The sequence below is a fragment of the Mya arenaria genome, chromosome 6 (genome assembly GCF_026914265.1).
Source record: "Mya arenaria isolate MELC-2E11 chromosome 6, ASM2691426v1".
In the NCBI taxonomy this organism is placed as follows: Eukaryota; Metazoa; Mollusca; class Bivalvia; order Myida; family Myidae; genus Mya; species Mya arenaria.
In genome coordinates, this window is record NC_069127.1 from 16,349,406 (window position 1) to 16,421,494 (window position 72,089).

A 72,089-nucleotide genomic window follows, 5' to 3' on the forward strand; every position below is an offset into this window, starting at 1 on the left:
TGTGAGGTTGCAGCTCCATTATTTGTTAAGCATGCCATAAAAATACCCATGTTTTGAAAATACATTGTAATACCCCCAAATTTTCAACAAGTCTTCGTTATTCTTAAATGGTGCAGGAGACACACCACTAATTGAGCTTGGAAAGGCATCTTTCAACTTGATCTTAGGTGAACTGAGTCTACAAAAGAAAGCAGCTGAAACTAAAGATGATTGCTTACTAGGAGTTGTCAAAATGATGAATGTGGTCCAGCTGATTTACTACTAACAAAAGGAGAAATATGTGTAACAGGGTGTGAAATCCCTTGCATACAGATCGGGCTAAAGAATGAGTTCAGAAAGGTCAATATAGCCGACCATTGTGTCATACCCACCTATAGTGAGACAGCGATTGATGTCTTATCGACCAATACGAAACTGATGTTGACAATGACTTTATTGTTGAGCCCACAGAGCATTTCAATGAAATTTACCAACTACAGATAGCGACTGTATTGGTGGATATTAAGAAAGCCCCAACCAGTAAAATCAGGGTTTTAAACCCATTCCCCACCTCTGTTTTAATTCAGCAAGATGCTGTTCTTGCTAAAGCAGAGCAAATATCAAAAGTACAAGGGTGAATGAGCAAAAGAATATCCAGGGGAGAAACAAAACAATGCTGCAGTTAGAAGGGTCAGTTTTGGGTCTAGCACGGAGGAGACAATACCCCCAAACGGGATTTTGACCCAACAAAGAGCATTAATGAGGTGCCAGAGCAATTAAGGGACATGTATGCAAAGTCCATACAGGGCTGTGACCCGGTTCAAAAACAAGAAGTAAAACACGTACTAAACAGATTCAAAAATGTATTCTCAAAGGATGACCTTGACCTTGGGTTGACTCATTTAACAGACCATTCAATTAATACTGGTAATGCCCCTCCTGTCAAACAAGCTCCAAGGCGAGTACCCATGGCTTATGCCAAGGACGAAAAGAAGGCAATTCAAGATTTGCTAGATAAAGGGGTGATCCAGAAAAGTACACCCCCTTGGGCATGCCGAATTGTGGTTGTAAATAAAAAGAATGGTCAAATTTGCCCTTGTATTGATTACAGGAAGGTAAATGCTCTAGTAAAACCTGATGGCTTGCCCCTTCCTAGAATACAGAATTGCCTAGATGCAGTTGCTGATTCCGCGTTATTCAGCACTTTTGATCTCACGAGTGTATATTTCCAGATACCTCTTAAAGGGGAAAAAATACCAAAAAGTGCCATTGTGTGCAAACCACAATTTATGTAGATCATGAAAATGCCGACGAGATCGGTGAGCACGAAATGGCATTGTGCGGAATAGAGGGATGTGAGCCCGATATACTGGCGCAGGCCTCTGCAACAGTGGAAGATGATGGTCAAAGCACCTTTGATGTTAGATCTTTGAGTGCATCAACAGAGGCTACAGTACTCAAAAGGATGAGGCCAATTCGACATGTCAGCTTGTCCCACTAGTGGCTCAACCAGTGGAGTCTTGGCAAAGTGAGCAGCCAAATATAGCGCAAACGTCTGACCCAATTGCACCGTCGTCCACCCTTATTCTTCCAAATTTAGGAAACCATAGGGATATGCTCAGTGCAATGAGTCAAATCTTTGGACTTTGGACAGGAAATATCCCTCGCAACTCTCTGTCAGGAAGCCAAGCTCAAGCTAACGCCCAATGCGAGCCCAGTTCAGCACTCACCAACTGACATGGCTGATTAGCTGCCAGTACAGTGTTTCTGCTCCATAGCTGGTTCCCGTGGAGAATGTTCTGGAGGAGCTGACCCACGAGGGAAGAATGCAGAGCCCTAGAGAGTCGGAACAGTTCTTCATCCAGGGACTCTTCCTCCAGTGGGGATGACTCTATACTTAAGATGGCCGAAGCCATGGAAACAATGTCGAAAGCAGTGGAAGACAATACTAAGGCCATCACTGAGCAGGCAAGCCTGTTAAAAACCATCACTGGATGAATCTCATACTTTGACCATCAATATCTGAAGCCAAGGCTTGCTCAGAATACACCTTCAGCAGATGCAGACAATCCTACTTCACAACTAGCCTATCAAAGTTTTAGCTCACAAACAAGAAAAATGAATTTGGCACACAGATCCCCTTTTGATCTTTTGGAGAAGTCAGCCCAGCAGCCACACCAGGATTACCCCCAGCAAACGACGAGGGAGGGGTCCCCTTTCTTTCCTCATGGCCGATAATCCTGGCAGGGAAGAGACACCAGATGTCCAGTCTGGCGTATTCCCAAGAGGAAATACCATCCAAGCCCCTCCAACAAGGAAAACTGGGGTAGACCCCACTGTAAAAACAAGGTGTTAAATAAACAATTGATACTCATTTTTATGTTTAAAAAAATGACAAATATTTCAAAAATATTACTTTTGTAAACTTGTTTAAAGGCGCCCATACACTTTTTCTATGAGTATGTTTCTATTAGTTGTTTACTATTTAAATGTTCGATTGTTATAGGAGGACCTTTAACTTAAGAAGGGGGAGTTGTAATATCCCCAAATTTTCAACAAATCTTCGTTATTCATAAATGATGTATATGTTTGTATTTTTATGTTTAACATGTAAACAAAGCCGTTTCATTTGTAATATGTTATGACAACATCCATATTATCCTTAAAAGTTATAACAACAGTTTATAACATAAATATAACTCATTTGTATTCAGCCATGAGTTATATGTACCCCTTTTTTCGAATAATTTTAAAAGAGCAAGTTCTTCTGTATGGGGGCAGCCATCTTGAATGATTTATGTGCCTTTGTGGCAGTCATGTAATTTAGAAATTCCCTTATTCATACACAAAATTTTAGAAAACATTTCGTTTATTTTCATAATGTTTGCACTGTTTGAATTGAAGCAGTGGTAAACGTTCTATTTTTACGTAAACTCACACTTTTTCACCGAAGGAACAATTTCTTATGTTCCTTCGGCTCTAGTATATAAGCTCGAGCTTGCAGACGACCAAGGACTCTGGCAGCCATTTTTTCACAGCAACAAGCTGAATTCCCATTTCAAAGTAAATTTTTGGTATATTTATCAAAATTCACAATAGAATTACATTGATTAAATTCTTTATAATCAATTTCAATGGAATTAAAGTATTATTTAAGAATATTTTTACTTAAGGTCTCAGTGAGAAAGAGAGAGAGAACTTTCTATTTAAATTATGGGGATACAACATTTGCGCTCTAATATAATGATATATTTAATTGTTTACAATTTAGGGGGGAGGTTTTCAATAGTAAAGATAGAACTTTCACAAGACTGTGAAGTTATTAAATGACTGAATGTAGCTGTTGAAAGCTAAATCGAAGCTTTTCAGCATCATATTCATGTGCAAGGATGAGAGAACCCAAATATATATATATATATATTACCAGTACTCGGTAGTTTATTAAGGAGAACTTCTCAAAATGATCATCATTCAGCTGTAAATAGGCAAGAGAATCTATACAGCGAGCTTACATAATTCGACATAGTGCCCACTAAGGCAGGTTATCAGTCAGTGTAAGGCATAGACGGGGTTCTTCCGAAAGGTCAAATATATGTATAAAAAGTACTCAGTAGTTGGTACTCCAGTGCAAACATATGTGGATAATACCAATTCGGTGGTATTCCTAGATTGCAAGTGGAAGGGTGTACATGATATCGGAACGCTACAACATTATAACTGATTCTGCGAAATGGTTCGACCAGAATGTAGAAGCGCTAAGACCTTATACAAAATGTCTCGTTTGTATATCAGAATTCACAAAGTGATCGAGACAGAGTTGAATTAATTCGATTGAAAAACAACTGTGTCAAAGAAAGGCAGAGCTTTAAAATCAAACGTTTCATAAAAAAATAAAACGTTATGGGTCTAACGATTTTTGTGGACACTTTCTTTCGCAAAATGCAAATAATGTTAATGTACCACTGGAGAAAAAGGAACAAGTAGAAATTGTTAACTATTTAGGCTTTACACTGAATTACACCGGTAATGTTAATTTTGATATATAACCTCTGTATGGTGAAGGTTTAAAAGCACTGAATTCTTTTTTGTCACATTTAAGGTATTGCTGTAAAATAACGTAGCATTGCGGTTATATGATGCCTTTGTATCAATTATTATTAATCAACTATTACGTATTTGACGAGATACAGAGACAATTGCGGTATCAATACCAGACAATTTAAGACAATATATGCCTGAACTCGCTCTATATCAACCAAACTCGGCAAATATCAACTAAACTCGGCTAATATGAGTTTCCTCCGTCTTGATTGGCTATAAAACTCGCCTAATATAGGATTTGAGAAATGAGCCATTTTCATTGGCTGTCGAAACTCGCCTTATATGAGAAATTCGCTGGAAATTATTTTTAAAGGTAGCCATTTTGTTTTCCGTTTCCGTCTGTTTTGAAATTTTTGTGCTTCGTATAAACCTCTTTGGAATACTTGAACCTATTAAATGATTGAACCACTTTGTACGGTTTGATATAACAGTTGTATTTATCCCGTTGGTGGATTTTACGACTATTATGATTTTGTACACCGACAAAATGGACAACGAAGGTGAAACATTTAAACATTTGACGTTTTGGCAAACGATTTATAAAATTAAGACGAAAAAACATGATTCCTTACAATGTACAGTGATTTATTCCTAAGTATGTGCAATGCAACTATAAGGATGCATGTCAAAATCAGCAAAGTCAAGTCTAGAAAAGCAGACACCATGAATGAATAAGGGATAAATACATCTTCAGTGTACTAAAGGTAAGTTATAAGAATGTTTTAACCAAAATAGTAATAGTTAATTAATGAAATACTTATTAATTAGGTGATTTCATATTGGCCCAGTTATTTGTCCTCGGTCAGCTGTATTTGCCTTCGCCCTTACGGGACAAATAACTAGGCCAATATGAAATCACCTAATTAATAACATTATATAATTACATACAGATGTGCAAGACGGGCATATACAAGACCTACACAGTTAGAGAGAGTGCATTTGAGACTTTGCAAAGCTATACCTGGTGTAAGACAATCAAATTCAATCGCTGCTGTTTAGGATGAATCCCGTAACGTATTAATAGACACGTACGTATTTTAAAATACTGGTTTAAACTTAAGAAAAATGATAATATAGTTTTACAATCGGTCATAGAATATGTTATGTTAGATAATGATAAAAACTGGTTATGATCACAACCTTCTCACACAATATGGTTTTTATTATGTATGGTGTTTTTCCTATTTTTGTATTTTTTATGGACGAATATTCACAACAACGGCAAGGAAATATCAATGGAAATGGTGTTTCAACTGTGTATAGCTAAATTAAATCTTCTTTGAAATTTGAATCTTATTCAGACAATATCGCGCCAAGACATCTTAAAATTGCTAAAACAAAATAAGATATATGATCACATTATTTATGAATTCATGGCAGTGGTGGTATGATAGACAAGAAAGAAACTTGCGTCATTGCCAAATAGGTGCTGATTAGAAGGCGAGTATCACTTTAATTTGTAGTGTACACCATATTTTCTGTTAAGATGGAATTATATAAAGCGTTCTGACAGAGTTAGACCTAGTATATTTAATATTGTCCAGCTGTTATATAAAAAAGTAAATTGGAAGCATTGAACATTCGCTATACCTGCTGAATATATAACACAGAATATTTATCTCTGCATCGTTATAATTAATGTGTTATGTTAACATTCAAAATATTAATGTCATGTTAAACTTAATATTTAGATATGTCATACTTTATATAAGTAAGTCATATATATAATGACTGTTATAGCATGTGTATGTAAACGACAATCATACAATATTATTGCACCATATATTAATAATTTACAATAGCAATATTTTCAGTTCATTATAATATTTTTAATGTCACTCGCTGCATTGTATAGTTGTTATGATGATATATAAATGTAACACAAATATTTAAAGTGTACGTGTTTGAAATATGGTATGTTATGCTCTGTTATAAATAACAAAATAACTAAAATAATGAAAGTTAACTAAGTGGGGTACCCCCTCGACACGGCCAATGTATTCTTACTAAAAACTTACTGTACTGTTTGACTATCAATTATAAAACAACAAACTGTGACCAGCACACTTTATTTTCAAAATCGTTTACAGTAAAAACACATACAAATATCTCAAATAAAACGTGAAGAGATAACAATTCATTAATTTATATAGAATCTTGGTTGACATTAAAATCAAACTCAAACGCAATTCCTGACTGGTTTCTCTACGTGATGTCACACGTAATGATGCTCCTACTGTGATGAATTACATAAAATATAGGTTTCGTTATTTAGGTGTTCCATGTGAAATAAATGGACAAACAGATATCACATTTTGCTTCATAAAAACTTAGCACTTAGATATATTTGGGTAAAGCAAAAGAAATCCCCTCGCAAGTAAATCTGCACGCGGGCATTAAAATTCAGCGTTGTTTATGTTGTTCGAAAAGCACTTGTTCTAAAGAATCTCAACTCTGCCAATACAACCAGCGTATACAGTGAAGCATTAGTTACAATGAGTGTATGATACACAAAGCTTGTCAAACATGATGAAAGATAATATATATTTTTGTTGGGCAACGTAAAAGGTCGTGAAATATTATTATCAGAACCTTCAAAAATATCATTTTACATTTAAATATAAAATAATGAAACAAAATGGTCGCCTTTGATGTCCAACACTAAACATGGCAGTGTTACCAGAGCTGTCCAAGGTTGTAGTTCTGCTGTGAAAGGTCAGGAGGGGGACGGGTGTGGAACAGCGGTGCAATGTCCTGAACCAGCCCTGTCAACGGATCAACGGTGTTGCCGGCCGGCGCCAGTATATTACCTAATAACGAAGACCAGCCGCCTAAGTCTATGTTTAGGTCCAGATTTCTAAAAGTGCCTTTTGAGATACTTTGAGCGCTTAACCGTTCAACAGCAGAGAGTAGTGTAGAAGAAATATCCGGAAGAGGAAGGTCAACTGTGTGTAAATCATCAGTCCGTCGTGAGTTAAGTGACAGCGGCCTATCGGCAGCTTGACTTTTTTCTTGTAGTTCACCCATGCGACTCAGTCTATGTGAAAATGCGTTTGTATTTGTTTTTTTGAACAAATTTCTTAAACCTGATTTATTATTATTGTTACTAAAATAGCTATCCTTTTTACTTATGTCGGGTAACTGTTTATGTTTGCTCTCTTGACCGCCATTACGCTTTGTGTCATTACTAAAGGAAATATTTTCAAAATCTATTGTCAAATCTTTTAGTTTCTGCATCGCTTCAGTTATTAATTCATCATCTTCATCGATTTCACTTTTTCCCTCGCTCTTATCCTTTCCTACGGTATCTACAAAAAAACCAATTATACAGTAGAAGCCTTACCAAATCATTTATGATAAGAAACAGGAAAATATGCAGACATGCAGTGTAGAACAGTACGTCGAAAGCAAGCTATTATGCAAAGAATTATACTGAAATAAAAGAAACGAAAATAGATGATCGCTCAATTGCGAAGATAAAATTAATGCATAAATTCTGCAGTATGCTTAAGCGGCCAGTGCCAGTGCTAGGGCTATAATTATTGGCGTGGCGTGCATACCAATGCTAGTTCGTGTTGCTAGCGTCTATGCATAAGAAATGGTATATCAGCGTGCCCCTATGTTTTCATGCAGGTTTGTATTTAGTATATCGTGTATATAATCACAGATTGTTTAAAAACAAAAAAATATATATTAGAAGTCATCAATCATTCCGTTATCCGAGTTCATAATTTCGCTCGAATGACAGCCCATGTGTGACACCATATCCTCAAATTCTTCTGACGAGTCCGGAAATCAATCTGCTTCACCATCGTCGTCCCCTAACAAAGATTCCCCGAACGAACCTAAATGGTCTGTAAACGAAGAAACCCCCTCGCTTGCCATATTACCAATGTCACCCATGCTGTCAGCAACATTTCCAATTGTATCTTGAAATGGATTAAACAAATCTCTAGCAGTGTCTGCAAAATTTGATATGCTATCGTGTACATTGAAATCAGACGTATCAATATCACCCATGCTGTTTGCCATGATACCAAATATATTGCTAACAGGATTATGTATATCACGAGCGGTGTCTGCAAAATTTGACATGCTGTTTGGTACATTGAAATTGGTGTTAAAACTCATTCCAATCATGCTGTCCGATATGTCATCATCCCGATCACTTAAGGGGCTTACCACGTGTTCTGCAATGTTTTCCAATGAGCTAGAGGCGGAATCAACTATAGAACCAAGTATTTCTGCTGGGTTGGTAAATGAATCAACCATGTCTTCTGCCGCATCTGCATGATCTGACATTATTTCACCTACAGTGTCAGCGCGCATATCCGTTAATTTCTCTACTGTATCATCTATATTATCTATTGCATCGCCAACGCCATCGCTTATTGCCTGAACACTGTTACTGACTTTGTCTTGTGCGTTGTCAAAAAATTTACCGAAATTTAACAAATTGTTACCATCTGTATCGCTATCTAAATCGCCAAAAAAGTTTTCGAAAGTTGAATCACGATCATCATTTACAATGTCGGCACCTTTACTCCCGAAGTCATCAAGGATGTCAGAGAATGTATCATCGGCATCGTCGTAATTTCCGTCGTCTACGCCATCATGTGATTCGTCGTCGTTATTATCATTATCAACCATATCTTCAAGTCTTTCTTGCATGTTTTCTATAAAATCGGGAACGTCTGTATCGTCGAGAGCATCATTATTGTCATCGACATCAATAAAGTCCTCCAAGCTATCGTTATCATCATCCTGTTCAGTGTCTTGATCAAGTACATCTTCTATGACATCCTCAACTTCATCTGACATATCAGTATTAGTTAATTCACTCAATGTTTCCTGAAGATTTTCAACAGATTCTTCCATTCCCTCTGACATATCTTCAATTCTGTCGTTCGCAGTTTCCAGGGCGTCTTCCATAGTTTCCTGTACATTTTCTAAAGGATTTTCAAAAAACGCCTCCGACGCATCTTCGACAGCGTCAGAGAGCCCGTCACTCAGATCATCAAGGAAATCTGATGGACCTTCCCCCAGTGTTTCTGTAAGGTCACTTATCATATCTTGCATATTATTAGACGCATCCTCTGCAATGTCATTTCTTCTATCATGTACGTTCTCCATCGCGTCTTGTATATTTTCTGCCATATCCGAGATTGCTTCTGCCGGCGCCTCCACAATGTCACTTATTGTATCTTGCACGTTATCCACAAGATCTGTGTCGGATGCCAACATCAAAAGGCCTGGGTCTATCGGTGGCGCTTTTGTCGGTGCCAGCACGCCCTGAATAACAAGCGAAAATAGTGTTCCAGTTATATTTTGGTTTATAACAACTGTCTTTCCTACGTCTAGCCACAGATTGTTAGTTAAAACATTATTCAAGTCCATCAAATACATTGAAACAACACAATTTTTACATTTATAATCGTCAAAATATTTTTGCTTCTCTCCTACAGTGTTTCACGGTAATTTTATCTTAAGTAATATATTTTTATTTTTTAGTTTACACATTCAGAAAACCATACCAATATTCCGAGACTGCCGTCCAGACTTTTCTTGCCGCCATTCCCTCCCATGGCTCCACCGGTCAAGGCGTCCCGTCCGCCTAAAGAAGCTCCAGCCTCTCCGGCCTCCAGCTGGAATGATTAGTTCAGAAATGCACTGTAGTAGTGATGAGGGTGGTGGTGGTGGTTAAGGTATTAGTTAAATGTTCTGATTGAAATAGCATGTAGAAAAAATAAAATATGAATGATCATTCGATAATAGCTAAGGCTAAATGAATAAGAATACATTTGTATTGTTGTATTGATAGTACATGACAGGAATTGCCAATTTGCGATTAAATGCGACACACATAAAAGATATGATTTCAATATCGTGACAATGACAACAACAAAAGCAACTTCATTAACAACAAAGGTTGGATACAAGATTTGATGTAAGAGGTGGTGTACTTTAGTGGCACAACTGTGCAGGGACATCTCTTAAGAATATTATGTCTAATGGTGAAGACTGGTATACTACCATAAGAACTTCTCTTTAACAATTTTTAATCCGCTAGTGCAACAAATGTCTAGTATTTAAGTAAGCACACCGCTGGTGGGCTCCATCTCAAACTATGATCAGCTTGATAATTTCTTAATGTGTATCATTTCCTGGATTCAAAAACAAAAAAAAGAAATTTACCGTCAAATAACAATTGTATTTAAATTTGAATTACCCTACTCCAATTTCAGAATTGTCGATAAAAACGACTTCACCTGAGAGACAAGAAGAATCCTTTATTTAATTTATTTTCAATATTTTGGTAATAATTTAGTATCAGAGTAACAAGAAATATATTTGCTTTCAGAAAAAAATACATTATTGATCACATCACCAACAAATATTATCATACTGTACTGAAATAGCCATATGGTAATTCAATTTTAACATACTGTGTTGACCGCGTAAAATTGGAACATCGACGTTTAAAAGCAAAATCAACAAGTTCGAGAAATACTCATGACATGTTCTTTATTAATGATTATATTTAATCTTTTGGGAGCATTATGCCAAAAATCAAAATGTTTTACTGTCTCTTTTTAAAAAGAAATACAGCTTGTAATTCCCTACCACCTATTTCAGCCGTGCCTGCACGTTACAAAATCTTCACAGAAGCTAATATTTATGTGTAGAAATGTATTTAATTACTTTTTAATGAAAATAAAATATTAACTTCTGTAAAAGGAATAGCAGCTAATGAAAACAAGAGAAGAAGATTAAAAAAAAATATTTGTGCTTCTGGCTGGGTTCGAACCACTACCTCGAAACCCTCAAAAGATTTGTAGTGTTGTGCTTTACAACATGGGCTAAAGCATTAAAATTAAAGAGTTTCAAGTGGAGGTTTTCATTAGGGGTGTGTTACCTTAAACTTCAACAATGACAATATTTGGTTCGGGTCGGTCTCTTTTTTAGATCAAAAGTCAAAGAAAAAAATGAATCACAGTACGAAACGTCATATCGTGATATACTTATAACTTTAATTAATCATTTCCTTTGAGTAAAATGACAGATTACGATGTTAATATGACATTTATTAAATATCTTTGTACTTCTGGTTGGCCGTTATTACAAAAACACAACAAAGACACCATTCATGTTCCCTGTATTCTGTCCTGTCTGATGGATAACAGAAGGATTAATTTAATCATCAAGAGGTTGGAACAAACAATTAATTAAATAAAAAGCACACTACTTTGGTTATAAGTAGTGTATCCCTTGGGTGTTCCCAACGTTTTATTTTTTCAAGTTTAAACCAGTAAAATATAATAGTAGTATTGATGTGGTTTAAAAAAAAATGTTCAAATTACAAGTTAATTTAAAATGACAGTTTTCTTTTCGTTTAATAAACAGCGGTAAACAAAATCATCAGTCTGAAATTTGTTGTCAAATCTAAGTTCCGTTTTATAAATGCTGAAATGTAATTGAAATTTACCAAAAAGCGAATAAAAACTATCGTTATAAGACGTTGTCAAGCGTAAAGGAAAAACGATATGTATTCAACTCTCTCTTTAATTTCCCCCAAAATAACAATAAAAATCGGTTCGTGGACTCGGCGGGTCCAAGTAACAAAAAACACTCACTTCACCATCCACTTTGATATCACATATTCGTAGAAACGCTATAATAATACTTTTTATTATGATGATAATGACGAGTATTTTTCTATGAATGTCATTGAGCTGAGTTAATATGTTTAGACAGATGACCAGCTAAGAAAATTGAAAACAGTTTTCCATAAACTGTGTTAATTTCGATGACCTGTACGACTCAATACACAGTTGGACATTCGCTGACCACTGTCATAAAGCAATGACGTATTGACCATAAATCATCCATAGTTGATTGTCAAGTTACATGGAACATTAATGTGGGTTGTGCATAATATTAATATGGACAATACAGATAATGACCAATGTGCGTGTCTAACGAATACACCTGCGTGATTCATACCGTTGTCAACATGTCTCTTTTACACAAGTTAACGTTCTCTTTCTTTGCATTCCAGAAGGTATTGATTTGATAGTGATACAACCTTAGCAATGAAAGCAATTATGCATCTGGTACAATAGAGAAATTCCGACAAACATATTTTAAAACTCATACCATTAAAAAAATCAAGAAATTAAAATTTGAGCTCGTACCATTATTTTCTACAAATGTATTATTAAATTTCATGTTTAATTGATACGCTCAATTAAATTAGTACGAAAATTGGAGCAGTTTATAAACATTTGTGCGTAGGCAAAACTGCAATATATGATACCTGTTTACGAGCGTTTATCGATTAAACGTACAACGGTAAAAGTAAACAGCAATCAGTCAAATATGAAGTACAATCTGTTAAGTAGGCTCATAATTGTTCTCTTTGAAACTTCCAAAACTTATACTCTCACGGTGCATTCAGTATAGGTATCGAATCTGAGGCGATACTATTTTTGGTGACAAAAATGAACGTATAATCATTGGTGCCAAACCTTTCACAATTCCTGATAAATATTGCCACCTATGGTTGAAAACTGTTCAAAAAACGAATATACTGGCGCTCAATATTTTTTGAGGTTTAAACGTATTTAGTTTATAACGATTGTGACTCAAGTTATTACAACACTATATTAATCACTCGCGTTGACACGATTACGCGAATATGTGGTCTTGTGTTGTGGGGGAAACCGGAGTACCCGGAGGAAACCCACTTGTCCAGCTTAGTGACCACAAACCAAACTCACAAGCACCCAGGTGGGAAGCAAGTGCGCTAACCACTGCGCTAAACAGACAACAATAGTTTGCTCTGGGTTACTCGTTGGCGCTGATGAAGGTCAGGACTTAATTAAAATACTAATTACTTACGAGTGTCTGCTGCTGCCTGTTGAGGTTGCCGTTGAGATAAAGACCAACGAGGAGACCGGAAACGGCCAGCACGATCACACTTCCGGCCACTACCGAGTACGCGATCCATTGTTTTGTCCGCGCGTTCGCCTTCAAGATGGCGTCCTGCATGGGAGGAAAGAAAGTCACATTAAAATCCAAGCGCTTGAATTTTGGGATAACTTGAAATATTATATACAATGGAATATAATGAATTGAAAAGATTAGACAATTTTGATATTCCACCAAACAATAAATAGTGATAGAAGATTGAAACAAAAATGTTAAAAGCAAAGAGAATGCCGTTATTAAAGGAATGTATGTTTATAATAGATACTTACTTCGTGTTAAACGATATTTCGATATATTTTTCCGGGTTGGGAAACTGATTATAAGATAAATAATAAAATATTATGTTTCCGCCGCTAAAGCATTTTCGTATTCAAATGGTACGGTTTGTCCTGAAACCCTGCTGAATTCAAAAGGGGGTGGAGGAGATACAGTAAAATTTGTTTAGCCGTTATTTATTTGCTCCAGCATGTTAAAAATCGAATCAAATTCTATAATTACAGAAGTTCTATAAAATCTTGATCACTCTTACATGTAGGTTGAATCCCTTCTCGGTGTCCACGTGACGAGGTAGGGCTCCTTTCTCGTACGTCATGTTGCTGAACGCCGTGGTCTCCTCTCTACCGAACATTCCAAACAGTGGCAGGGTATCAGGTCCGATCACTTATAACTGAAGATGGTTTCCCGTACACGTAATTCCGGCGCTGTTATTGTTGTCAGTCCATTACTTACGTGCGGTCAGTAGTGGGCGCAAAACACGTGCAATCTTGTTCACAGATAATTTGGTACACGAAAATAAATTCCTTCGATGATGTTTGTTTTAATATTGTAGTTTATGTTTACAGCTTTATCATTAATATTTTTTATCAAATGTTTCCCCCGTTTTTCTTTGCAGTTTTCGTTTTTAAATCTATACTAACACTGGGATAAGTTGTTGTGCCCAGTGTCCCTAACAGTAACGTAAATATAACTCTACTGCAGTCGCTAATTAGTGAGTAACGTAACAATAAGTGTCCGAGCGAACTACGTAGATAGCTATATGTTGGTTCTGACGCCGGGCCCGAAAAGTGAATTTCTGCCTGAATGCAATATTATATAAGGCGACAATGTTCACCTGTCAACGAAATGACAACCGACTAACGAGTGAAATGCGAACGTTATTAAATATACATATTCAGCGTGACTACAACGTCATACACATATTACGTTAGCATGGTTATTGTTTCTAAAATAAGAAAAGGTGAGCATTTACAAACGCATGCGGTTGGCCTCGGAACAGTAAACACGATTTCGAAAATTATATCATCAATTTATCATTTATATATATTCAGCGCGCTCAGGCTAAAAATACACACACAAATATGCGTTATACACGTTATACATTCCGCTTAACAAAGACAGCTTTGTAACATTGTGGAAAGGGAAAATACCATAAATGTAGCTATATCATTGTGTACTTACATGGTTCTGAAGACACCAAACAACGGAAGAGAGTCAACAATATCAGGGCGGTATCAAGCAGAATGGGCAGTAACCGTTCTATAAACCACCTTGCGGATACATTGTAACGCTATTCACTTATCCCGAACTTTATTCATTTAACTTTGCCCTTAACAACATGAGTTGAAACAGAAACATCGACCGCAATTATCTTGATTGAAATTTTAAACTCGTCCTTAAACGCCCGCGTATAAGCATTTATTAAGGCACCCAGATACCGAGTTATTGAAAATCAACTCGGGTGCATAATTTCATTCACGAGGGTTTAAGCTCCACTTTTCATTTACAATGTAAAGACAAAAACAAAGAATTCACTTTCTCCCTACCCAGATGAAGTAGATCCAAATATTTGGCATGCTGGAAATTCTTATCATGCTCACCGGCGTGGATAAAAACGTAATCGAATGGAACTACTATCTTCACTACGCACAAAAGAGCTCTTCCGAAAAAAATACAATTTTACTATATTTAGTTTGACTAAGGTGGGAGAAAAAGCATCAACCATGGCTGCTTGTGTAGGATAGGTTCATCCAAACCCTCGCACTCGGTAAACCTTGTTTCCACAAAAAATACACTCGGGGCGGGATGAACCTTTCTCCCACCTCAGATAAGTAGATCCATTAATTTAACCATGCTAGAAATTCTTATCTTGCCCACGGGCGAAGATAAAATGCCCGGATGGAACTTCTTTTAATGGTCACCACAGTGTAATTACCTCCCTTGTTGAAGACTGTCGTCTGTAGCGCATCATGGAAACCTTGTCTTGTGGCAATATTTAGAACGCTAGTTAATTATTTCTCGCTTCAAATGTCACCAGAAAACAGTTTTCACGCACCTTTCAAGAAATAATGCTTCACTCTTCTTAGAACTATTTAATGACCGATCAGACCATTTACATACTCTGAATCACTGCGCGAATATCCATGACAACCACAAATAATCGCCTATCCGTACGCAATTATTTTCACTAAGCACAAAAGAGTTCTAGCAAAAAAATACATTTTAACTTAATTTTGTTTAACTGAGATGGGAGAAAAGGCATCTACCATAGCCGCTCGTGTAAGATAGGTTCATCCCGACCCTCGCGCAGGACGTTTTGCGGAAACTCGGTAAACCTACCTTACACTCTCGGCCATGGAAGATACTTATAATCTTACACTCTGCCATGGAAGATATTTATAGCGAAACATGGTACAATTTCAATAGCTCAGGATTTGCGTGCCGCAACAAAAGCTGTTGTGACGAGCATATTTCAAAGGAGTATTTTATTCATTTTTAAATTTCCAAATCGCTCAAGCGTTTTCTCTACCGGAGTTACTCTTTATTATGAAGTTTCGAAAAGATCAAACATGTAACAATACTGAAATTTAATGAAGTAAGAATGTTAGAAATGAAACTAACGCCATAACAACAAAATGACTTAAGATAAATAAGGGTAAATTTATTTTAAAAAGGAGCAGGACTTGTAACTTTTCACAGGACATAATTTGTACATGTACTTCGTTTTACTTGCCAAATTAAAGAATTTCACTTCAGTGGGTACTATCTGTGCAAAATGTTCTTCATTATACAAACATACATTGTTCAAAACATAAAAATACTTACATATTAAGTAATGAGTACTAAATATGTTATATCCTGGATTCTGACTCCTGCGAGATACAGACTGACATTTACCATGATCGTGTTACCCGGACAAACCCGCCCTCAGTCCACCCGGCATTTGTACGGCGCGTGCAATGTACTCACACACCAACGCTACCATAGTGACGTGCACAAGCTGGGTGTATGACAAGTCCACCTTGACGTCAACGCTTGGCGCTGAGGCTTGAGTCGAAATAAAGAATCCAAAAGAATTGTTAATTTTATATACATGTATAGCATCGATAATTCAGTGTTGACAAAATAACTCTAGTTAAATGAAACTGTTACAAATTGTGAAAGTCGACACACATGGTGTCGTTTCCCGTTATGATTTTGGATAAACATTGGTCAATATGTTTGTAGTATTCAACAAGACTTTGGTGGCTTTAGTGTCGGTGCCTTACCCACGTAGCGTCTGTGTATTACTTTATCAGTTTACGTTTCAAAAAACATAACTTCGAATCATTCTGAAAATAATCATACGTTAAATTGTATGATACGAGTAAAATCAGTACATGTATATGTATGAACTCGCGGACTTCAATCCGCAAATCGGCAAGTGGGAACGGAAGTTGACACTTAATGTGTCGTTCATCTTCTACTTCCTGACGGTATCGCTATCGCTTGGACGCCCCTTGCTCATCATCATCACCATTGTTGTCGGCTTGTTCTCCTTCGTAAACTTCGTGACCATTACGCCAACGGTGCGTTACCTATTTTGCAGTACAATGTCTATATAAGCGTACGTGTGTCAAGATTTGGCTCACATGCAATAGAATAGTAACTAACCTCTTACTTCAGTGAACGCTGTTAAGACCATACACATAGTTGAAAAAAAAAACACAGTTTGTTGATTGTTTTACTTCGAATCCCGCCAGTGGAGCTATCGGTCCAGTCCAAGTCGGAGGATTTGGTCCCCGAGTTAAACCCTAAAAACATTATTATTTTTTAAAAAAACACAGTTATAGTACGTTCTGGTGCCTTAACATATAACCAATTGTTGTCCATGTATTTTTGCAATTAATTACTTTTAATATGTAGTACGTTATAACATTGACAGGTTTTGCAGCTTCGCAAATTTCGAATAGACAAATGGGGACGGTACAAGCTCAGATTTCAACGAAATTTACAAAAAAATGGCCATTTCGACCTGGAATGAAGTTATTTCCAAGATGCAGAAGGTGTTCTTGTAAGAATCAGCCCTACTTACTACGTCAACCAGGTTTCTGGTTAGGAAGGCTCGTGCAGGGCTTTCAATAAGCAAACATATACGTAATGTATACATAATAATGTGATTCTTATAATGATAATAATAAACTTCCGGGCGCACTGCTGATTACTCAAAAGTGTTGAATGTAAATGCATTGTAAATAATACGATTATTAAAATGTCACGCAATAAAAACGCTGACCAGAAATCATGCCAATAGTGTCATACATTTAATACAATTACCTTCGCTTATAATAAAGTATTGACGTTTTTATCATTCTTGCTTGATTAAGACGCGGACTAAAAGTAAACAGGATTGATCTTGTTTGCATATTAAGCTGTCAACACAGTAATTCAATTATATGTTTTATACAAACGAATTTGTTATTTATGTTCAGTGGGACAATAATTTTATGTTTACGTGTATTTTTAATAACCACATTCAATTTATCATTGCCATAGCAAGCAACAAAGACATGAGTTTTGTAAACGAGTTATTACCAGTTTTCACGTAAATAACATCTTTGTATTGTTTATGTTTTTTGTTTTTTTTTGAAATTAAAACAAATGTAGAGTCTTATGTGTACGGGGCGGATTTCAATTTCCATTTGTAAGGACCTGTCTAACGGTTTTCAAATCTAATTCGTGTGTTAGTCTGTGTATTGTTTTTTCTAGTGAAATTTATGTGGGTCTGTCTGACGTTTTTCTTATCCCATTTGTATAAGCCTGTCTGACGTTCAAGTGCGATTTGCGCGGACCTGTCTGAAGTTATCACATTGTTGTGGGCCTGTCTAAATTTATCACATTTGTGCGGGCTTGTCTGACGTTAACACATTTAGTGTGGCCTGTTTGAGGTGTTTCAAATTCTGAATATGTGGGCATGTCTGATTATCAAACCCCATTTATGTTGGCCTATCGGCTTGTCTGACGTTTTTTTAAGTCTTATTTGTATGGGTCTTTCTAACGGTTTCCATTGGTGTGGGTCTGTCTAACGTTATACCATTGGTTTGGGCCTGTCTGACGTGTTTCAAATACCATTTGTTTAGGCCTGTCTGTACAAATCCCATGCGTGTGGGCCTGTCTGAAGTGTTTCAAATATCCCATTTGTGTTGGCCTGTTTGTCATGTTTGAAATCTTATTTACGTGGGCCTGTCTGCCTGTCGGACGTGTTTCAAATCTCATATATGTGGGCCTTTCGGACATTTTTCAAATCTCATTTATTTGGGCATGTCGGCCTGTCGGACAATTTTCAAATCTCATTTATGTGGGTATGTATGTCTTTTTAACGATTTACAAAAAGCCATTTATGTGGGCCTGTCTGACGTTTTTCAATTCCCATTTCAATTCCCAAATATTGCGGAGATTTTGTGCGTGTTCCGCTCCCACCACACGTGCATCCTGATACTAATACTGTTCTTAAGCTGGTTTGCGTGCAATTTGTAATGTTTCGCCGGCTTTCTATTAATGCGTGAAGTCAAAACATAAGATACCAAGTCCGTGGTTGCCGTGTTTCGAATGTGTACGATTTACATGTATATTGCTGACAGGCAAACATTATAAATTAGTGTTTATGACCAATTGTGTGAGGGTGCAACTTCGTCTTGATACGCCACCGTCGCTCGCGCTATGTGTACCTGTCCCTAATGTATATACCACACCTGTATCCAGCAGGCTTCATAGTGTACATATCATCATCATATAGATTGTCGTGGTGGATACCTCTTCCTCGGTTTCTTCCTTCAGGCCATCATTGACGCACAAGGCAAGGCTAAAGACTCAGGTTCATTCGGTTTAATACTGCGTGTAAGGGACATTGTAGGCTCTACTTTGTGCAGTATACATCGAAAACAGAATGGCTAGAATAGATAGATGAGGCGGAGGCAGTTTAGCAGTATAATTGTAATTAAGTGTCAGATTTTTACAAACTGTCCAACATGTTGCACTTTTTGTAGGCGTAAAATGAGCACTGGTATGTTTTCGTGGTTCGAGCTATACAGTAGCATGTTTTAAATCAAGGAGGCTAGTGCGTGCGTAAAACAATCCAATCAATAGATCAAAGGATGATTTATTGTCTTGACTGAAACATAGTTGTCCATGAGTAGGTTCACGTAGACAGTTTTACTATGTTTCCATGGTAACACTACCGGTACTGGTGATCCTTCTACTTAACTTCTTTGACCCCCCCCCCCACCCCTGCAGCAAGATTCTTGGTAGTCTAGGCTTCCTCGTCCCAATTTTCGTCAAGCTCTTACACGGAGAAAGTAGCTGTCTCCAAGTCAAATATGTCCATTACAGGACAACTTGTACTGCAACTGCCTTTTAGAAACGATTAAGAATATAAACAATATATAAAATAATTGTTGAAATTGCTTCTATAAAAAAAGTAATTTGCGTTTTTGTAAGCTGCTAATTAGGTCACTAAATTTACACTTATTTAAAAGGATATCATCAAGAAGTCGCGAGACTATATTGTTTGGTAGTCTTGAACATGTTAGCTCGAAAACATATTCATAGTGTCAAGAGACTTTCCTATCTGAACGCAAACGGAAAATCAACAATATCCAGCAAAACATTGTAAAACAATTTTATATCAACTTCTCAACACACTAAAACAAGTAGCCAAGGATGGCAAAAGATACTTCCTCAAAATTTGAAATGAAAATTGTAAATTTGAACGATTAAGTTTTTTTTTCTTTTGCATCCACTTTTGTATTGATGAAGAGCCTATACTGAGCCCACACCTATGCCTTGAATATCTTTGACTTAGTATCACGCAAAATGTAATACGTCTATGATGGATTTGTTAAATTAAGTATCATGTAAGTTTGAATTTGAATTGTGGGCTATTTTTGTTATCATCCCATGCAGCTTGTTCAAACCAAATAAGACCAGATAAAAGCACTTTACGGTTCTATTTTTGTACTCAGCAGGTGACTTTAATTAAATTAAATGATTTACGCAATGATTCATACTCACACTCACATGAGACCATAACATTTCTTTGTCAGTTTAAATTGCTTCTAGCAGCAGAAGATATTTCATAAATTATACTTGAGGTTAGACATAAGAAATATAACAGTTTGTCGGAAATGCAGACCCTTGCCAATTAATCTGCATTGCCGTGTCAGAAATTATGACTAAAGCAATTCACATTTATGCCGTTTTTAGCAATATTAGCATTTTCAGCGACATTACTATCTACGTCTACATACGCGCGTGTGTTGATTTGTGTTTGTTTGTTTTTATGCGTGCCCTTGCGTATGCGAATGTATGAGTATGTGTGTGTGCGTGAGTATTATTGTATTTGTATACATGTGTATCCCAACAAAAGGAATAGATTTGTTGCATATGTTGAGAATTTAAAACTGTGTGCTGATATATACTCTATGTGAACAATAAATGAGAAAAAAGTATACTTGTCCATAATTCAATCGGTGCACTGGAACTTTTTGTACATTTCTTTGCACAGAACTGAATGCGCAGGAAATATCTTTTTAACAAATTGATATATTTTAATTTGTAAAATAAGGCAACGCTGCGAAAGGATAACGGCTCAGACGTACGTACGTGCGTTTGGAAATAGTAGACAACTATCAAAATAGACTAAGCGCTGTTGGGTAATGTTTTTAACATTGCCGTACACATATGTACAAAACCTCCAACTGGACCACTCATGAGTTATGACTCACATTTGCATAATTACATGTATAGTATCTAATAGATCCCTGCCTGCTCCGCCTGAGGTGATATTCAACATACATGTAGGTCTAAAGGCTATCTGAAGCCCGGCGCGTTCCCCCCCCCCCCCCCCCCCAAAAAAAAACAATTAAAAAAAATTGTCCTATTAAACAAAAACATAAAATTGTCCTATTCAACTTTTATTTCAGTAATGGAGAAAAAAAGTAATAAAATACGCACCATTTCGGATTAGAAATTGTTAAAATTATTTTGAGGAAGTACCCGTTATATAATGCGCAAATATTAAAGATATACAAAGACAAAGATAAAGAATGGAGAATAAAGTAATAAAATACGCACCATTTCGGATTAGAAATTGTTAAAAAATTCTTGAGGAAGTACCCCACCCCCTGCAAACACTTTAAACCCAAACAAATTTAGGATCTGAGGGAGGGGCGCAATTCAATAGGTTACGCCCCTGAGTTACGCACCCTCTAACGTGGAATTCTGGCTGCCCAAGTTAAGTTAGAAAGATGTAAGATTTCATTAGTTCGCACGATTTTCTTAAGAAAAACACATAAGATGTAAGAAATAACTTTAACTTTTTCTAAATCTTGCATAGCAAGAAAGCAAAAACCCTATCTTAGAATTAATCTTACTTTGAGAATGAACCTTCATTTATTTAGTTACGTCGGTTTTCACGTTTTGTATGTTACACAAAACATAGCAAGCTATCAAGAAAATGCGCAAGTATTAAAGATATAAGAAGACAAAGATAAAGACAAAATGAGCGATCCAAGTAACAACCATCCCTGTCATCTTTGCCAAGCTCGTCTCACCGTGTGTTCACCTGATGCATACAATGATAACAATTTCATTATCATTCTGACATGCACATACCTGTGTACCAGACTAGCAGTACATGATATGTATTGGTCATTCAATAAAGATGTTTGTAAATGGCCAAAGGCATTTCTGCCGCTTGACAATAAACCGCTACTCTTGTGTTACTTTAGTGTCGATCACATTTTATATTTTATCGATATAACAATAATTCCAATTATATGTATTTTGAGGATTTAATTAAGCATTTTTTTTGGTTCAATTAAATATGTTAACGACTTTCATTAAGTTTCGAACAATGTGATAAATCATGTGCATGTTAAATATAACCTAGCGTGATCCATGCGGTGGTTATATTTGGAATGTATTTAATATCATTAGCATGTCAAAGGATTGGTCCCCACTTTTAATTGACAAAATGAACGTGTCTGACACAGTGAGCTAACTAAAAGATATAGCCTGTTTCACTTAACAGCTCACATTGACGGGAAGAAAATTCAATCACGGAATTTCCGACATAACGTTTTGTAAGTAAATGTACGGACGATTTTCTAATAAAAATATCAATTTTAATTAATAACGACCATGAAATGAAACGAAACAAGCCACTTATGGTGCCCACTCTGTGAAAGGTATTGCCATCTTAAACTATCCCCTTTATATTTGCATGGCTTTAATCAATATGAAAATCATAGTCCGCATGTAGTCCCCGACAGGACCGGTTCGTGCCTGGCGGCTTCGGGCCGTTCTCGCTAGCGATGGACTGCTTGTTCCCTATTTGCCCATGACCCTCGAGCGGCCCTGTCAGAGACAATTAGGAAGTGAAACGCCTTTGGTAGGTTTAATGCCAACGCGGGGATTGTCTGCTGGCCATATATTGTAGTTATCGTCGACCAGCGATTTGCCGAGACCATAAAACTTCGATTGTGAAATCATGGCCTCTTTCAGGCATATATAGTAAAAAAAAAAACGAAATGCAATATCAAAATGAAAAACGTTTGAAGGTACATCCGGGACCCTGGTAAGAGGCCACAAACATCGACATCATGGTGTAAGGTTTCATTAACTTTTAAGTTTTAATGTTAGTTTGGATTTTCGGAAAGACGTTTGACTGCACGTGTTAATTGCATCGTTATTCTCAAATGCTCTTGTCTCATCATCAAAGTCATTAAATGTTTCCTATACAAAGAAAGCCTATTAATAAATCAACTTATTCAAAGTACTGTCAAATTTAATTCATTATGAATACAGATCGACGTGTGTAAAACAAAATAAGGTTATATCCTTGTACTTAAATTTAAACTTACCATTCAAAGTTTCAGCATATGATATTTATTGGAATCTAGAATTCTGCGTATTGATGGTGTGTCCAGGTGGTTCGCCCAGGCAGTTTTCACCAAGACATTGACCACAAGATGGATTAGGGTCATCCATTGATAGTAATGCAACATTCAATTGTAACCACGCCCGCCCCCCCCCCCACCCCAGGTTCGGGGGTATACCGGGGATAGCTAGGGAAATGGGCCGTGTTTTTACCATTCAAGTGGCCCCGCAGTGCCTGGTAAATGCGGTGGTTTTGTCTTAGCAGTAAATGGGCCTTACCTAGGGTCCCTTTGGTGCGGGGGCAATTGACGTGAATTTTACCACCAATTCATCCCTGCAATGCGGGGATTTTACCTGGGGTTGGCTGGACCGAAAGTCAAAGTCCCCGCTATTCCTGGGGGGGGGGGCTGTGGTTACAATTGACTGATGCATTACCAACGTTTATACAAAGGTATAATTCTCTAAATGAAGTCGTGCAAAAACTGAACGGAAACTAAAGCGCCCGTCATTTTTCTAGTCAAGGTCAGCATTAAACTTAACCTTTGACCCAATGACACCAAAACCAATACGGGTCGTCTACTGACCATGGCCAACGTGCATACCAAGTTTGAAGACTACACACAAAGTCGTTCAAAAGATCTTGATCGGAAAAGAAAGTGTGACGCCGACGACACAGGCCCAAGTAATCCCCTTGAGTCTGCCATGCATTATAGGTGATTGGCGACACCAAAAACACCATCCTTATTATACTTGGACTGCTAGATCTATATATAGTAGGGATGGCAACGAGTAGTAAAATTAATACTCGAGTACTCGGACGATCGTTCGATCGAGTACTCGGGTACTCGATTACTCGGAAAAATTGAATATGTGTTCGCAAAGACAAGATTGTGTATACATGTATCGTTAATGACGTATATTGTGCGTTGGTCGTATTATTGGTCATTTTCACCTTTAAAGTAAACTTTCATTACGTATTTTTTTACTATTTTAACAAAAAATGATATAAAAAGAAAACAAATGTTGTTTCAGGCTTTTAATTTGTCTTATTCGTTTCATTTTATACAAGTATGCACTGCAGAAATGAACAACAATCAGAATTACAATGAACGAAAATTAATAGCATACATAAAATAGTGAACGAAATTCAATACGAAGTTCAGTTGTTGAGTTGTTTACTCTACAATTTTATTTTTTTTAAATGATAGTTTTTCGTACTGTGTAATTTTTGTTTACCTCATTAATATTCAAAATTCTTGATTTAAAATATCAACCAATCAATTGTGATAATCATTGCAAAAATAGTTAAAATACGCCCATTAAGAAATCAATTCTCGTAAACAGTCGATATTCTTTCGCTCGTTAGCGTCCATTGTTTGGTGGAAGGTCTCTAATTGGTATACAATAGAATTGTGTAGGTGAAAGTACCGCTATCAAAACTTCGCTACTTGACATCAGTGCTAATTTGAAATAAGGGTCCTTTGTTGACAGTTTGCAACTATCACAACTACTGTCAACTAATTGATTGAGGTCAATTGTGTACACAGCGGGGATTAGAGGGACCGTAAATTGTCCTCTTGGCAACTAACCAGATCTGATATTTTGTCTGTAAATCGTGTATTTGGTGATTTTTATAGATGTTTTTGATTTTTTTCCGAGTACTCGAGTAGTGATTTGGTACTCGAGTACTCGGACGTTCGATCGAGTACTCGAGTACTCGGGTACTCGTTGCCATCCCTAATATATAGACAATCAAGTCGTCAAGTGTCAAGCTTTTTATTTCACAGATACTAAGCAAATTACAATACTTCTATAATAATACCTAACTAAAATAGGATAAAAAGCTTTGACATCAATTCCATATAAAAGATAAATCACATTGTTAAATATCACATTTGGACAAACCATGTTTCAAAAATGTATATGTTGTAACATATCTTTTTTCAGCGCAAAACTAAAATATAATCAGTTAGTTTAAATAAATGCTTAAATCTGTATTTGGACCCTTTCTTACAAATCATCTTCACAAAAATAAGTTGTTTTTTTGTAAAATTCCGCAGAAACACAGCACAAAGACCATATTGTACACACATGGAATGAAATATCACAGGGAGTAACAACAATTACACCAGTTCACATTTCAAAATTCAAATCTGCCCCGTTATAAACATCTTGTCAGGACGACATTGACACATTCATGGACTGACATATTACAAAGAGGTTTCCACTTTGACGTTTATGACTTAAAACTGAGGCTTAAATTATATTTATTTTTTCATTGCACACAATGACATACATGATTTAGTGAACATCCTGCCACTGTTTGTAAGGTTAATAAAACCAGAGTGTATTCAAATCTTAATAAAGCACACTATATGTTGATACAAACGTTTTTTTAAATGAATGCATTATTGTGTTGACTTAAATGATAAAAACAAAAACTGCAAATAGTTTGTGTACTGAAAACCCCATTAATAAAGGCTTATATTTAATTATCTGAACACAACTCATGTGGGGTTTTAAAGTCAAAAGAGCTGAACATAAATATGCATTAAAAATATATATATTTACAGTCAGTTGAAAATCAGTCTAGAATCTAGGATGATACCTATATTATTATGAAAATCTCTCTGGGTCTGTGTCGTATTAACAGTGTAAGACCAAATGTAGTAAGATCAAGATCTTAAGTTTAAGATATCTTAATCACATATTATTTGCTCAGACTAACCTAGTCTAACATGAACATTGAAACCATTTCCACTTGCATTTACTAGAAAAATTATTAGTCATTCAATGTTAATACAAACTGCATTTAGGCTCATTCTAAAGACAACTATAACTGACAAAATATATGCAGGGGTAAAGACTCATCTAGAAAATGTCAATTTGTAGACTTTATAAATAAATAAAAGATTACTATCACTCGTAGCGGAAAAACATGAACACATTCATACTTCATACAAGTGTTACCTGTTCAGTTAGCAAAGAACACATAAAGAGTAGTGGAAAAAAGTTGAACACATTCATACTTCATACAAGTGTTACCTGTTCAGTTAGCAAAGAACACATAAAGAGTAGTGGAAAAAAGTTGAACACATTCATACTTCATACAAGTGTTACCTGTTCAGTAAGCATAGAACACATAAAGAGTAGTGGACAAAAGTTGAACACATTCATACTTCATACAAGTGTTACCTGTTCAGTAAGCATAGAACACATAAAGAGTAGTGCAAATAAGATTGTCATTCATATAAACATGTATAAGACTGACACGAGTTATTGCCTTCAAGCATACTAACACAGATATGTCAACACATTAAATACAAATTCAAAAGCAGGTGGTTTGTTATATTGATCACAAAATATATCCCATAAAATGATGGGGGTAATAAGCCTTCTAGCTTTATGACTTGAGATGTTGAAGAAGGTTTTTAACATCCTCCCTGGCGGCCTCCAGGCCGTGCACCTCGGAGCGGATCATGACGAGTGTCTGGACGACCCCGTAACCAGTGGCGAGGATCAGAGCCACCCTGAACACTCCAACAAAAAAGTCGAGAGGGTACGGAATGTGAACAACCGTGATGATGTATGCCAGGAGGAGGCACAGCACAGCAAAGATCGTAAAGAAGCGTGTGCCCGACCTGGTTACTGTCAACCCCTCATCTAGTAGCCCCAAAGATTCCTCTAACAGCGGGGTCACCTCCGTCTTAGGGTCAGGGGTAGGCACTGGAATTATCCATTTATTGAACAACTATACTTCAAGAAAAGTATTTGAGCATGAATCAACCAGAAAGCAGGAAAAATGCATGTTATGTAGGGAAGTTCATGAAATATCCTTGACTTTCTAAGATTAGAAAAATGACACAGTAGTAAAATCTTTCAAAAGTGAGGGATAAATATAATGTGGGTATGCACAGCACAAACAGTGTGTTATTATAAACATGTAATTCTAATTATCTTTAACTACATGAAAGGTGTACTTCATTTTTATTAAACATTAAAATAACGTTTTGATATTCTTCATTGTTCTGAAATTTTACCCCAATCTCAATTCCAAATTAAACTTCCGCATGCACAGGGCTGGAACACAAATTCAACACCGTCATATCCGAAATTAAGTTACTTTTACATTCAATCTGGCACACTTTTCTGAAAAACTACAATAAAATGTCATTTAAAATCCTTTATAGGCATATCATTAAAAATGATGTTTTTCAGTGTAAGATCGCTACATATTTCACCTTCACCAAAAGTAAATATTTAACTCATAGCTACGCCACTCATGAAATGTAACTTTTAGTGCTCACTCAGTGAAATATATTTCGATCTTACACTGGAGCAAACAATTATCTTCTTTATCTTCATATCTCACCTATACTGTTCTGTGAGTTCTTGACCGTGATTTCAGCCTGGACACCCTCATGGTCAGAGTAACTGAATGCTTTCCCCGGCACCCGGCCCATTGTCACATCACACTTGGACACAGTCGCCTCAACACCTGAACACATACACACATAAAAGAAATGAAATACAGCTTTAAACATATGGGGTATTTATGCATTGGAAATGAACAAAAGGTGATACTAATTGTTGGTTTTCAAGTTTTCACATCTCTTAATCTTTCAAAGAAAAACAAATCTTATAGAGATGCATTTACCACAAATAGACTGCTATAAAAATGTTGTACAATCCATCATATTACTACTAACTAGTGTTTGATAATCTGTATTCATTCTATATTTTGGTATAAAAATAATATTTATGTTTGTTTCAACAACTTTCTATCTATGTCTTAAGTATTAATGCCTGGATGATACGGTGGGCAAGTACTCATCATTCTATAAACTAGCCCAATGACAGAATATTTAATTGAAAACATGAATACTTCTGTTGTACACTTCATAGCACCAATTATGCTATATGAAATTATGACTCAATAAAATGTATTTTTTGTGGTTTTTTTTGGTGAAATTATTAAATTCCATTAAAAAAGATTATGGATGTTCGTAATCTATTATATCTCATGTTTGGCTCCCCTCGAGATTGTTTTGATTATATTCAATCATCGGGCCATCACTTCTACTAACACTGCCTCTTCTCATCTCTGGGCAGTATTATCAAAAATATGTGATGAGCAAACATAACAAGGGGAGTCACTGCGTATAGTACCATTGCCAGCCTTGTACAGTATGTAGTCAATTCTCTTCCCTGCTGATTTACTCGGACAGTAGGAATTGCCAGGACAGTCACAGGTCAGGCCAGCTTTATCTGATGTGTCGCTAGTCATCTGAAAATAGCATATCGACATATTGTAACAATGGCATTCCTTTCCAAGATTTCCTAAAAACTGCTAAGTAACAAGACTTGGTTAATACACACAAAATATACCAAAAATACACTGTTTAAAATGCTAAGTGTAACGTTTGTAATGTATTGCTATATATTCTACAAGGAGAGAGAGAGAAAAGCAACATTGTCTGGGTATCTATAGTATACATCTATCAACTAACTATATGGTCATCAGCCAGTGACCAGAAAATCTTATAGCTCCACCCACTAGGGGCTGGGCCTATTCAGAGATACATTGCATCCCTACCACACGAAAAATCTCATATTTCCATTATCCCATAACATGAGATGATTAACAGACAAAGGTGGGATGTCCATATCCCGCTGTAGCGACTACAACCTCTAATTGGACTGGTGATTCTCATATTTACACATGAGACTGTAGTCAACACTTCCTGCAAACCATTAACGTGAAAAGTGCAAGACAGATTTGAATACATGTATGAGTCATTTAAATTTATTAAAGACATATTACTTTACATAAGTAAACATAGTTCTACACTTTAAATGTCACTATTGATTATTATCAACAATGGTCAATTAAATGATCCCATACATACACTATGCAGGGGCACAGAGACTACTCAACAGTATGTACAATGTATAATAAACAATAAAGTGAAGAGCTCTGTAACCTTGTCCAGCCAGCAATCACCGAGCCCAGCATTGGTCAGTATGAGACGGTAACCGAGGTCAACGGGCTCAAGATTAAGGTCACCACAGACGAGGCTTAGGTCTGCCCCCAGGCTGGTTAGCTTCACAAACTGAGACAGGGAAAATGCCTGGGCAATACGGTGGGCAAGGTACTCATCATTCTCCCGGTTGTACTCGGCATGAATCTGGAGATAAAAAGAAATGCCCAAAAGTTATATTACAATGGAAGTATGTCCAAAAGAAAATTTGGAATTGTTTTCACACAAATATAAGTAGAACTACACAACTACAAAACAGGTTTTTATTTTACTGGCTATGTTATCTCTAATACAAACAAGAATATCGCTGGAAGTGATTGATGCGATGGATGCTCCCCGTACACCAATTTTATATGAAAAAGGCACCCCAGATATGGGGAGATAACTTAAAATTCAACATTTTCTTAGGATGACAATTCTCCTATCACAAATGCATATCATATATGTTGTGAGGCAGTGGTATGTGTAAATTTTTCAGATAAAATCAAATCATGTTCTGCTGCTGAGTGTGGGAGGCTGCAGGTTTGATACTCTGTCAGGGGATATCTCTTACATCACAAATCACCAAATCTTGTTTCTCGTGCAGTTTTTTTAATAATACAGAAACAACTTACATGTGTAATATACACATTGAGTGTAACCCCGCCAACTGTTATTACAGCAAGCCCGACACCCTTCCCACCAAACCAGTCCCCATGCTGAACCTTGTGGGCATAACCGTTCGGGTCAAACCGGTGGTAGAGTGTCTGTCCAATTGGCCACTTGGAGAACACACACAGACCGCTGCCGATACTGCCACTGTAACCAAACATACCACCTTAATATACTATGTAAATGGCATTCCATATTTACCATGTGTTTGGAGAAATAATAAGATAAAAAATTTAAATTGGTCAAAAACTATATGAATTATGCAAATTTAATCTCTTAATCTCTTAACACTCCATAACATATAAAGAATATCAACGGATTGAAAGTGCTTACCTGTAAAAATAATGGGAATATGGTAAAGTTTTGGATATCCTCTGCTTTAAAATATCAAAGTCACCTTTATGCCATATCTGAAATGAGAAGGACATTAACAAACACCTTTTGACATTTTTACTTCAAAAAAGCAGCAGTTTACTCAATATCTTTTAAAAACTGATTTGCTAATTGTTATGTAGGCATATATTCAATTCGATATAACTAGGTAGGTTATACATGAAATTTACTGTGTTACATCATTCAGTTATCTATTTTGCTGTGAATACCGGGTCCTACACTCACTGTTAAGCTTTCGACCCATTACTCTCAAACATGTGCATAAACGGAATCTGCATTTGGTTAAAACAAGAGCTGTCACAGAGACAGCGCGCTCGACTATTCCGCTGCTTTTCAGTGTAAGGATTGAAAAGTTTTGGCGAAACATAGATCACTGTAAAATTAGATTAGATTTCAATGCAATACATGATGTATTTGCTAAGATATTAACATAAATGTTGTTACATGCAAAATTTTAACCAGAAATAAAGGGCCATTATTTGCAAAATACAGTTATCTAACTTGGTTATTCAAGTAGGGTGGGTGGTTGCCATTGTATAAAGTCTCATTGCAATATATGAAGTAGTTGCTGAGATATTAACATATGTGTTCTTACATGCAAAACGTTAACCAGAACTTCCAAGTCAAATAATAAAGGCCCATTATTTGCATTAAATTCAAATAAGTGTTATCTAACTTCATTAATTTAGTAGGTTAGATAGTTAGGAATGCATATCTTAAGTTTCAATGCAATACATGATGTATTTACTGAGATTATGACTTAAAGGTGCTTAAATGCAAAACCTTAACCAAGATGTGACACCAACCCTTGGATGAGTAGTATAGCTCTCCTTATTCTTCGAATAGTCGAGCTAAAAATGTATGCACAAAATTATAGCTGAGACTCCCAGTAATTTGTGCAGGACCTATTGCTATGAAATAACCAAGTCTGAAGGAGGCATTTAAGCAGAATTAAAATGAATCCCTGTGCACTACAAATTTCTTCCTATTAAAGGAGCGACAGCAACTTATAATTTGTCTTCATACTCAGGTACATGTAGATCATTAAATAAAATAAGATGTCACAGCTACTACATAGTTTCCAAACCCTGTATTAATCTCCAACAATAGCCTTACCTCCTGGAAAACAGCTACGTCCAAGTCTGAGTTGGCCACAGCATCACCAATAGCTGGCATGCGCTCATTACGGTGCTTACAAACAACAGGTACTGGAACACCCCTTCAATGAAAAGGAACATATTTTTTAAAGTTCTATCAGACATGCTGTTGTTAATAATAATATATGTTCAACAATTGCTGTCATTTATAGTAATATATGTTAACTGTATCCGTGGCCAAGAAGTTAAGGCTTCCGCCTATGGAGAGGGAGGTTGTGATTTCAATCCCTGGCTGCGTCATACCGAAAGATGTTAAAGTTGGTACAAGTAGCTCCCTTGCCTGGCACTCTGCATTTTAAAAAGGGTAGTGCTTGGAAAAGTGGTGTACTGGTTTAACCGAGCAAAGTTGTAACCTGTGTATCGGATCTTTACACCGAGCACGTAAAAGAACTAAGGGGTCTTTTCGAAAAAGAGCTAGGGTATGGCACCTGACCTTCCTTATATCCCACCACTGGCTCATCCGCATGCTGTCCCTTCAGCTAAAACAAAGGACCCCATTGGAAATAAGTGCTTGCACTTTCACAGGTTATCTTTGACCGCAAGGTCAAAAGAAATACAAACATTCATACATACACAAACAACTCCGTTTGGATAAATAATAAGATTATTAATCTTATTACGTTGAGTGTGGCACGTGATAGAACTCTGCCATTACCTTTTCAGGTGCGCATTTTACCAGAAGTAGTCTCATTATGGATTTTTGGCTCACCTCGAGGTGTACCAATTACCGTACTTCACCTATGAGTTCGGACACCTTAAATTAAATAAAAAAAATTCGCTGTCCGAATACATAGAAAATTACCATTTTTACATTTTATTTACATGTTTGTTTAACCTGCCTTTTTTCTTCATGTTTGCATTTTACCACTTATTAATTTATCCGTAGTAATCAATGGTCATAAACTTATTTATTACGCCTATAAGTGTAAATCCTTCATCAAGTTAATTAAAACACCATTTTATACATGCACTGAACTGAATAAACACATTCTATCGGCTTCAAATCAAAGAGTCACACTGTGTGACGTCACATAACTTACAGTTATACCCACGAGGATCTCGTGGAGAGCATGGACATTGCTATGCAGGATTAATGTATAACTGTACAATAATTGCTTCATACAGTCTTTAAGTGTGGTACAAGTTTGAAAGTTTATTGGCAGATCGTTTTACAAACATGTCTTGTCTATGTTTTCTTAATCCCTTGATTGCCCTTGTTGTTTCTTTAATCCTCCAATAAATATATCACACTTCCTTAACTTGTCACAGTGGTGTATATGGTTAGGTAATCTAGCCAGGCATTGTAAAGATAAAAATCAATAATCTTCGTCTGTGAAACTTGGTAACTGTAAAAGTTTTGATTGATGTCCTTTGGGTGTCCGAAAATTAGGTACGCAAAATAAATTATATTGGAAAATAATTATGGGTGTCCGAATATTTAGAGTGTCCGAACTCTTAGGTGAATTACGGTATATGTATTTATTATCGGAATTGATAATGTAAAATTCGGTTGTGAGGTAGATTTTGTAGGGTACTGTAGTTTATATAAGTTTTACATTTTCCTCGAGGAAATTACAAGTATCGGGTTATGTACTGATTTGGGAAATCATTCGATAAGCAAGTGGGGTACGGAGAGGATCGTGTCATTGTACACTAGTAGCGTGTTTTATTGATTACAAAAAATGATATACAAATAGATGATTGTTTCTGTGTTATTAACGCATATTTATTTTTCAGTTTGGTATTGTTTGTGTTACCAACGTACGAATGGGAGTTTATTCGTGTAGAGGGCTGTGAGTGGCATTGATTCCGGACATTACTACAATGCAGAAGCATTCATCACTGTGTATAGGAACATTGAGCCATTCACCATGTTATGGCTATTCAGGGAATCAGTGCCTGTGTGAATGTTATTGAATTGTCAGAATATACAAAATAAAATACCCCGCTTGCTGGCACACCTATATTGTGTTCCTTTGTTTGTCTTTATTTAAGGTTAAGATAATAAATATTTTATGTTTGGCATAAAATGAAATGAAATAGAAAACATAATGTATCATTATCATTTTCAGCCTAAAATGTTACTATGTTTAGTAACATATGCAATAAACTTGGTAGACATGAAGCCTTTTTAGTCCCAATAATTGTACGTTTAGGATTTTTTTTACGATTTTCGATATGGCAAATTCTTCGGGATTGGAAGAGTCCCGTATAACATGTCTATTATGCACCAGTCAATTGTAACCACTGCCCCCCCCCCCCCGGTCCGGGGGTATACTGGGGGTAGCCGGGGAAAAGGGCCATGTTTTTACTTTCCAGGTGGCCCCGCAGGGCCGAATGACCGCAGTGTTTTGTCATAGCGCCAAATTAAGCCAAGATCGGCCCTTATATAGAGTCTCTGGGGTGTGGGGGCATTTGGCCGGGGTTTAACCATCAGTTTATCCCCGCAGGGGGGGGATTTTACCCGGGGTTGGCTGAACCGAAAGTCAAAGTCCCAGCTATTCCCCAGACCTGGGGGGGGGGGTGGTTACAAATGACAGGTGCATTAATTATTATTTTGGACTAGAAGCCTTCAGCGCTTGAGAAACATTTACTTTTGGTGCTCACTCAGTAAAGAAATTACTTTCTTACACCTAAACAAACAATTATCCTCCATATAATAAAGTTTGATTAGTTGAACTTGGTTAGAGTATGGTCCGCTACAATGATTTTTTTACAATAAGGTTTTTTTTTCCTTGGTTTGTCCGAAAAGGAAATCCGAAATAATTGGTCGGTTGACAAATACGCATAATAACCAAGAGAAATGACTTGATGTGAAACCGATTTTCCACGAATCGAAAGGTTATTTATTGGTAATGCAAGTGGTCAAAACTAATACAAACCAGCAATTTAATGTTAATATTTTTAATCCGATGTCTTTTTGTTGTTTTTGTCCAGCCATTGTTGCAGCAGACAACACTTACAGTACTTATGACGAAACAGTCAACAAGCGAGAGGGAAATCTGCAATTTTGCCAAATAATGCCAAAAGGTCTACCACTTTGTTAAATCGGCACTATGGAATAGGCGGACAGATAGACATACAGTACATACATACTGATCTGACGAAATATCTTCTATAAACTGTTAATTGTATGTCACTGCTGATCTTGAGGCATGGAAAATATTCGTAACTTTGGTGCACAGTTTCATATTTTACCTGAGAGTATGATTTGTTATTAGTCCCTGATTTTACTAATGTTCTGATATTTAATGTTTAGCTTAAGTAATATGATACTCCCGCCTCTATAGTTTAAATTATACTGTTAAACTGCTAGGCAAACAGTTGTCTTGCTGCGTTCTTGGTGTACATATGTAGATGAATAAATGGAATAAAAAAAAAACATGGTGTCAGAAGTATAAAATTCTTGACAAGGATTAGTACTATATTTGCTCCAATAATTGATCCAAAAACCACAATGGAAAGGTTAACTGGCGTTCCATTACCTTCCATGAATTGGAGTAATGACAATCTCTTAGAAACATTTAAAAAGTCTCATCAACATTGTGATCTTATTTTGCGGGACCATTGAGAGTAGAAAGCGAAGAAGTAAAAGTGACATATATGCTTTTATGGATAGGGGAAAAGGCCGTGAAATTGAGACATTGACATTAACGGCAGAACAAAGAAAGAGTCTTTAGTATGTAGCTGACAGTTTCGTAGCTCATGTGCAGCCGAAATCAAACCCTGTCTTTTGCAGATACAAATTCAAAAATGAATTTCAGGGAGACCATTCAATGGAACAGTTTGTTACAAAATTAAAAAAAAACTTTGGCAATAGACTGTGCATTCGGTGATGGTTCAAAAGATGATATGACAAGAGATCAAATTGTTTTCGGTGTAAAATCTTCAAAGATAAGAGAAAAGTTAATAACAGAGGGAGAAAAGCTTACATTGACAAAAGCAATACAAATTTGCCAAACATATGATGCACAAACGCAAGTCAAATCAATGGACAGCAATGAACAGTCAATAAATGCTGTATATCCTAGATCACAAGGGGCAACCGCCAGCACGGGTACGTTCGCATCGAGACGATGGACAGGAAGCGCAAAACCCAGGATGACCAAAAAGGGACCTCATCCAAAAAAGGGACCCTCCAGATACACAGGCGACAGATGTGCAAAATGCAACGGGCAACATGGAAAAGGGCAATGTCCGGCATTTGAAAAAAATGCATTATCTGCAAGAAATACAACCATTTTGCAGTGTGTTGCAGAGCCAACAAATCAATCAATGAAGTGCAAAATGAAAGTGACGAAAGTGATTGTGAAAAGGTGATTGTTGATACCGTTCAATCAAAAGTAACAAATGGGCAAGCATTTGTAGAAATTGGTGTGGGATCAAAGGAAAAGCTCGTGAAATTCAAAATCGATACAGGAGCACAGGTAAACATTTTGCCTTATTCTGTTTTTCGATCTCTGGGTGTAAAAAGTGCTCTCAAACCTTCGAAATATAAAATCTTTGCATACGATGGTTCTCAATTAAAAACACAAGGTATTGTTAACCTCCACTGTAGTTGCAAAAGCACGGGTCATTCTCAAAATATGAATTTGCATGTAGTCGAAACAAATTCTACACCCTGTTAAGCCTAAACGCATCAATATATTTCGGACTACTCAGATTCACATATGCTGTGAACAGCCAATGCTCAAATGGTATGATAAAGCAAAGTAATTTAAAGCAGTACCCTCAAGTGTTTAAGGGAATAGGAAATATCCCTGGTGCATGCAAAATTCAGGTTAATCCTGATGCAAAGCCTGATGTTCACCCGCTACGTAAAATTCCTGTTGCATTGAAAGACAGATGCAAAACAGAATTAGATCGAATGGAAAAACTAGGGGTCATAGCTAAGGTCAACGGACCTACAGACTGGGTTAACTCCATGGTTATTGTAGAAAAGTCTGGGACAAATTAAGAATTTGTTTAGACCCACATGACTTGAACAAAGCAATTTTACGACCACACTATCCGACAAGGACACTGGACGAAGTATTGCCATTACTAAGTGGGGCGAAATATTTCACAAAACTTGACGCAAGATAAGGTTACTGGGCAATAAGCATTGATGAGGAATCATCATATCTGACAACCTTTAATACAATATGGGGTAGATATAGGTATAAAAGACTAACTTATGGACTTAGACTAAGTGGGGACGTATTCATTCGCGCCATTGACGAATGTTTAGAAGGTCTAAACGGCGTCTTTGCAATTGTTGACGACTTGTGTGTAAATGTATATGGTAGCACACAAGAAGAACATGACCGAAATCTTAAGGCAGTCCTTGAGCGATGTGCACAGAAAGGCGTGATATTGAATGATGACAAAATGGAAGTTGGTATGACTCATATCCAATACTTTGGCCATTTGATCACTTTTGATGGACTCAAACCAAGTCCAGACAAGATTGATGCTATAAGCAACATGCCCCCACCGACAAACAAAGCTGAAGTACAAACGTTCTTAGGAATGGTTAATTATCTTTCAAGATACGCACCAAAATTGTCAGATGTTACCAGTCCTTTAAGAGAGCTGCTTGAAAACAAAAATGAATTTTCATGGCAGAAACCACAAGAGGAGTCATTTAACAAGGTGAAATAAATTATCACCAGACCAGGTCTTGTACTAGGTTGCTACGACCCAAAGAAACCTTTGATATTGCAAACAGACAGTAGGCGAACAGGACTAGGTTCTACGTTGTTGCAAGAAGGCCAGCCTATAGCATATGCATCGAAATCATTGACATCAAGTCAAAAAAAAATATGCGATGATAGAGCTGGAATGCTTAGGTATATTATTTGGCCTAAAACGTCACCATGACTGGGTTTATGGACGTAAGGTCATAGTTGAAACTGACCATATGCCGCTTATACCGATATTCAAGAAAAACTCGAATAATGCTCCAGCATGGCTGCAACGCATGCTTTTACAAATGCAGCGTTATGACATTGAAGTCAAATATCGACCGGGCAAGGATATACCTATTCCTGATACGTTATCAAGGAAATCTTTACCTGATACATGCCCAAGTCTGTATGAACACATTGACATATAGGTCAATATGGTTATGGTTAGTTTACCGATAAGTGATCGGAAAATGACAGAAATTAGGACAAAGACAGACAAAGACTCACAACTTGTACCATTGAAACAAGTTATTTTACAAGGTTGGCCTAACAACAGAAAGAATTGTAGGTCAGAAATAATTGACTACTGGAATCATAGAGATGAACTGACAGTAGTTGATAGAATCATTTTGAAGGGAAACAAAGTTGTTATACCAAGTTCTCTTAGAAAAACATGTTTAGACATTGTTCATGCAGGTCATTTTGGTATTGATAAGTGCTTAAAAAGAGCACGAGATGTCATGTTTTGGCCTCGAATTTCAGAGGAAATTAAAAGATTAATTTTTAGCTGTCCAATATGCTTAGAGCATAGAGACTCAAACGCAAAAGAACCATTGTAACCTCATGATATCCCAGAATATCCATGGCAAATGGTAGCCACAGATCTGTTCTCAATAGACACTCAAAATTGTCTACTTGTTGTAGATTACTACTCACATTCCTTTGAGATAAAAGAATTGCCAAGCTTGAAAAGTAGAAGGCGTATGAAAGCCATATTTGCAAAATTTGGCATTCCAGAAATTGTGATATCTGATAATGGGCCATGCTATTCATCAGGAGAATTTCAAACATTCTTGAATGAGTGGGACTTTAAACACATAACGAGTTCCCCAAACCACCCATCAGGAAATGGCTTTGCAGAAATTTATGTAAAAATATGCAAAAAAATCTTAATGAAAGCCAAAAGGTCAAAGAAAGATCCTTTGATTGCCATTTTAGAGTACAGGTCCACTCCTCTCAATATTGGCTACTCCCCTGCAGAATTGTTAATGGGAAGGCAATTAAGGTCATTTTTTTCCAATTCAGAAAATGAAACTACATCCTCAGTATATTTCTCCACAGGAAGTTAGATCTAAATTGGCAGAACATAAGGAGAAAGACAAAGTCTTTTATGGTAGAAATGCTAAAAAATGCCGATTCTGAATGTAGGTGATTCAGCTAGAATTCAGGGCTCTAATAACCGTTGGCGTAAAGCTGTTGTGACTGAAAAGAAAAATGATCGCTCGTATGTTGTGAAAAGGAGGATGATTCTTGTTATCGCCGTAACAGAAAACACCTTTTAAAAACAAATGAGCACTTTATTTCACAACCAGAGATTGACTTTCAGGGTAACAGCGAAAATGAAAATTCAGCACAAGCTGACCCCTCCCCCCCCCCCCTGTGACACCCTCGAACTTTGATAATCAAGATTTGTCACCACATGAAAATGTTCACACGCCAAATTCTCCAACCAAGCCCGTGAATGAATCTGTCAAGCCAGTGTATATCACAAGATATTGCAGACAGGTTAAACCCAAAGTGATTACTTCTATGTGAAAGTGTATTGTTTCAATTATAATCACATTCGTTTTGATAAACTATTGTTTGTATGACATTTAGCAGGAGAATTTACAATTATTGTTTTCTGATGAAAATTGTTATCATATTTATGTGTTGTTGAGTGAATGGAATTTTATTAACACTGTGAACGTTGCGGTTGATTATCAGAACATACGTTTCTATACAACAATATGAACTGATAAAAATAATGACACACGATCATTTGTTTTTATATATATAAATTTAAGAATTATTTAAATTAAATTAAAGAAGGGAGATGTTCTGATATTTAATGTTTAGCTTAAGTAATATGATACTCCCGCCTCTAGAGTTTAAATTATACTGTTATACTGCTAGGCACACAATTGTCTTGCTGCGTTCTTGGTGTACATATGTAGATAAATAAATGGAATACAAAAATAAGTTGTATTGTTATTCCATAAACACCAAACATTTAAACAACTAAGATCTCCACATGAACGCTCACTAGAACAATATTTAATTTATTTTCAAAGTAGAATTATCATATATCATTTAGATTCGATATATAGCCGAATAATATTTTGAAACATCTAAAGATACTTTTTTATTGAAACGGTTTTACTATGAAATGTTGTTAAAATTGTGACGAGCCTGCAAAATCGCACACTAAATAACGTACAGCAAGCGTGGGTCATTTTATTTGTGCCGACAAAGTATCATCCCAGACCATTTTGACATCTTGAGAGATGCAGATGACTCAATGTTGGATGAAATCTATAAGCGCTGTGGTGAATATGATAGATAAGTCTACAATATCTGGGACCAATAACAAATCTTAATCCCAGACAATATTTTCTTAAACAATGGCCTTAAGAAACGTTTAAGGTGAAACTGTATTGATTTCAGGAATTTTCTTTTAATCGTGCCCTCTACCACTAAGTGAAGTCATTTTAATTAGTGTAAACAGTATTTAACGTCACTGCAGCATAACCTTTATACTAGCTCAAAATCCCAATATTAATCGTTCTGCTAGCAAACGATACACACTGTCCTGTTATGCTTTGTCAGTTCCCTAAAAGCATTCAAGTAAGATGACTGTTCTGAAAATTTTGTCCCTTGAAAATTCCAGCAATGATAATTACATTTCTTTGTTCACCAAAACATAAATACATTTTAAATGAGATTTTTTGGTGTTCCGATGATAAATGTTTTTTGGAATATTCAACTAAATTTTGTATTCCTTTTATTCAGTAACATTATTATGTCCATCAAGAACGATCGAAGCAAGACAACTGTGTGCCTAGCAGTAAAACAGTATAGTTAAGATCTATAGGCGGGGATATCATATTACTACAGCTAGAACATCTCCCTTTCAAACAAACTTTTACAAAAGAAATAATTACGTATAGCTTTGGATTCATAGAATTGAATGAAGGAGTGGCGATTAAGTGCCATCCTTTTTATCAGTTCATACTTTTGACTAGAAACGTCTGTTATTTTAATCTACCTCAAAGTTCACAATGTTCGTATCTACTTACATCCATTCACTCAACATCACTTAAAACAAACATCCGCGAGACCTATCCTTTATCTTTGAACACTAATTGCCTATTTCACTGCGAAATGACATATTCGAAAAGTTATCAAAACAAATGTGATTATATTTGAAACAATATACCTCCACATAGTGCCATATCTTGTGATAGACACTCGCTTGAAAGATTCATGCACGGGCTTGGTTGCAGATATTGGCCTGCGAACATTTTCACGTGGTGACAAATTATCAAAATTCAAGGTTGTCACCGTCGGGTTTTAGGCTTGTGCTGAATTTTGATTTTAGCTGTTTTTTGGAAAGTCAACTTATGGTTGTGAATTAAACCTATTACAAACGCAATCCCCCGTTTTTACAACATACGAGCAATTATGTAACAATAACCTTATATGAACGGTTATTGGAGCCTTGTATTCCAGCCGAGTCACCTACTCACAGATTGAGCAATGTTTTAGCACTTCTATCATAAAAATTGCTACATAATTTGTCTTCTCCTTATTTTCTACCAATTAAGATCTAACTTTCTGTGGAGAAATATACCGAGGATGCAGTTTGGCTGGCAGAAATTAACTTAATTGCCTTCCCATTAACAACTCTGCAGGGTTGCAGGCACGAATAATAGGAGTAGACCTGTACTCTTAAAATTGCAATGGAAGGTTCTTGCTTTGACTTTGTTTTGTTTTTCAAAGATTTTCTTGCAGATTTTGACATCCATTTCCACTTCCTGATGGGTAGTTTGGGGACTTTGTTTTGTGTGTAAAGTATAGTTTACATAACATTATACGTATCAATCGCATGGCCCATGATCAGATATTACAACTTCCGGAATGCAAACTTTTGCAAATATGGCTGCCATACGGCTGATAGCCGTCATACAATTCAGGTTTGGCAATTCGTTTATCTCAAAGAAATGGAAGAAGTAGTACTCCACACCAATTATATCATGTTTATTGTTTATTTTTGCAAACAGATATGTGGCTACCATTTGTCATGAGTAATAAATGGTATCATGGGATTGCAAAGTTTTCTTGCATTTGAGTCTCCATGTGCTTAACACAATGAACAGCTAAAAGTTAGTCGTTTGATTTCGGCTGATATTCGATGCCATTATAAACAGCTAGTGCCCTTTACCATCACTAGTCTTTACCAAAATACCTCACATTAACAGCGGAATTTTACTGAAAGAGCTCTATATATCAACTCTGTATGACTTCACAATGATACGATCAACTACTGAAAGCTCATCTATATCATACCAGTAGTCAAGTACTTTTGATCTACAACTTTTGCAGTTGGCAAACATTGCACTCGTACTTGCTTTAGTTTAAACTTATTTTTTACAACGATTGTGAAACAAGCTTTTGCAACTTATATTAATCAGTCTCGTTGGCACGATGTTGCGCGAGAGTGTGTCTTGTGTTGTGGGGGAAACCGGAGAACCCGGAGAAACCCCACTTGTCCGACTTGGTGACCACAAACCAAACCAAGCAAACATGCGCCCAGGCCGGGAATCGAACCCGGGTCGCCTAGGTGAGAAGCGAGTGCACTAACCACTGCGCTAACACTTATGTCAATGTCTTCAGTCAGACTAAGTGGGCATGTATCAGGTACTGATCATATTGATATCGTATTTGGAATAGGTCGATATATGACTTCAATATCATAACGGTGCATTTGTAAAAGCATGCCTTGTACATAGCCTTGCTGGAGCAGTATTCAAGTTTTCTTGAATACCTGTTTTTGCCATAAAATCGCTTTGTGTTCATGCAGCTCTCTTAAAGGTCTGATAACCTCTAACAATTTTGGTGCAATTTTCGAAAGAGAATTAACCATTTCTTTGAATGTTTGTACTTCAGCTTTGTTTGTCGGTGTGGGCATGTTGCTTATAGCATCTATCTGTCTGGACTTGGTTTGATTCAACCATAAGTGATCAAACGGCCAAGTTATTTGACATGCGTCAGTCTAGCTTCTTATTTGTAGATCATTTTGTAGATTGTACAAGAACCCCCGTTTCTGCTTCGTTCCTTATTTAGCTATAACTATTTGTTTTAATCTGATGCCACTAAGACATCGATAATAAAAAGGCATACAAATCATGCTTACTTTTTGTAAAACAAAAATACATTTGTTTTCGTGTTATGTCCTTTTTTGTCAGTTAATATAACAATAAGAATAGAATACACATCAGCAATGTTTCAGCAGACAATATATATTATCTAATTTCACAAAGAATACAGTTAAAATGTGTATGGTTTTCAACTATTCAGCTACAGCAATTAAACGCACAAAGAAAAACGCTTAGACTATTTTTGAAGGCAGGTACAGGTACCAAACCTTTCTGAGTGATGGACTTCAAAATAGCAACAATAAAGTATTTTCAGCTAGCTGCATACGTTAGACTTAAAAATATTACGTTCTATCCAAAGAAATGGTAATCGATAGCACTGCAAGGAATGAAGTACATTGCATGCGACTACTGGGGTCTATTTTTAACGTTGATATATATATATAATTGATAAATTCAATTAAGGAATTTATTGCGTGATAAATGTCAATATTGGGTACGAACGCAGTTGGGCTGGTTAAAGTTTGTGGAGTCCAGATTTTAAGGAGCCTAACTCCGTTTGTATTCCCGATAATTTCATCAATCTTGAAATTCATTACTTACATTTACACCAGTAGTTCATTATTTCTTTCCAGGTTTGTTAAACAAATCTTTATTTTATTTAAGAAAACTGTACACCAAATCTTTTTCACCCATTAGGTAAAGTGAACGACCCGACAGGTTTTCACATTTTATTGCTACGGACAATATAAGTCCCACTACAAAATCACTTTTCAACGTAAAATTGAAACAAGAATGACAATAATACATTTAACAAACCATTAATTAACACTTTTCAACAAGTTGATTCAAGTTTTTCGTGTCCGATAAAATCCTTACAGAAAATATGCTATTTATCGAGAAACGGAGGATTTTATTCGCTAGATGAAACTGAATTCAAATAAACTTTCAAAAGCGCTGAACCTTATAACTAATTGAATATTATTGTTGATATTGTAAATTAGAAATAAAACTACTGTAAACAAAATTTGATTGTATAATAAAGTCATTTCCCAAACACACATGTCATGTAAATTATCTAACACAAATTGTTTTATAGCATCATTAGAAGCATATGCTCAAGTCTCAACTGAGGTATGTATTTTAAATTGAGCATAAACTATTATTTCTAGAGACTAAAGGCCGAAATGGAAATTGAACTCGGGTTTAAATTATTGATAAAATGAAAATCCGTCACTTAGCCTAGCCTATGTGAAGATGTAGCTTGAAATATTGTATTTGTGTTTTATGGGTTCATTGTCAAAGTTTATGTGAAGACGCATTGATTGGGTCGCATTTGGACTCATGAAAATCAAGCTCAAGGTCGCTGTTACTAAAAGTGCAAAAACGTAGAAACACGTTTCTGTTCAATAAGATATACTTGATGTATAGTGATGAAGCTTGTTGTGTAGGAAAATAGAGTCAATGCCACTGTTACTAAAATAGAACTCTGGTTGCTGCTTCATAACCTGAGTTTTCCTTACATTATACCAAATGCAACTTGGTTTAAACATACTTTATTGAGCACAAGTTCATAACATCTGAATAGATTTACATGCTGGTGTATCGAGGATTGGGAACGGTAAAAATATACTTCAGAGTTTTTCTTCTTGTTCCCATATTGCACTTGACATTGAAGAATGTATGTAGAAAATGCTATAAACATACAGACTTAAACAACTTAAATGCACATAACACGCTTAGAGGATTGATTGGGTTACCACAAATGCAAATATTTATTTCGAAAAAAATAGTTGATGAGATAATGTGATTATGGTGAAGTATTTTAAAACAACCTGTTTTGGGATGAAAGAAAAAGAAAGGGAACAAACCAAGCTGGAAATAAGTGTAATCGATTAATCTATTATGCCCCCTTCGAAGAAGAGGGTGTATATTGCTTTGTCGGTCGGTATGTCGGTCGGTCCGTCCATGCGTCCGTCGGTAGACCAACGGTTTTCCGAGTGATAACTCGACAAATCCTTCAACCTATGATCATCAAACTTGACATTAAGGTTGGACCTGACCAGTAGATGACCCCTATCGAGTCTAGGGGTCAACGGGTCAAAGGTATAGGTCCCAGAGAGCTTACCGCGAAAATGTTGTCAAAGCTTGTCCGAGTGACTACTGAACAAAGCCTAAACCTATGGTCATTAAACTTGACATGAAGGATGGGCCTGACCAGTAAATGACCGCTATTGATTGAAGGGTTAATTGGGTTAAAGTTAAAGGTCACAAAGACCTTGAATGCGAAAAGGTTGTCTGAGTGATAACTCAACAATGCCGGCACCCATTGCCCTCAATTTTGACTTGGAGGTTGGGCTTGACCAGTAGATGACTCCTTTTGATTTTAGGGGTTAAAGGTCAAAGTCACAGTGACCTTGAACGTTAAAAGCTTTTCCGTGTGATACATCGACAATGCCTGCACACATGGCTCTCAAACTTGACATTTAGGTTGGGGGAGGGGGAGGGGGCGAAAGACCAATAGTTTGTCAGAATGAACACTAGTCAATGGATAGATTGTTGGTTCCCAAACTTTACGTGAAGTTTGGCATGACCAGTAGAGTTTTTTTTAGATGTAGTTGTTATAAGCGAACATTGATTGCTAAAATAATGCAAGAACCTAACCTTTGTCATATTACTAATACATTTTTATAACTCATAATGGCTATTCAATTTTACGTCATATTTACTTATTCCCTGCTGCTAAGAGGATACATGTTTATCTGCCAATATCAGTCTTCATCTGAACATGATAAAAACTGTACTTACTATCCTCACACTTTGAATGGTCATACTCTTAAAACTGCCTCAAAGGCATCCAATGTTAATGACAAATCAGCTGTCATTTCGGTTCATGCATATTTCATTCAATTGTCCAAATATTCCTGACAACATTGCGCTTAGGGGGGTATAATGTTTGGCAAACATCTCTTGTTTCAAATCGTTTCATCATGTTAACAAAGAAATCAACATTATCTTAAAGCGTCTTGTTTTGTTCTCCTGTTAGCAGGACAACACTATTTTAAAAAGAATGTAGAAATAATTCGGTCAAAGCTTGCACTGAGTTAAGCATAAGTCGCCTTTGATTAGCGGACAGAGGTTATATGATAAGAAAGTGAGATGTGGCCTTCTGAATTCCTCAACTACAGAGGGTGAGGGAACAATACTTTTGGCATAAATATTATGATTCAGGGAACTACACTCAATCGGAGGAGAGTAGTCCGACCTGTAGATGGCTTTTTCCATATTGATGCAGTTAATTTGTTTTGGGTTTATCCGAATTAAGGTCGGATCTGAAACCAGCAACATTGTCTACGACCTTTGCTGCGCTTGGAAGAGAGTTCCAATATATATGCAAAAAGCTACAGAAACATGCTCAGTAGCAAAAAGTTTAAACATAAACCCGGTTTAGTGGCAAAGGGGCAAACGCCAAAGACATAGAACACAAACAAGAAACATAGAACAGCACAAAACTCTACAAACAGCACTGTGCATAAATATTATATAATTGGTATGTTTATCAAGAATTGTAAGGTACCGCCTTGGAACGGTCAGTAAAATGTAAATTTACTGGGAGCCGAGATTGTAGAAGGTAGTAAGGAATTCATAAACAGAGATGTACGTGTTCGAAAATTTGAAATGATGGTTTAGTTTCTAAATAATCTTGTTGGTACTTGCCAAATTGTCTGGAGAGGGTCCAATTATTATGTTGTAAAAGATAATTCGTGTTTTTCTGGTCTAGTTTTTAAACTGGCCAATCCAGATTCAAAATGAAACAAACGCTGAGAGACGAGACGAGAACAAGTGACGATCCGTGGAGCTTTAGTTTGGATGTTATCCAGTGCACCTTTTCATACTTTTCATATACACTTATTTATTTCAAATAACATATTCCAAAATTGCTCTAATCAAATAAATATATATGACCTCAGGGGATTTTATGCCAAGTTGATAGCGAATACGTCTCATGGTGTAAATTCTAGACCAAGCCTAGTCTATAATTATGCCACGTGCCATCATTAGATTAGAGAAAGATGCCTTAAAGTTTGAGTGATTCCACACAAGGAATAGTTGCATCGAGTATGTACACTTGTGGATGGTAAGGCTTTAGGCCGCACGCCTACATACCATGGTACCGCAAATCAAAATCAGGTATCGTCAGATCTACTATGCATATCTTTTTTTATACAGTATTACATTTGGGAGACTATAGCTAGCATAATCGAAAGAATTCCTCCACACACTGCTTGGGATATAAATTTACTTAGATTTCTTAATTCAATACATTATATATTCGATTTCCATCAATTCAATGACCTTATGTATTCTTGAGTATCTTATTAAGTATGGTTTAATTATTCCCTTTTTGAAAATGTTATTCAGATGACATATCGTCTTCAATATAAATTGTTGTACATAGTACACTAACGTTGATCTCTATCATTTTTTTGCCGCCAGATCGGCCTGTTTCAATGGGCAGTTTATGTGATGAAAATCTTAGCGTTGACAAGGACATTCTTAATTTCTTTGGAAAAGCATTCAGATAAAGCTAGAGATGTCAAAATCCACATACATGTATGAAGTTGCATAAGTTATTTGTGCAAATAAAAACAATAAAGTCGTATATATATATATATATATATATATATATATATATATATATATATATATATATATATATATATATATATATATATATATATATATATATATATATATAAATCGACATATTTAAAAAAAATCTAAAACGCGCTCGAATCGCACTTAAATAATAACAAAAGTATTATCAATATACATGCTCAATATTGTTTAATAACCAAAAACGATATAAAGGCTGTTTAAAATTTAGGTTAAGCGTATATGGACTTCTACGATTACAAAATTAGCGGTATGTGTAATTTTGATTATTGTAAAACAAAGCAGTATTGATACAGGTGTATCAGGTTTCCTTAAATGAATAGCAATTATGCTTTCTCTTTTATTGCGAAAACAGTATGAACAAATTAACTTAACAGATTGATGTTATCCACGAATGAATAGTGTTAAGCATCGAGAAAGAATTTGTGTGTATTGATCATGTCGCATGATAAAGAAAGAAACACACCTATAGCAGGAAAGGAAGACCTGGTTTGTTTCCGGTGTTCCTCTGAGCGCATGCGCAAACCGGCTTCCCGTTTGTGTATGAACTGTGACAATTTTTTCTGTGAAGACTGCCTTCTAGTACACGAGGAAACAGAGCGGCCCACTTCCGCTGGCCGTAAACAGACGACCATACGAGGGGAAGCGTCTCGGCAACAGGTGCCCGCTATTGCAGCGGCGGCAGAGCGAGCAGATGCGGTGGCTAAAAGCGACGTTGTGCCTAAAGGACACCCGGCAGCGAAATTGGAACCGGCGCAGAATGAGGTGGTGGGAAAAGGGGAAGTATCTAGACGCGGTACAATGGGGATGCCGAGGCAGCCCGGACCTACAGATACATGTGAGGAACATCCTGGGAAGCCACTGGAACTGTTCTGCACACAACATAACACCGTTGGTTGTAGCGCCTGCATGACAGACTGTTATAGGTAATATATTATATTTCAATTCACATTCGCAGGTATCTAAATGAATCAACAAGCATTTCTTAATTCAATGTGTGTATTAAATTTTTGTCAAATTCTCAATTTCGTTAAAGAATTGAACTTTCGAACTAAAGTAGGAATCTATCGAAGTCAACGTTATAACTTCAGTACTTGAAGTCATACACATATGAATGGTAGGTGCTTAGTTTGGTTTAAATGATGAGTAGGCCGATTTTCTATCTGGGTTTGGGTATGCCCCTAGTATATTGGAGTTGCATTTTGGCGTATATTTCCTGCCGGTAAACAGATTTAAAAGTGCACCGACTTCCTAACATTTTACTTGATCCTGAAATTTATATGTCTGGGATGTTAAAGATTTCGATTTCTCGGAGCAAAAGTTTATAGACACAATCTAAATTAATATGAAGGAAAATAATTTAATTACGTTGGATCAATTCATTTAACAAAATGCTAGAGGGAAACTGTATAATATCTTTTTCATTTCAGAACATGCACAGTCCTGTACATTCCTGACAACCTTCACGCGCTTTTCCGACCCAATGACGTCACGGCAGCAAACAACCGTCTGCGCAACGAGATCAGCGCACTGGAAGCAGAAATAAAGGACATAAAAAACAACAAAACATACCTCGCTAAAACCATGCACGAAGCTGAACAAGAAATAGATCAATATTCTGATTCAATAATAGAACGGGTCGAGGAGCTACGAAGGGAAACTAAAAATGAATTAAAAAAGCAGCACGACATTCTACAAGAACAGATGACAGATCAAGGGAACCATTTTAAGGAAGCACTGCAGTCAGCCAAAAGGTATTATGAGAAGATAACAAGGGTTTCCAATAGAACAGATTCTGATTTGTTCATCCAGGCTGTGTACTGCGATCAGGAAGTAGACAAGTGTAGGGCGGTGAGGGCCGGAAGTCGCGAGGTCGGGTACACCGTCATGGACCTGGAGAAGAGAAACAAGATCATCGACTTTCTGTCCCCGCTACATTCCTTCGGAAAAGCCATGGTGTCAGAGGTCGATGTAAACACCATCAGTGAAACCATGACAGAATATGGTGACGATAATGAGAGCTACGCAAAGACCGCTGACATTGACGATCTCAAACAAGGCGACTGTTCCTACAAAGGAAAGACTGTCAGCATTCTGAAGTTCCCAAACGACAATTCAAACTGTGACATCATGGGCGCAAGTGTGATGGAGGACGGATCCATGATATTCACGGACAAAGCCAACAAGAGATTGAAGCGTGTGCATCCTCAGAAAGAGCTACCGAATACAAAGTTTAACTTGCCGGACGCCCCTTGGTCTCTCTGTGTCGTTCCAGAAAACTGCATAGCAGTTACGCTTCCGGATCTTAAGACTATTCAATTCTTCACAGTTGAATCAAAACTGAAGATTGCGAAGAAAAAGATACAAACCAATTTCAAATGTTTTGCCATTGCGAACAACGGGAAGGAACTGTTTGTGAGTGACTTTTATGCCAATATCTACGTCTACGTGATGCCGGACAGCAAAATACACAGAATATTGCGACCTAAGGATCGCACCGGAAACGACGCCCTTTCAGCCGTCCATAACATGGCTGTAAGTGACAACGGGGGAGTAATTTATGTGGCAGACGCCAACAAAGGGTTATTCGCGATAGAGAGCGGACACGGACGGGTTTTGTGGAGGGTTGGGACATGGGCGGGGTTAAGTAGGGGGAGAGGCGTGTGCCTTGATGGTCATGGTGGGTTGTATGTGAGCGGATGTGACTTGCATAACGTCATTCACGTTACTGAGGAAGGGAGAGTGAATGGTGAAGTAGAGAGGAAGAACGGCGTCTGTCTGCCGCAGGCTTTGAGCTACGATCGCATGAGTGAGAAACTGATAGTAGCTGGGAAGACAAACAATGTTGTGGCGCTATATTTCAAGCACGATCCCGGTTGGAATAAGCTGTATTGAGGACATGAAGACGATTTTCTTTCAAAGTATCAACTAATAAAATATCATATAGCTTTAAATTTGCCCAAACAGGATATAAGCAACGAGAAAGTACTGAACATATTTTAAAACTATATATACTTCAAATGTTTGATAGTTTATTTTTATATTTGCTTTTTTATATTTGCTCATTAGAGTATAGAAGAATTTAAAATTTTAAATGATGAAATTATTTTCATGCTTTACATGTAAGTGTTGGTTTTCCGTATTGTACTAGTACGGACAAACAAAGCAGTTTGACGTGTGCAACTGTTGTACCAGCAAGGACAAACAAAGCAGTTCGACATGTGCAACTGTTGTACTAGTACGGAAAAACAAAGCAGTTTGACGTGTGCAACTGTTGCACTAGTACGGACAAACAAAGCAGTTCGACGTGTGCGGTGTGCAACTGTTGTACTAGTACGGACAGGCGAAGCAGCTTGACGTGTTCAAGTGTTGTGTTATTTCGGACAAGCAAATTAGCCTGCCGTGTGCTGATGTTATGCAAGTGCGAGCTATTCAGTTTGGCTTGTGCAACTGTTCTCCTAACACGGACAGACAATTCAGTTTGACGTATGCAACTGTTCTCCTAGCATGGACAGACAATTCAGTTTGACGTGTGCAACTGTTCTCCTAGCACGGGCAGGCAATTAAGTTGGACGTGTGCAACTGTTGTCATAGCACGGGCAGGCAATTCAGTTTGACGTGTGCAACTGTTGTCCTAGCACGGACAGGCAATTCAGTTTGACGTGTTCAACTGTTGTCCTAACACGGACAGACAATTCAGTTGGACGTATGCAACTGTTGTCCTAACACGGACAGACAATTCAGTTGGACGTATGTAACTGTTCTCCTAGCACGGACACACAATTCAGTTTGACGTATGCAACTGTTCTCCTAACAAAGACAGACAATTCGGTTTGACGTGTGAAACTGTTCTCCTAGCACGGACAGAGAATTCAGTTGGACGTATGCAACTGTTCTCCTAGCACGGACAGTTAATTCAGTTTGACGTGTGCAACTGTTCTCTTAACGCGGGCAGGCAATTCAGTTTTACGTATGCAACTGTTGTCCTAACACGGACAGACAATTCGGTTCTACGTATGCAACTGTTGTCCTAACACGGACAGACAATTCAGTTGGACGTATGCAACTGTTGTCCTAACACGGACAGACAATTCAGTTGGACGTATGCAACTGTTGTCCTAACACGGACAGACAATTCAGTTGGACGTATGCAACTGTTGTCCTAACACGGACAGACAATTTAGTTTGACGTTTTGCAACTGTTCTCCTAGCACGGACAGGCAATTCAGTTGGACGTTTGCAACTGTTGTCCTAGCACGGACAGACAATTCAGGTTGACGTGTGCAACTGTTGTCATAGCACAGACAGACAATACAGTTGGACATGTGCAACTGTTCTCCTAGCACGGACAGACAAGTCAGTTTGACGTGTGCAACTGTTCTCCAAGCACGGACAGACAATTCAGTTCGACGTATGCAACTGTTCCCTAAAACAGACAGACAATTCGGTTTGACGTGTGAAACTGTTCTCCTAGCACGGACAGAGAATTCAGTTGGACGTATGCAACTGTTCTCCTAGCACGGACAGTTAATTCAGTTTGACGTGTGCAACTGTTGTCCTAGCACGGGCAGACAATTCATTTTTTACGCGGGCAGATAATTTATTTTGACGTTTGAAAATGTTTTAATATGACGGACAAGCAATCCAGTTTCGACGTATGCATGTATATGTATTGTCATGTTAAAGCTGGTTAAGTGGATTAGGTCATTCTAATTAAAGGCTAGTTCATCTTTGAATTTTTAAATATCAAAATTATTTGTTTAAACAAGTCTACAGTTTATATAACGGGCGTGGATTGGAATTTCGGTAAGAACGTAATATCTTTCATTTTATGCTTAGCTGAGTGTAATGCACAATACCTGTGGTAAGAACTACAAATTCTGCTATATGCTTGTGTTTGTACCCATAACGAAATAAATAAATTGTTGTTGACAAATGTAGATTCGGCTCTAGACAACCCGATTGTAATGCACAAAATGACATAGGCATTAAGTACAAATAGGATTCCAGACAGAAAAATGACAGTACAATGTAATAAACGTTAAAAATGTTCGTTTTAATCGGTACTCGCATTTGCGGAGTCACGACGCTCTAAGAAATGTTTCATCGGTGATTCCCTGAATTTGAGAAAAGTTTAAAAAATACCCATAACATTGATATCTTATGCTAATTTAGAAGCTTCTAGAGTCCTCCGGAGACACGTAGGCGGTTGACCAATATTGCATTGACCACTTCACGCAAATTAAGTGAATGGACTGCCCTATCCTCAAGTGTGCGTAATATAAACATTTGACCGACGTTATTGTTACACACGTACGTGAAACTGATTTTATCCATGAGTGCGCATCAAGTTGGATAAGGTCGTCAACGTCATAACACGCAATAATCTGTAAAAAGATTGTTTTTGAATGATTTTATCTCAATATTCTTATTAAGACAGTGACCTTTCGAGCATCAGTTTGTTACTCGCGTATCATACTTATACACAAATATATTATCAGATGGCGTGCTGTGTCACCAGCGTTGCCCTACCCAGGGTTAACGACATATAATTCCGGTAAAACACGGAGCGCAAAAGCGCTATGCAAAAATATAAACATATCTTACTTGTGTGCAGGGCTTATCGAACTCTCCGATCCGACTCGAGTGGAAGCCGGCAAGGAGGCGTAAACGGTAGGAATCGATTTAGTTTCTTTAAATTTGCCAGTAGATAAGTCCGGATAAAGAATGTCTGTCCAAATATACACTGAGGCTCGTCTTTATAGGAGCTCTCTCGCGTAATTAGGGTTTGACATTTGCGTGTGCAATGTGAAAAAAACTGCTTGCACTAGTGTATTCATCATTAGTGGTTCAAATGAGAGCTATTTGGAATATAAAAAAATATTAAAAAGAAGGTAGAAAACTTCTATTTCCTGAAAATTCAAATTAAGGTAATTTGATGCTTGAGTTTGTTAATTTATGTTCAAATAAATATCTGTCAGGTACTGGTTTTGTTCATGATAGTAGATAGATCAATTTAAACACATTTTAAGCCGTCAAGGAATCAATCGCGGTACTAAGAAATTGTTAAGTTAAATTTATTTAACAACGATTGTGACGAAAGATATATAAGTTAATGCTTAGTAATTCTTGTTTGCATAATGTTGCGCGAGAGTGTAGTCTTGAACTGTGGGTGAATTCGGAGTGCCTGGAGAGAAAACACAACTTGTCCGCTTTGATGACCGCCAACTAAACTCACAGTCAACAGAAGACAGTATTTACTAGGGATGCAAACGAATGGCAAAACTGATATTCGAATATTCGATAACTCTTTCGAACGAATATTGGAATATTCGATTACCGAAAAAAATCTTTTAAAAGTTGTAGTAAACTGTTATAGTATTCGCTAGAGTAATAACCGGGACATTTTAGCCCTGATTTTGTCGTAACCGCTACGCGCGGCGGTCCCTAAATTTCACCAAATGAGCCTCTGAAATTATTTATTTCAGAAAGACAATAAGTAATACATTGTGAACAAAATAAAACAACAAAGTCTTTTCATTTATATTCATGCGCCTTCATATTTGTAAACAACGTGAACTTAGATGGAATTCTGGTCAAATGGCGTTATACGCCAATGGAGGGTCTTCTTTCCGTAGGACGAGTAGCCGTTCTGGGATTGACCTCTACTAAATAAAACTATAGAAAAAAAACACTAGGGGACTAGTATATTCTTTTATTGGCAATGGCATTTACCGAAAATAATTGATTTTTTGTGTCACTTGTCTTATAGCAAGTTATTGTAAAATTACGGGGACTTTTTATAGTACCCGACGATAAGTCCCTAAATGACATATGACGCGTCTTTAGTGTATTGTCATCATATTCACACCTCTGTCAGTAGAGGCCCATCGTTGTTAAAACAAGACAAACGAACTTTAAACACAACAACCGGGTTGCAGGCAAAAGTTTTATTGTTATAGCTATTCAACAACAAAACATCGAATATTCGAATACCGATTTCGACATTCGAATACCAAACGTTTGATCAAATATTCGAATATTCGTTTGCATCCCTAGTATTTATAGAAAAAATATCTTTGAGATTTAAACAATAACATGGTCATTATCAAATTGCACTTGAACTCTTTCTACTTAAAGGGAAGATAAAATAAAAGATTGATCCCAATTCACAAACGTCCGGAGTATGAATTTAACATTCAAGACCAAAAAGTGCAGATCTTAAATTTACACCTCTAGAGAATCGAACGGTAAACATGCTGAATATGTTTAATTATACAAAAAAACTAAAATGGCTTCCAGTGGGTAAAATAGATAATTACCGAAGACCGTGTTTAAAGGCTCAAACCTAAAAGACATTGAACGTACAAACAGCACAGACTGACCGAACAGTCCATCTAAATATGTTAAGGGCCTTCCACAGTGCTAAAGTGGGTTGGGAAACCCAAATATTAAAACGTCTCAAAAGCTCATGTTTTATTTAGTTTTGAGAAACTATCTTTTTCGGTAGTAAAACAAACATCCGTTGTGACTTGTTTTGGGTAATGAGGAATTGACTCATTTTACGAAAGAAGATTTTATCATTTTGTCCCGAAAAACAATTGCATTTTTTCGGAAAACTATGTTCTTGTGCCAAAATGCCCCTTACTACCTAATAAACTATGACTTGAGAGTTATTGATGATATCCTTTTAAATAAGACAGATATTCAATTGTGAATACTGGAATAGTGAATTTAATTCCTTTCCCGGCTACGAAATTGCAAATGTCTTTGTTAAAATAGCTGCAATCACCACAAAGCCTCCAGTCATTGTTGATTGGGACACATGTTGCAACGAATAAAAGTATTATGCTTGCTAAGTATTGATAACATACCTATTTTTGGACTAGGGCACTTGTGGCCTAGTTCATAGCCATAAACACGCTATCTGCATTCTCAAGCCGCATCTGGGGGTTCACTGACGTAATGTATTCATACGCTGTATTTTGATTGGATTGCCGTTAGCGAATTTGAATAAATCAAAGTAGTACCAGAACTGATTACAATAAAAACATCAAATAAAAATAGTTCTCCTAACAATTCAAGCTAACTGTATGTTCTTTTAGTGAAGCACAAGAAATTCACACGTTGCGAGTAATAATCGGGTTAACGTTAATGTTCTTGCATACGGTCAGATTATATACAATAAGAATATGAACATATTGGAAAAGAACACATCGAAATTTTTCCGTTCAATGCTCTCTATTGATAGACTGGTACTCTCTTTCTCTTTTATCCGAAAAGAAACCAGTATTGATCAGCTAACCGCGGTGCCCGTCGTGCATTCGAAATGTCTTGTGAATTCATACGTAAAGCGAATAAAGCGTGCGGTCTAAGTAGAAAACAACCAGGAAAGTTGGTTAACAAAAATGTATTGTTATCCTTTTTATAGAATGTTGGTCTTACTCCAAGGTATTCCGTAGTCGGTCCCTTTTCTTTTTTTCGACATAATTTGCATGTTTCCGTGATATTTTCTTTTCGATACAAAGTTTTTTTAACTAATCATCGCATGGCACTTAGCACTTTTTTAAATACATCATGATTTTTGGTATTTATTGTTCAAATACTATTAATGTTAACTAAAAACCATATGCCGCGTACAGAATCTGTATAACTTTATATTTTTGAGGAAAAGTAAATCAGGTTACCAGTCTACTTAAAAATTTACTCTGATCAGAGCGGCCGAATGATTCAGACATGTATGTTATCACTACTTCCGAATGCTGATGATGTGAATTTCATAGTGTTTTATTGAAGAAGTTTATTAATAAAGCCGCCATTGAATGATTTCCACCATCAAACGGATTTATTTTTTCATCTTACCGTGGGTAGTATTTTTGATTTGACACGTAAATTTTTAAGCAATACAAGTTCGTTTGAAAAAATCATGTGATTTCAAATTTGCAAAATGGAGATAAAAAATATAAAATATGCGCATACTTATTTATGAAGTTTCATTCTAAATGAAACCAAATGTATGAATATGTGCACAGCATCTGTGAATGAGATGATTGTTTACCTATGTGCATAGAAAAGTCTTGGAGCCACTCTCAGTGTAAGTACATGACATTGTGATAAACCATCGCCATTGATAAAACAATCTTGCAAGCTCAATTTTGATTACCTCTCTTATAATGCACCAGTCAATTGTTACCACGGCCCCCTCGGGGATATAGCGGGGAAAAGGGCTGTGTTTTTACCTTTCAGGTGTCCTCGTAGCCAAAGAACTTCAGCAAACACATTTTATATTACCTTTTTAGACGTATTGTTAACATCAAGAAAATAAATATCAACATTAAAGTTATGGAAGCCAGAACTAGTGTCCTCGCATTGCCGGGTGATTGCGGCGGTGTTGTCTTCTCCAAAATATATCAGGGATTGCTCTTACCTTAGATCCCCGGGGTGCGGGGTTATTCACGGGATTTTACCACTAGTTCGTTCTCGCAGGGCGGGGATTTTACCGGGGATTGGCTGGACCGAAAATCAAAGTACCTGCTATTCCCTGGGGGGGGGGGGTGCGTGGTTACAATTGACTGGTGCATATTTTACAAGTTCTTTTTCTGATGACGCTTTGTGCTCATTTTTTGTTTTCTAGCCAAGAATGAAAATAAAAAATCAGTCAGAGGTACAGTATGGTGATTGTTGTTGATAGATCAATATAAATTTGTGAAATATTTGAGGGATAGGTATTTGGTTACCGTAAATCATTTACAAGTGTAACTTTTATGTTTTATTTAACAATGCAGTGCCGAATATTGTGGAGATAGAATTGAATTTTTATTAATTAATCAGATTTGTGGCGTTTAGGGAACAAAATGCTGACCAGGCTTTTTTATGCTTAAGAATAACTAACCTCGCGATGTCAGACCAGAAATCATTTTTGCATGAGATTGGATCACTATGGACCATTATGCACCAGTCAATTGTAACCACGGCTCCCACATCCGGGGGTATACCGGGGATAGACGGCGAAATGGGCCATGTTTTTACCTTTTAGGTGGCCCCGCATGCCGGGTCTTCCCGGAAAATACAGTGTGGATGGGGCTTAACCTAATGTCCCTTGGGTGCGGGGGCATTTGGTGGGGACTTAACCATCATATTATCTCCCCAGGGCGGGGATTTTAGCTGGGGTTGGCTGGACCGAAAGTAAGGTCCCGCTATTGCGGGACCGGGGGGGGGGGCATGGTTACAATTGACTGATGCATTAGCTTGTGTATTCAGATAAAGTTAAGAATATATATTTATTTATATACTTTGCAATCTAAATCAAAGATTTGAAAAAGGTATCCTGTATCAATAAATGCAAGTACACATAAATGAATGTGCAAATCTTTAAATATCATCCAAATATGAGTACCTTGCAGGGTGAATGTTATTTGTAAAAAATATACTAAGTGAGCTTTCAAGATTACATTTCCAATCGCATACACAATGCAGTTTGAAACCTGGATAATTAAAACAAGTCTTGGTTGTAGACCATTACTATTAAATATTTGATAAGTCACAGATATGTTAATGGTTTTATCATAACTTAGGATATTGGTTTTAAAGAACATGTTAGTGTTTTTGGATGTTGAATGAAATATCATAAGTGGCACTAAACTGAACATAATTTATAGTTCTCATTGATATTACACATAGCCCCAAGTACATGTTGATCTAAGATTTAAGGCTTGGATGGAGTCAGGGCAAGAAAAATGCATGTTAATACATTGTACTTTCCAACGCAAGAACTGTTTGTTTATTCAAGTAAATAAAGCAATCCCCACACCAAGGAACTGCAGTATTGCTTATCCAGCTTAATTAACATTATGAGTTGGAGTTCAAATTGCTGCAATTAAAGGCACATCTAGTTTTCAGAATTATTCAAACTCTGATTTAGCAACCTTAATATAGTGATATGAACTACTTTTGCCAAATGAAAGCTTTTTTAGATTTACAAGGACGGGTGAAAAGTATTTGCGAAATATACTGCAACACCTGATACCTGTTGCCTAGGAGTCCAACAAATTCTTGGCACTCCAAATGTTACAGTACTATTCAATTTGGAGTGCCTGAAAAGAAAGCTTCTTGATTCTACATTCAACATCTTCTTTCTGTATGACATATTGGACCAGGAGAATCATGAACCTACAACCTTTTGCATCTATTGAGATAGGGAGCTATCAGGACAGTGACAGAGGACAATACAAAAATGGCAAACTGCTGAATTTATTAATTAATTAAGACGGAGAAAATAATTCTTAATTTTTCCAAACTACTTCCTTAAGCATCTTGTATGTAGTTGTCTTTTACAATGAATAGCATTAGACAGAAGGCAGTGCCTAATATTTATCAACAACACTAAGTTATCATGGTAACATGTTATATGAATTGAATACCAAGCACAAATTAAGAGGGAGCAAATAATTCTTCACTTTTTAAATAAAAACTACTTCCTAAAAGCATTGTATATGCAGTCTGACATAGGTGTACAATGTTGATGTCTTTTACAAAGATTGTTCAAAGTATGGCCCTGTGGTTTAAAGCTCCCCTGAAAAAGAGGTGACAGGTTTTCTATATAGTATATAATTACATCATTGAAAATCTTCTCTGAAACTGCAAATAACAGACCTTTGATATAAAAGGATTTGATCAAATTAAAGAAGTGTGTGTGCCAACCACGTAAATTAATTTGTACAGGTCTGATTTAACCACTTTGAGAAATTCAAAAGAACTATGACTTTATCTGATTAAACGCTTTAGCCCCCACCCCCCAACCCCCTCACTCTACATACACTTAACTAGATTTTTCAAATTTCCTTTGCAGCTTGCAAGCAGTTTTAGACTAAAGTTTAAGCTAGCCCATTAAACAGTGACCCCTTGTGATCTGAGCCGATTCTTTCAATGCTTAGAACATTCCCCTAAATGAAGCCCTAGTCCATCAGTGCTTTCAGCACTTTGATTATATATAGTATGTATGCACTGTGCTGTTTGTGGAGTTTTGTGCTGTTCATACATGTTTTTTGTTTGTGATTTATTTTTGGGTTCTATGTCTGGCGTTTACCCAGTGTTAAAGCGGGTTTATGTTTAAACCGTTTTGCTACTGAGCTTGTTTCTGTAGTTTTTTTTACATACGTATTAAACCGCAAAACTAAATAAAAACAATTTTTAAACATGTTATGATTTAGTCCTTCAAACGACTTTTGCACTGTGGAAGGCACTTATATACACAATCTTTTTACGTATTTAAAGTAACCATTTATTAGTTTGAACAATATAATTCCACTAAATTTGTTCATCCATGTAATGGTTGGTCTAATGTAAACAATGGATTATATGGATTAAGTGAAACATAGAAAGTGTAATTCAGTAGTTGCAATATTTCGTACTTTCGGCCTTCAATTTCAACCGAATTCCCGAACCGAACTGTGTGCAGCTGTCTGTTTAATCTGTAAATAATGTGTAACTACGCTATTATCCGATACACACTCTATATATTTCTACTGTTTTCCTTTAACCATTTAAATCTTTTAGAACCTGGCCGTTAAAAAACGATTAATGACACCGAAGCTTTTTATCTTACATACCATATAGGGTTTAGTTACTACCAACTGTTTACTGTTTAATTAACTTTTATTAGATATGAAAGGATAAATTCCAAACCAGATCCTAACTTACATTACATTTTATTATCCCGAACAATTATGCAAATCAATCAATACTTTTAAAGAAATTTGACTCTCAGTTTCTCCGTCGATTCATTTTCTATAATTTTTCCTTCATTTCCAAAATTTCCATGATATCATATTAATTCCTAAAAATGCTATTTAAATTTCATAGTTTTTCCTGAAGTCGGTACTTCTTACATATAGCAAATAAATGCGCGGTATTTGCAATCACTATAGGTAAACTAAGCGGCTACAGAGGGTGAATATAAGGCTGATTCAAGAAAAGAACGCACAAATTTATCTTGAACAAATTGTGATATTTATCTGTCTACTAGGACCCAAATAATGGATACTAGTGTTTAGTTCCGATGCATATTGTAAATGTGGGATACAGGACACGTTTAAGGGTTAAGTAAAGGGAGAGGCGTGTGTCTAGACGGACATGGAGAGCTGTATGTGATCTGATGTGACTTGCTTACGTCATTCGCGTTTCCGAGGAAGGGAGAATGAACGGTGAAGTTGAGAGGAAGAACGGCGTCTGTCTGCCGCAGGCGTTGAACTACGATCGCACGAGCAAGGAACTGATAGTAGCTGGGAAGACAAACAACATTGTGGCGCTATATTTCAAGCACGATCCCGGTGGAATAGGCTGTCTTAAGGACATGACGACGATTTTTGTAAAGGATCAATAAAGGATCGTATATTATACTTCAAATATGCTATAGTTAATTTTAAAATGGGACGTTTCAGCTTTGTTCGTTATAGCATAGAAAGAGGTGATTTTAAAATTTTGAATGTATAATATAAAAGATCGTAATTACATTTCTTACCTTACATGTTAGTGTTAATTTCACGTATTGGCTTAAGAAAGATAACATTAATACAATGACAACTACAGGGACAAGCTCAGTAGCCAAATATTCAAATTTTAACCCTGTTTCGAATATAACATATAACTGATATTGATCGGAATATATGTTTTATATAACCTGGTATTCTGCCAAACTTTGAAAAAAATATTTGACATTAAACAAATTGAAACATTGCTTCTTTTTGTTTACCCTTAAAATGAATATTTCTTGCAGTAGTATCTAAAGTTTCTTTTCTTCGAATTTGATACACATAATTTACATAACTGGGAAATTTGTAGCTAAGTACAGAAGTCTTTTAAGGAGAGAAAACGGCACAATGCATACTTTTCAATTAGACGCTTCTTATTTTATAACCTAGTCTTTAAAATACAAACTGTTGAAATGAAATGAACAATGTATCATAAATGACAATTCAGTTTGACATGTTTTGCTCTAGCTCGGAAAACTAAAATAGCCTGACTTGTGCTGATGATGTTCTAATACGGACAAGCAATTCAGTTTGCCGTGTGCAACTGTTGTACTTAGTACGTAGAGCCAATTCAGCTTGACTTGCGTGTCAAGCGTTGTAATATACGGACAGGCCAAGTAGTAAGACATGTGAATGTATTGTCTTACTAAAGCTGGTTAAGCGGATTATATGATTATAATTATAGTCTATTTCCACTATTAATTTATCAATATCAACATGAAAAAACACACCTTTTAATCGTCCATTTATGCATGTGTGTTATGTACAAAAACGTGGTAAGAAATCCAAGTTATGCTACATACTTATGTTTGCCCCAATAACGAAAAAGATTTATTGTTGGCAAACGTAGATTCGGTTCTAGGCAACCCGCTTGTAATGCACAAGACGGCATACGCATTAAGTACAAATTCATTTCCAGACAGAAAAAATGACAGTACGAGGTAATACAAGTTATAAATCTATGTTCTTAATCAGTCTTCGCATTTGTGAAGTCACGAAGCTCTGTGAAAGGTTTCATCGGTCATTCCCTGAATTTGAGAAAAGTTAAAGAAAATATAATTCATATCTTACTGGTTGAGAAGCAGTTTCCGACGGAAAGCAGTTTCCGACAAATCGCTTTTTCGCGTACCTTCCTTAGATCTTCATAAAGAAGGTACTGCAATTCAACTATATGGTAACTAGGCAATCAAAAGTTGAAATTCTTACCGAGACACGTAAGAAACTTTTATTATTATTTCATGTTTAATGTTTATTTTTCATTTTGTACACAAACTTGCACGTGGGGGATCTGCACGCACAGCGTATTGCGCATGCGTTTGAACCTAATTTGCATATCTATTAATAGCTACAAGGTTTTCCTTAATTGACTTATACAAACGATGATCATTGTGTACATATTTGTGAACACTGGTGTCATGCTTGTTTCGCATCCACATTCACTTAAATGTATACAAACACAAGTTTCCATCAGAAATGAATTAAAAAAATCATTGATATTCAGTCTCTGCCTGATTTCGAGTATGAATTGAATGTCGTAAATTTTAAGGTTTAAATTTTTCGTAAAAGCTGGAAAATTAAATAAAATTTCTCTTATTACAGTCTTATGTTTAGTTTATTAAATTAACGGAAAATAAATACACACAACAGGCACCTTAAATATGCCCCGCATTCAAATTGTCGGAAACTGCTTCTCATCACAAGCTAATCAGAACAATGTAAGTACCCTCTTTGCGCCCCTATTAGATACACTATATGTGACGTCACACATGTAAGAAATATATCGACAATAGCAGCTTGAGCTGTAGTTATATAAAATGTAAACAATTTTAGTATATATTTAAACACGTATAAATAATTCAATAAAAACGTTTAAAAACTGTCGGAAACTGCTTCTCAACCAGTATGTTAATTTGGAAGCTTCTAGAGGCCTCCGGAGACACGTAGGCGGTTGACCAATATTGCATTGTGCACTTCACGCAAATTAAATCAATGGACTGCCCTATCCTCAAGTATGCATAATCTAAACATTTGACCGACGTTATTGTCACACACCTACGTGAAACTGATTTCATCACATAGTGCGTTCGTAGTGAGTAACTGTCGTCAATTATCTTTAAAAAATGTTGAAATGATTTTGTCTCAATATTCTTATTTAGACCGTGACCGTCAGATACATCATATCATTACTTATGTATCTTTATTATACATAAAGATGTTATCAGATTGTGTGCTGTGTCACCACGTTGTCCTTCCCAGGTTTGAAGACACATAATTCCGATAAAAAGCGGAAACGTAGGGCCTTTATGCAAGAATATAAATATATTTTACTTGTGTGAAGGGCTTATTGAACTCTCCGACCCGACTTGAGTGGAAGTCAGTAAAAAACCCGGCAGAGATGGATTCCGTTTCGTTGAGTTTGCCAATAGATAATTCCGGATGTCTTCCAATGATACACAGAGACTCGTCTTTATAGAAGCTCTCTCGCGTAATTAGGATTTGGCATTTGCGTGTGCAATGAGAAAAACAGCTTGTACAAGTGTATTCATCATTAGTTGTTCAAATGAGAGCTATTTTGAATATAAAAAAATATTAAAAAGAAACTAAAAAACACTTCTATTTCCTGAAAATTCAAATAAGGGTTATTTGATGCTTGAGTTTGTACATTTCTGTTAAAATAAATATCTGTCAGGTTCTGGTTTTGTTCAAGATAGTGGATAGATCAATTTGAACTCATTTTAAGCCGTCACGAAATCAATCGCGGTACTAAGAAATTGTTAAGTTAAATTTATTTAACAACGACGAAGGTTATATAAGTTAATGCTTAGTAATTCTTGTTTGCATAATGTTGCGCGAGAGTGTAGTTTTGTATTGTCGGTAAAACCGGAGTGCTCGGAGAAAAAACACCACTTGTCCGATTTGGTGACCGCCAACTAAATTAACAGTCAACTCAGGACAATTCTCGATTTTGCAGCAAAGAATATTTCTGAGATTTGAACAATAAAATGAAGCCATTATGAAATTGCACTTTAACTCTTTCTTCTTGAAGGCGAGATAAAATGAAAGATTGATCCCAATTCACAAACATCCTGAGTCTGAGTTTAAGATTCAAGACCAAAAAGTGCAATTTTTAAATAGCTGCTACTATAGAATGGAACGGTCAACATGCTGAATATGTATTAATCATACAATAAAACTACAATGACGTCCAGTGGGTAAAATAGATCATTGACGAGGGCCGTGTTTAAATGCTTGAACCTAATAGACAGTGTGCGAGAGAGGCACGTACAGAAATACAGACAGACCGTACCAATCCATAAAAATATGTGAAAAGGGCATTCCTCAGTGTTAAAGGGAATAAGGAAACCGAAAAAAATAAAACGTTTCATAAGTTCATGTTTTATGAAGTTCTGATCAACACTCTTTTTAGGAAGTCAAATAATCGTCCATCGTGACATGTTTTTGGTAATAAGGAGTTGGTTAAATTTACCGAATGCAGATTTCATCAGATTTTGTACAAAAAAGCATTTGCATTTTTTCGGAAAAGTCTGAAAGTCTGTTAAAGGCCTAGTTAAATGCTTCTATACGTGACTCCCCCCTCCCCTAAAAAACAAACAACAAACTTCTGTGTATTGATCTTAATCTAATTGCATAATTGTCTGATCAGATCTCTGATCTGAGTAATTGCTGTGCAGTTTTAGAGGTTTTATTAAAGAAAAGGACCCTAAATGGCCCTGAGCCAATAAACAAATACACAGGAAAATGGCCCATACTGTGACACTAGTGCAAATAGCAGGAGATGCATAGCAGGATAATGTCATGCCAAACCTTCCTATAACTATGTTTTTATGTCAAAATGCCCATATATGCTTAATACACAATGTCTTGAGAGTTCTTGATGATATATTTTCAAATAAGATGGATATCAAATAAATAATAAAACATAATAGATTTAATTCATTTCCTGGTTACAAAAACGCATTTTTTTCGTTAAAATTGCTGCAATCATCTTAAAGCCTCAAGACATTGTTGAGTGGGTAGAATTGGCATAGAACTTTTTTTGTATTAAGACATTGCTGGAAAAGTGCAAATGCATTTTTATTAGAAATCTGATAAAATCTTCCTTCGTAATGTATGCTCAACTCGTAATTACAGCTATACTTATCGCAACGGATATATGTATTATGCTTGCTTAATATTGAACCTCAAAACAGAATAAATTATTTAAACATTTTATAATTTGTTTCTTCAAATGTGTTTTGCACTGTTGAAGGCCCTTAAACATACATTTTTATTATGTATTTAAAGTAACCATTTATCATTTTGAACAATATAATTGTACTAAATTTGTGCATCCATGTAATAATTTACCTAATATAAACAATTCGGGTTTATATCGATTAAATGAAAAATTTAACTCAGTCATTTCAATATTTTGTACTTTCGGCGTTACTTTTAAACCGGATCTCCGAACCGACCTGTGTGCAGATGTTTGTCCATTCTGTACATAACGTGTAACGACGCTGTTGACCGATTCACGCTCTCTATCTTTCTACTGTTTTTCGTTGGCCATTTTAAAGTCTTTATAAACTGACTGTTATTTATGCTTCCGAAGCTTTTTTTAACAAGACGTACAAAATAGAGTTTATTTCATATCAACTGTTTACTGTTTAATTAACTTTTATTCAATGTTAAACAGATTCTCACTTTAATAACATTTTATTATCCTGAACAAAAATGATAAATAAATCTCAATTCTTTTAAAGAATGGAATTTATTAGTTTGACTCTCGGTCGATTCACTTTTAATATTTCTTCATTTTCATCCCAAAAAGCAACCCAAAACATATTGTCAAACGAAATGCGAGAGAAGTGTGTGTTTGTTTTTGAGTTGGTCTTTACACCATCCAAGAGTTATTTGTGTGAAGTTGGCTCAGCCATCGGCAATCGACAATCGACATTCGATATTATATAGCAAATATTTAATGTCGAGCTGCAATGTCGAGCTGGACGGAATTCTAGCTCGACATTTGATATTATGTAGCAAATCTTCAATGTCGAGCTGCAATGTCGAGCTGGACGGAATTCTAGCTCGACATTCGATATTATATAGCAAATCTTCAATGCCGAGCTGCAATGTCGAGCTGGACGGAACTCTAGCTCGACAATCGATATTATATAGGAAATATTCAATACCGAGCTGCAATGTCGAGCTGGACGGAACTCTAGCTTGACAATCGTTATTATATAGCAAATATTCAATGTCGAGCTGCAATGTCGAGCTGGACGGAACTCTAGCTCGACAATCGATATTATATAGCAAATCTTCAATGCCGAGCTGCAATGTCGAGCTGGACGGAATTCTAGCTCGACATTCGATATTATATAGCAAATCTTCAATGTCGAGCTGCAATGTCGAGCTGGACGGAATTCTGTCGATTGCCGACGGCTGAGCCAACTTCACACACTTCCAAGAGTTTACGTATTAGAAAGAGAATACCGCTATTGTGTAAAACATGCCACGTTATTGGAATATCATGACCTCTTAAAAATAATGTATATATCTTCATTTCTGGACAAATGCAAATTCTTTAATCATTATATGCTTTCCGGTTATCGTTGTAATAAAAATGGTATTTCACTTTGAAATATCAACTTGATTTTTTCACTGTTTATAAAATCCGTTCTACTATCAAAATTAAACATCAGCATTCATGGGGCTTTAGCAAAATATCAATTTATTTGTCTATTACTAGAACTCGGTGGATTAGAGCTTTGTTTTCATAGATAATGATTGAAAAGTGTGTTTGCATTCGGTTGTTGAGACATTTTGGTTACCTCGATTTACTCTTTTCCTTAGACAATTTATAGTTCGGGGTTTTTAAAACATTTATTTTTATATTTCGTTATTTTCTTAAAGATTGACGGACCAAAAAATTAAAATATTATGATTTTCTTAAAAATGGTATCCTTTCAGATTTTAAACACGGGTAATTGCAATTTTTGTGCACATTCTAAAGTAAACACGTTTAGTACAGTAATGAATCATATACACGAGTATAATACATGTATGCCATGTAATGGACACATGAAGAGCCACGCCTGTTAACATACAGGGGTGGCTATAACTGCCCCTTTTGCTTGCACGCTAACATATGACATGATATTACAACATAAAAGCTTCAATCACGAATATTCTTTAATATCTGAATCCCAATTTTTTAAAGTTTATTATTCTAACCGTGAAATCGTGATAATCAATGCAAAAGGTCATTCTCTTTCATGTCATGATCTATTATCATTAACATATAATTGATACTTTTTATAAATTTTAAACCAAAATTTGAACAACCTTTCCTTTTCCTTTAATAGCTAGGGAAAATACGCCGAGTTCACAATACACAGAACAGTTTGAGGCTTGTTATTTTACTTAATTTTATTTCAGGAACCTAATATTTTAATATGTAACTTACCAATTTCCTTGTACTATTAGAAATAAATTATTCCTAATTACCAAATATCATTTTCGTAAATATGAAATAACATTTCCTAATTATATTATACGTAATATTATTTTAGAAACATGAAATATTATATCGTAATTATAAAATATTATTACCTTAGTCCGTTAAATGTGTATGTATGATTTCACTTTACATTCGTGGCTTCAAATAACGCTCGCAGCAAGGTCGACATGCTAAAATAAATGAGGCGATAAAAATTGACTGTGTCTTCCGTTCAAAATGTCATGGAATTTTTTTAACTGATTGACGAGCACGTGTTGCTATTTCTATTTGCAAAAACACTCTCTTACTTGGAGACAAAGCTCATGGAAAAACAATATTTAGTTAAAATTGAAACATTTTCATTTCTTCATACATATTTTGGCTGACACAAATCGTACAATAAAAAGATCACGATAAATGCGATACTATATTTGATAAAATAGATGTGTCCTGACCTATCAAAACATAATTGTAATGAAATGATGTCCTTAGCTGTAAAGCCTTTTGCTATCATTGAATCGGAGCTACAGATACCGTGAAGGGCATTATGCTGATACCACGATCTTATTAGAAACGCAGCATTACGAATGTATCTGAATAGATAATACATTACATTCTTTGAGTGTCAGAGGACTTCAATATTCCCTCAGAAAATTATGAATAAGACATCAGATAATTTACATCTCACGCAATTCCGCCGCTAAATAACTAATAGCATTACGGACAAACTACCAAGTCAGAAATGATTCGCCCACGTTAATTAAGTCATAGTTGTGTTGACATTACCGTTCCTGTGTATTTACGTCTAACTGGATGAAATCATTTTGTGATATTTTCTACCTTTTCCGATAATATGTACACTATGTTTACAAACTGATATCAATGTGATAAGAACCGAGAACAAAAAACATTCACAACTTAAAACTACGTCGCACCCCATATATTCTTGCAGATCATACGTTTTCAAACTTAAATACTTTTTTACGAGAAAAACTCTTGGTAGACTAATAAATCTGACGGCCATACATAATTATGAAGTACGTACGTTAATGATGAAACTAAGATATCAATTTTATTCTGGTCCATTACGATTATTAGGCTTCTCTGGGGGCAACTAGTTTAATTGTCGTCTGTGCGGCCGTCAACAACTGAGGCCTGTTATGTATCAATATTTACTATGGAAGCTAGGTTTATGAAACTAGGTACTTGGTATGACGAAAAGATTAGTGCATGCCATTTTGCTCCTTAGTTGTGGTTGGTTATGCAAATAAATGGTGAAAATATCATACTTGGCTGATTCTAGGTAATTGATTCCAAAATGTTTTAAAGCTGCGTTCCTGAAAACTGCTTTGTCTTTAAAGGGCTTTAAGGTTATACCATACTGATTTATGTTCTTATACATTTCAATATAAACAGACATTTCTCGCGTTTTATGAACATGCCGAGCATACATCTTATTAAAATTCAGTTCAAAGCCAACTGATTTAAACAAAAGAGAAGGTATGTTGCGTTTCTCTAAACAATGTACTCACTTTAAAGTTCGGTAACCGTTTATTTTTTACGAAATCCATGTAGCCTCAGGCCGGAAGTAAGCAAAGTTCTAGCCCAGTAGAAAATATCTTATCCTGAGATATTCATGATCAAGTGTCTTCCTGATTGCAGGTATTGAATTGAATTTAAGGAATATTCACAATAAAGTATGTGCATTGCTTAGACTTTAACAAAATATCAGACTGAGTTAGCATTCCTTATCTTAAATATAGAGAGTGCACCCTGGTTCACTTACGGGTACTAGGTATTTAAATATAATGTACCTTAAGTAGATTATGACTTATTTTGACTATTTTTTTAAAGGACAAAAGTTCGGTTTCAATAGCAACGAAAATAATGAAAACAAAACTAGACCATGTGATACGACCATCAAACGCATTAAACAAAGATAAACTAGCAACAACATTTGAAAAACACACCATACATTTATTTACAAATAGTTTTATAGAATAAGTTTCAAATGAGTAATGCTAAAGTTTAGATGCATAGAATAAAGAATAATGTAAAAGGTCACAACATATCTTAACTGATTCTGGTATTTTTATTGTCCACATAATAAGTTCCACATGAAATATTAAACACAATATATGTGACTACTATCTAATTTCAACAACAAAATCAGAACAATTCCCACGAAAGGTTGAACTATAATCCGCACAGAATGATTTAATTATATCCAAGACTCTAGCAACTTTTACTTTACCAACAACCCATGATCAGAGACGTTTATTTGCCAAAAAAGAACTTACTACAAACAGCCTCAATAATTTGTGCATAAATTCTATAAGAATCTCCTAAACATGGACTTCATAGAATATTCTTTAATATTCTTAACAAGTTCAAATACATTCTAAACATACATAGCGGAAAACATGTTGTCTTTAATGAATCTAAGTCACCTTACGAACGATGGAACTAGATAATAAAACAATACTATTTTTAAATTTGCTATATGCTGCTTTGGCAACACAAATAAAGAATATGATATATTTTCTGGATCTTGGCATACATAAGCAGACATTAAAGCTAAACTTCATGAGTATGTTGTTAAGGGCAATGGGCCGAATTCAGAATAACCACTCTCACGCACACGATGCAATGAGTTAATCCTCTGTAATCAAATAACAGACTAAATATGTTCGAGTGAAAGTGTTTTCGTGTGAATGGGACATTTATGAGTGCTCGCCTAGGCCATTTAAAACGTCCTCGTGACTTTGATGTGAATACAAATTGTATGAGCGTTTAAAATGTACATGACAAGTAGAAAATATGTAATATACCAGAAATTTGCAACAGAGAAGGGAAATCCTAGTTCCTAGACACTATTTAAGAGATCGGGATAATGAGACAACTTAAAAAAGTGGACGTTTTGAAAAGATTTTTTTTTCTAAAGGATGCGCCAATAACATATTTGATTTGATTCGTACTGGTTTTGAACGCTCAGCAAACTGGGTTGTTGCAATTCTTCCCTGTCTGCAATTTTAGGCAGCTTTGAAGATCAACGCCACATATTCATTTCAGAGCGTTGTTGAAAATTGATAGCTATTTTTCAGACTACAGTCAGTAGGATTGTAATATCTGTATTATCATCCGCCATAGCATCGCGACGTTCTGAAGTCGCACAATTTCTGACAACCGATGTCCGTCTAGAGGCCCAGAGAAGGTTTAAGGACCTTAAAGCATACCAGGCATTGTTGGCTGATCGACTTCACGCTCATTAAATTGAATGATTATTATTATTGTTATTAATTAAATGATTATTATGATTGGTATTATTATTATTTTTATTATTATTATTATTATTATTATTATTATTATTATTATTATTATTATTATTATTATTATTATTTTCTTGATGCAGACTACAAAATAAGGGCTATATACAAATCATATTTAGAAACAATGGAAATTGGCTTTATACTAATAAAACAACAACAACACATGCACACTGTAATTCATTTTGTATCAGTTTTTTACACTCAAATTTTTTTTTTTTATTAACCATTTTTTAAACTGTAAATATCAGTTTCAGAATAATAATGGAGTTTGTTTGTCGCCATTTCTAACAATCAGGAACACAAATCCTAAATAAACATATGATACATATACATGTTTAAGTACTGTATTGGTCACTTGATGAAGTTGAGTGTTTTCGAACCGTGTGAATACAAACAGATCACTTAAGTGTCCCTTACGTTAATATGGTTGGAGTGATACTGACAGTGGATGTTCTAAATTTGGCCCTCTAAGAAGTGAATGCGAGTACAAGTCATTTTACTGCACTCATATATGCGTTATAAAGTATGTCAGATATAATACTATGAATATTATTCTAAAAATATTTCGCTGGAAATGGTATGGAAATAACAAACAAATGATGACTATAGAGCATAATATATCTCACGTGAAAATGAATCGTGAAAAGTTTTTTCAAATATGTTTAAGGCGACGAACCTCGGATATATGCCGGTGCATTAGTAAAAGTAGTTCGTACAAATAATGAAATTAATATTAATTAATTCTAGTGTAATTTGTATTACTAAGTTCAAATTAATTACCAGTGAAGTGTTTTAAGATCAAAATTTCAAATATTAACGGCTTAATTGCTAAATTGAAATAACTACGCAATCTCATTGCAGTGTGAGGATAATTCTGACATTGTTAACAGTCCACATACTACCGAGGTAGTTTTCAAAAGGAAATGTCCGAGGTGCTCCCATCGAACTAGGATGTGCTTTGTGCTTCAGAATGATCTCCACTCCCAAATGCATCTTGAACTGCAGTTGTCGCAAGGTGCTGTATGACGGGTGCAAATACTATCCCCGTACGTTTTTACATAGTGCAGTTAGAAATGTTATGATACTTCAGGATCATATGTCATGTGTTAGATATAAAATAAAATGGTCAACCTGGTCATACTTGGCGTTGACGGTGTTTCAACCATTATAATTGTTGTCAAAGACTCCATCAAAGAGAGACAATAGTTTTCATACTTAGGATGTTTTTTAAATTGTGTGCTTGCAAATGAAAATGCACTTACGGAATGTATTTGAAGACAGCTATATGTGAACGGATTACAGACCACATAAACATCCGTACCCGCTGTACACAGATATTCCAATTACCTTGGATATAAAATTTTGCATCTGAAACAGGCCGTATTAAAGGAAAAAATATAAGTCTAATAACCTCTTGTTGTCTTATGGACGTTGCAATCTAGTACTGTCTGGCTGCAGC

General features: G+C 36.1%; 3 protein-coding genes across 4 annotated transcripts; 1 reads left to right on the plus strand and 2 right to left on the minus strand.

The window, feature by feature from the left end:
- Nucleotides 1-6,135: 6,135 nt before the first annotated feature.
- LOC128239313 (coiled-coil domain-containing protein 1-like) lies at nucleotides 6,136-14,192 on the minus strand. 2 transcript variants are annotated; one of them, XM_052955911.1, is made up of 5 exons: nucleotides 13,601-14,192; nucleotides 12,982-13,125; nucleotides 9,615-9,725; nucleotides 8,263-9,372; nucleotides 6,136-7,388 (listed from the first exon to the last, which is right to left on the minus strand). In XM_052955911.1, exons 1-5 carry the CDS (start codon nucleotides 13,697-13,699, stop codon nucleotides 7,380-7,382), a joined length of 1,473 nt encoding a protein of 490 aa, XP_052811871.1. In that variant the 5' UTR covers nucleotides 13,700-14,192; the 3' UTR covers nucleotides 6,136-7,379. The 2 variants fall into 2 exon arrangements, with proteins under 2 accessions (XP_052811871.1, XP_052811870.1); XM_052955910.1 differs by having other exon boundaries at nucleotides 6,136-9,372.
- Nucleotides 14,193-25,069: 10,877 nt separating this feature from the next.
- LOC128236530 (putative neutral sphingomyelinase) lies at nucleotides 25,070-34,473 on the minus strand. The gene is made up of 8 exons (XM_052951439.1): nucleotides 34,390-34,473; nucleotides 31,467-31,569; nucleotides 30,291-30,367; nucleotides 29,921-30,104; nucleotides 29,250-29,453; nucleotides 28,435-28,552; nucleotides 27,638-27,763; nucleotides 25,070-26,991 (listed from the first exon to the last, which is right to left on the minus strand). Exons 1-8 carry the CDS (start codon nucleotides 34,446-34,448, stop codon nucleotides 26,669-26,671), a joined length of 1,194 nt encoding a protein of 397 aa, XP_052807399.1. The 5' UTR covers nucleotides 34,449-34,473; the 3' UTR covers nucleotides 25,070-26,668.
- A 13,232-nt stretch (nucleotides 34,474-47,705) lies between these two features.
- LOC128239422 (uncharacterized) lies at nucleotides 47,706-50,239 on the plus strand. The gene is made up of 2 exons (XM_052956043.1): nucleotides 47,706-48,196; nucleotides 48,701-50,239. The coding sequence occupies exons 1-2, from the start codon at nucleotides 47,709-47,711 to the stop codon at nucleotides 50,163-50,165; spliced, it is 1,953 nt and encodes a 650-aa protein (XP_052812003.1). The 5' UTR covers nucleotides 47,706-47,708; the 3' UTR covers nucleotides 50,166-50,239.
- Nucleotides 50,240-72,089: the final 21,850 nt, after the last annotated feature.

What these genes read in the sequence shown, in the direction of transcription:
- LOC128239313 (XM_052955910.1), bottom strand. Translation starts at nt 13,699, where the DNA reads ATGTTCGGTAGAGAGGAGACCACGGCGTTCAGCAACATGACGTACGAG. An exon ending in ACAGGCAGCAGCAGACACTC is followed by an intron (nt 9,726 to 12,981) that starts GTAAGTAATTAG and finishes TAATCATTCCAG; the next exon opens with CTGGAGGCCGGAGAGGCTGG. An exon ending in ACGGCAGTCTCGGAATATTG is followed by an intron (nt 9,373 to 9,614) that starts GTATGGTTTTCT and finishes CTTGTTATTCAG; the next exon opens with GGCGTGCTGGCACCGACAAA.
- LOC128236530 (XM_052951439.1), bottom strand. Translation starts at nt 34,448, where the DNA reads ATGGCTGGACAAAAACAACAAAAAGACATCGGATTAAAAATATTAACA. An exon ending in ATATTAACATTAAATTGCTG is followed by an intron (nt 31,570 to 34,389) that starts GTTTGTATTAGT and finishes TTTTCATTGAAG; the next exon opens with GGGTGTTCCAGTACCTGTTG. An exon ending in TATTCCCATTATTTTTACAG is followed by an intron (nt 30,105 to 30,290) that starts GTAAGCACTTTC and finishes GTTTGGTTACAG; the next exon opens with TGGCAGTATCGGCAGCGGTC.
- LOC128239422 (XM_052956043.1), top strand. Translation starts at nt 47,709, where the DNA reads ATGTCGCATGATAAAGAAAGAAACACACCTATAGCAGGAAAGGAAGAC. An exon ending in TGCATGACAGACTGTTATAG is followed by an intron (nt 48,197 to 48,700) that starts GTAATATATTAT and finishes TTTTCATTTCAG; the next exon opens with AACATGCACAGTCCTGTACA.